At 39.5% G+C, this 63,182-nt stretch overlaps 10 protein-coding genes across 10 annotated transcripts; 9 read left to right on the top strand and 1 right to left on the bottom strand.

Moving 5' to 3' along the window:
• Positions 1 to 4,267: 4,267 nt before the first annotated feature.
• crygs3 (crystallin, gamma S3) lies at positions 4,268 to 5,858 on the bottom strand. The gene is given in 4 exon segments (XM_056755125.1): positions 4,268 to 4,558; positions 4,944 to 5,073; positions 5,075 to 5,160; positions 5,844 to 5,858. Coding segments are annotated over 4 exon segments (522 nt in total).
• A 3,843-nt stretch (positions 5,859 to 9,701) lies between these two features.
• Positions 9,702 to 12,345, top strand: LOC130427580 (beta/gamma crystallin domain-containing protein 1-like). The gene is given in 7 exon segments (XM_056755124.1): positions 9,702 to 9,710; positions 9,915 to 9,930; positions 9,933 to 10,153; positions 10,255 to 10,523; positions 11,285 to 11,384; positions 11,718 to 11,981; positions 12,070 to 12,345. Coding segments are annotated over 7 exon segments (1,155 nt in total).
• A 2,918-nt stretch (positions 12,346 to 15,263) lies between these two features.
• LOC130427859 (gamma-crystallin M2-like) lies at positions 15,264 to 17,383 on the top strand. Its single transcript, XM_056755576.1, has 3 exons — positions 15,264 to 15,278; positions 16,762 to 17,004; positions 17,111 to 17,383. The coding sequence occupies exons 1-3, from the start codon at positions 15,264 to 15,266 to the stop codon at positions 17,381 to 17,383; spliced, it is 531 nt and encodes a 176-aa protein (XP_056611554.1).
• Positions 17,384 to 21,942: 4,559 nt separating this feature from the next.
• On the top strand, positions 21,943 to 22,668 carry LOC130427862 (gamma-crystallin M2-like). The gene is made up of 3 exons (XM_056755580.1): positions 21,943 to 21,951; positions 22,047 to 22,289; positions 22,396 to 22,668. Exons 1-3 carry the CDS (start codon positions 21,943 to 21,945, stop codon positions 22,666 to 22,668), a joined length of 525 nt encoding a protein of 174 aa, XP_056611558.1.
• Positions 22,669 to 28,653: 5,985 nt separating this feature from the next.
• LOC130427863 (gamma-crystallin M2-like) lies at positions 28,654 to 29,379 on the top strand. The gene is made up of 3 exons (XM_056755581.1): positions 28,654 to 28,662; positions 28,758 to 29,000; positions 29,107 to 29,379. The coding sequence occupies exons 1-3, from the start codon at positions 28,654 to 28,656 to the stop codon at positions 29,377 to 29,379; spliced, it is 525 nt and encodes a 174-aa protein (XP_056611559.1).
• Positions 29,380 to 36,032: 6,653 nt separating this feature from the next.
• LOC130427868 (gamma-crystallin M2) lies at positions 36,033 to 36,649 on the top strand (the record flags this gene model as incomplete). Its single annotated transcript, XM_056755586.1, has 2 exons — positions 36,033 to 36,296; positions 36,377 to 36,649. Coding segments are annotated over 2 exons (537 nt in total), but the record flags the coding sequence as incomplete, so codon positions are not given.
• A 3,313-nt stretch (positions 36,650 to 39,962) lies between these two features.
• Positions 39,963 to 40,476, top strand: LOC130427866 (gamma-crystallin M2-like). Its single transcript, XM_056755583.1, has 2 exons — positions 39,963 to 40,157; positions 40,237 to 40,476. Exons 1-2 carry the CDS (start codon positions 39,963 to 39,965, stop codon positions 40,474 to 40,476), a joined length of 435 nt encoding a protein of 144 aa, XP_056611561.1.
• Positions 40,477 to 47,802: 7,326 nt separating this feature from the next.
• LOC130427860 (gamma-crystallin M2-like) lies at positions 47,803 to 50,792 on the top strand. The gene is made up of 3 exons (XM_056755577.1): positions 47,803 to 47,817; positions 50,199 to 50,441; positions 50,520 to 50,792. Exons 1-3 carry the CDS (start codon positions 47,803 to 47,805, stop codon positions 50,790 to 50,792), a joined length of 531 nt encoding a protein of 176 aa, XP_056611555.1.
• A 4,354-nt stretch (positions 50,793 to 55,146) lies between these two features.
• Positions 55,147 to 55,612, top strand: LOC130427867 (gamma-crystallin M2-like). The gene is made up of 2 exons (XM_056755584.1): positions 55,147 to 55,341; positions 55,421 to 55,612. The coding sequence occupies exons 1-2, from the start codon at positions 55,147 to 55,149 to the stop codon at positions 55,610 to 55,612; spliced, it is 387 nt and encodes a 128-aa protein (XP_056611562.1).
• A 4,520-nt stretch (positions 55,613 to 60,132) lies between these two features.
• On the top strand, positions 60,133 to 62,506 carry LOC130427856 (gamma-crystallin M2-like). Its single transcript, XM_056755572.1, has 3 exons — positions 60,133 to 61,798; positions 61,884 to 62,126; positions 62,234 to 62,506. Exons 1-3 carry the CDS (start codon positions 61,793 to 61,795, stop codon positions 62,504 to 62,506), a joined length of 522 nt encoding a protein of 173 aa, XP_056611550.1. The 5' UTR covers positions 60,133 to 61,792.
• The last annotated feature ends 676 nt before the right edge of the window (positions 62,507 to 63,182 follow it).

Here is a 63,182-nt window from a genome sequence, read left to right as displayed (position 1 = left end):
AATTATGGGTTTCAACTTTTGGTCATTATTAAATTGTATGAATTGAATGTGTACGTATCCACAAAGCCTGCAGAAGCGGAAAAATCTTTAGGAACAACTTTTCAGCATTTTTTCATCTTTTGAATGGCAACTAGCTACATTTTTTTGATTATATAATCAATATGACCTCTAAGGAGCCTATAATTTAAGATCGTATTTGAAAAAAATCGTCAGCCTTTTCTACGTCATAACATTCTCTGTGGAAATTTTTAATTGTCATTCAAGCAACACAACGAAAAGCCCATTCATTTTCAAGTGGATATGTGATCGTGTGCTTCTACGTAAGATCTCGTGACAAACATGTTGCTAGGGTGGAGAAAACTAGAATGTTGGTTACCATGGTAATATTTTCTCATCCCTACGTCATCACGCATGCACTCTAGCAAATCCTTCACTCCACGGTTATTGGTTGTAAAACTAACACTGGCCAAGTTTACAAATGTAAGTTTGCCTAAAATAGATCTGTAGTGACCTGTTTCATATCACACACACACTCCGTGCGCCTCCTTAGCGTTACAGGATACTGTCATGCAGGATACTCAAATACATTGTGTGTAGCTACTGTACATCTGAACACAATAAATATGAAAAGACTAGTCCTTAATAATAATAGTAATAATAATAATGAGGATAATACCAACGTGAAGAATAATCGTGCAACACAACGAAACACACTATTTACTCGCATACACTATTTAAATACAATGCTGCCCTCCTATGGAGAAAATACAATATAGGCTACAAAATAAACCACAACAACAAAAGCAGGTTATTTCAAGGTCTCAAGATAATACCGATTTCTCATCATTTATATTAACATGTTTCATGTCTTCAATAATCCTGTGTTTCTTAAGCCTAATGGTAAAGCAAGAGATCGTGATAAAAGGGTGTTGTTATTTAGGGAATTATAGGCTGGCTGTATTAATAACAGAATTATGAAAGCCCTGGGTCACCTGTCTCAGACCGAGACCCTTAATTAAGTTCCCAGCATGCCATTCTGTGCCAGGTTTAGCCTATCATCAGTCTGTTCTTCATCACCACCAGAAAGAAGTTATATAATTACTTTATTCCAAATCCTCATTCTCTCCTATATCATAATAAACTTGATTATGTATAGTACCATTCAATTCATATATACATTTTTATATATTTACACAACACAATCAATTGCCTTTAAGCAATTTAAAGGTTTTGTTTAATAATTAATCAACATTTCCTTCAAGAGAAGTTCAGAAAACAGCAGTTTGATGAAGCTGTTTATATTTTTGGAGCATTTATAAAGGGTTGAACAACATTATTCTTAAGGACTTTATAAAGCCCCTTTGCTTCATCTCATGTCTAATTCAAAACATGTTTGTGTATACAATGCATAAGATCTCTTAAGATTACGTATTCAAGTCTTTCCCATGGGGCACAAATGTGATTTGTAAATAGATGAATACTGAAGTGTGGTGGTTTTTACCCCTGCTCTCTCTATGCCATCTAACTCTGTTGCCATTGCCTTACAAGGCAATTGTTATGTCTGGAAAGTTTATTTTTACATTCTTTTCATAGGATTAAAGTAATTCCTTTCAGCTGTGGACCTGTATCAGTGACTCAGAGGTTTGAAATAGCGTTGTAGTGTGGGACGGAAGAAAGTAATTCTGAATGCCAAAGGCAAAAAGCTTTTTATAGCTAAAAAAGTAACTGCAAAGACAAATGCCAGGAGAATTAAACAGACAAAATAATCCATTATTTTAGGACAAAACCACAGCAAGGAATTATGTTTTACCAAACAAATTGGCAAGACAATATAAATAAATATAATTGAATAATTAAATTATAATTTAATAAATATAAGTAATAGTTTTAAACCATATTCCATTCCATTCCATTCCATTTTCTACCGCTTATCCGAACTACCTCGGGTCACGGGGAGCCTGTGCCTATCTCAGGAGTCATCGGGCATCAAGGCAGGATACACCCTGGATGGAGTGCCAACCCATCGCAGGGCACTCACACTCACTCATTCACTCACGCACTCACACCCTACGGACAATTTTTCCAGAGATGCCAATCAACCTAGCATGCATGTCTTTGGACCAGGGGAGGAAACCCCCGAGGCACGGGGAGAACATGCAAACTCCACACACACACACACAAGTCGGAAGCGGGAATCGAACCCCCAACCCTAGAGGTGTGAGGCGAACATGCTAACCACTAAGCCACCGTGCCCCTCCTTTAAACCATATTGATAATTGATATAAAAATATATATAGATTATTATCTAGAAGCCTGTTTTATTTATTTCCTGCCATATTAAACATCTTTTAAACATCTTTTAACAGTGTTTTAACATTTCAGCAGGTGTTCCACACAATGACCTTGCAGCTCCCAATCATTGCCAGGTAATTAACACCTGCACATATTTTTCTAACTTGTCAAATTAAAGCTGTGCCATGTGATTGCATAAATCTAAGAAATGAAATCATCATTGGAAATCTCATTTGAATTACTGTATAGTGTTTTTGTATTTATAGTGTTGGTTTAAATTATTAACGCACAGATTTACCCCTTCCAGGTTGTTCTAGATTAATTTCTTTAATAAGGTTTATGGCTTTCTATTCACATTGTTTATTAACAGTTCTTTTAGGCCAAAGCAATTATCTATCAATAAACATTTCCTCTGCATGGGTTACATTTCTATTCATGCAGATAGTGACACTTCCTTGAAATGCAAAGATGATTAGTGAACATTTTTCATTACAATATTTCTGAATTACTGCACATTTTTTACATCTGCAGAGGACATTCTTAATATCACTGCTGAAAAAAGATGCCTCTATAAAAACATTAGAGAATCTTAAATGTATTCAGTGGTTATAATGAGAATTTTATCAGTTTTAACAACAGTATCTATTATGGTCTCTGTGGGTTTCTACTGGTGATATGTTGGGTTCTATTGGTGGGCATTAGCTATCATGAATTTACAAAGAACAATACTTCCACAGTAATTATTAATCTAAGTTCATGTTCATTTGCGTGTTTTCTAATACTGTGCAATTTTCACATTAGTTTATGCACCATGAACTAACATGAACAGTTGTGTATAAACTAACATTAACAAAAATGTATAAATGCTCAAAAAGAATACGTTTCATATTAACAAACACAACCTTGATTTTATCAATGTTTTCTTCCCAGCAGGGGGGACAAAAGCGTACAGAATGAGAGCTAGACACACACGCACTGACACACGTTTGCCGGCAGATGGCGCGGTTGGGCTTACTGAAAAACCTGGCTCAACTACCTGTGAACTTTCTGACCTATCCTTCCATTCAGCAATGGATGCCTGTAGAGGAATCTGGATCATGAGAGACCCGCTCTGGGCCCACGGGTAAAAACTGCTTGCTTAGTGGCCTTTGTGTAGATGAAAAAACAATGTTGTTTCAGCATACGCTTGCCTCGCTCTGGCATACATCAGCAATGTGGGCATTCTGGACTCTTACTGGCAAAGCTCCTGACTCATCAACATGGATTTATCTAATGTATGGGGAGATTTACCAGTCTATTAACTAGAAACAGCCACTCAACTTGTACTCTACCTATACAAACACAAGCACTCATTCATCTTCATGTACACATTGTTGAACACATAAACGTGTGGTATTTCTGTTCAGGTGGATAGGATGTACACTGTTTAGACAAACAAAATTCCACAGCTCTATCCAATACTGAAGGCAGTTTATTTAAGATAATTATTTGTTTATTTAAGTTAGCAATTATACATTTGATATGTGACAATATACTTAAATTGAGTAAATTAATAATTAATGTGTTGTCAAATTTTTTGGTCAATTATAGAGGAATGAAACACAAATGATATATTTTACAAAATATTTATTTTATATATATATAACATATTATTTATTTATTAGTAACATGATAAACAAATAGAGGACTTAGTGATATGACTTCAGATGATAATGACTTCACTAAAAGGTGATACATAAACACATGATACACAAATGATATATATACTGTATGTGGTGTGATACATAAATATTTTGAAATGATCTTATCTTATCTGACCTGACCTTATCTATTCTTATCTTTTATTTTATGTTGTCATTGGGTAATTGTTTAGAGATAAACCATTATTGAACTACTAGTGAAACATAACAGAACAGGAGGGAGAAGTAGATGTGAGCTTAGTGTTACTTTTAATAAACAGTTAAGCATTAATGAACTACACATTGAAAAATACGAAAAACTCTTGAACAGGACGGATGGAGCCGACAACGGGATGCATGTCTTTCCAGTCAGTGTAGCAACGGTACTCGCCTCTCTCCAACAAATACTGTTGTCCCCTATAGTTAGGCTGCTCGAAGAAGACCCAGGCTCCATCCAGAACATTGCAGGAATGAATCTCACGGTGACGGAAGCGATCGTAGACTGAGGGCCAGTCCTCAGTGCACTCAGTAACCTGACCCTGAAATTCAGAACGCCTGTATAGACGAATACGGTGAATGCCAGTATTCTAGAAAGGAGAGATGTGATGAAATTCAACTAAATGTTCACGTTATGGGTAGTGACCATATAAAACATATTTATATTATGCAGGCTATACGAAAGTAAGATTCAGGCTGTGGGAAAATGAGATTGTCCAAGACATTACTTTTTTATATGCAGGATCTTTTTTTTTGTATGCTGTACTTGTGTTTAAAAAAACCACAAAACTTTTATTTTGTATGACTGAAGATCATTTGTCTTGTAATTTGTGCAAGTGAGGTTTCCTTTCAGTGAAATGTAGTCATTTGATTTTGCGTACTGTTTTCATGTCCTAAAAACATTAAACCTGGTCTGCAGTTTTCTGCAGGGAACCGGAGAGCTCACCTGCAGCACGAGTACGAGGAATTACTTACATTTCGGACCATTCGGCAAGACCTGATGGAGTCATTGTAGCACAGCCAGCACTGGTAATCAGGATGCTCTCCCCTGAAGTTCTGATGCTCAGACAAAACCCAGGACCCATTCTCAACTCTGATGGAGTTACGCGGCTAAGATGGACGACAGCTCCGGGCAGTCCATGCTGCACTAGAAGGAACTTCCCTGGAAATTTCTGTCCTCATAAAACACAATCTGCTAGAGAGAGGAGATATACTTTATCTTAAGCTGAGGAGAAGACTGGAATTTTTTTGAAAACAAAGTGATTCTTACTTTTCCCTGCCTGTCCATGTTAGGGGCTAAACTCATTCCTCTTGATGCATGCTGTGAAAACACATTGAGCAAGATTTATATGTTTCACATTGAATTGCTATGCCAGGCAAATCATTGTTATATGAACGGCCTCAGCATTTGCATCAGCAACATCTGATACAGCGATTGTTTCTAGAGATTTATGCCGTTGCCACTGAAAATGACCGTGACCTTTAGATCCTGCAATGGCTGATTCCAGAAAATATTTATTGGGCCAATAAAATGGTTTCCAGCTGCTGATACGAGCAAAGTCAGAGCAGAACTGGCTTCTAGCCACAAGCACATATCCAAAGAGGGTTAAATTTACATTTACATTTATGCATTTATCCAAAGCGACTTACATTACATTATTCTATACATTTATACTTATGTATGTGCAATCCCCTGGGATGGAACCAACAACCTTGCTCTTACCACTGAGCTAAAGGAAAGTTAGCACCTGCTTTAGAATAAACCGATGGGTTTGTGTTTGTGCACACCACCAAACAATACTACAACCTTACGAAGTGACAAAACGTGACAAGTGACCGCAGGACACAGACTGTAAGGGACAGAAAGGCACTTACACTCTCAGTTGCCATTGTTGAATGTGAAATGTTGGAAAGCGAACTGTGCTGTAGTCTCTTTATACACGTCCCGAATAAAAGCACATGTTGAAAAATGAATCAATTGTTTTAATCAGCAATTCAAATAAATTATCCTGGCTTAATATATTGTTATAAAGCACTGAATCATAGATTCTTTAAATAATCAAATTCCAGCCTCGGCCAATGAATGATACAGGCTTGTGTAGAACATTGACCAGCCAATACAGATCGCGTAAACACGCTTTTTATGTTTATACTACATGAATATGTGCATTTGTATGACATTAGGCTATTTTCTGCAGCATTTAGCACTTTCAAAACAAAAATAATTATTGTACTTTAAAAGAATTGTGTCCAGCATAAGAATTAGCAAATGACAATAGTCAAAAGGGCCATAGAACTGTTTGCTTTCCCACATTCTTCAGAAATGTCATCTTTTGAGTTCAACAGAACACAGAACTTGTAAGGCAGTTTGCCTGTCGAGCAGTTTTTCTCGACAGTGATGACTTTTGACTTGGAAACCAGGTGTCCTTGCACACTGAAATTTTGCACGGAATTGCGTTTCCTGATATTGTAAGCAGCCATTTTGCTTTGTAAGCAGTGTTTTGCCACTCAAGGGGGCCACTTCCGGCATGTTCATGTTGGAGAGGACGTCACGTGCATATCCTCTAGTGTCGGTTGCCAGCATTAAAGTGAATACTAAGCTGACTCTACACATCTTCATCTTTTGTCTCCTCATTTATTGTACTGCACAAGACCTTGATTATATGAATCAGGTGTGTTTGATTAGGGTTGGAGCTAAACTGTGTAGAGCTGAGGCACTACAGGAATTGAGTTTTACACTCCTGATCAATAGGGTAAATAATTCTTGACAGAATATCAATTTTTGGGTGAACTGTTCCTTCAAGGAATGATTTCAAAGGGATACTTACCCAAAAATAAAATTTCTGTCATCATTAATTCACATTCAGTTGTTTCAAACCTGTATACATTTAAAAAAAAATTAACAAAAAGAAAGATATTTGGAAGAATGTTAACAACTGACATTTCTGTGACATCATTGATACCATAATACGAAAAATAATTTGATCATTTTTGTTCTATTGAACACAAAATTAGATAATTTAATATTTCCTAATATGGTAGTCTGTGATGTCATAGAAATCTCAGTATCCCTTTAAGTGATCTTGACTGTGCTGTGATTTTGACTTTACAAAGGGGAACTATCAGCACAGCAGAGGTTCATTTAAAAGGATGATTCTTTGTTTTAAATTTACATGTTTATTTTTTATAGTGTACAGTACTTGTATGATGTCTAGCCTATATGTTTGTATTATTACTATACACTTTTCCCCACAAACTAGACAGTAATCAATCCTGATATTTTTTACAGCACATATGCAAACATATGCACAAAGGTTATGGACAGTACTAACCCTTTTTAGAGCACAGTGCATCAAAACGTAGAAATATCAAATTCTTCATAAAATATAAATTGAGCCCTTGAAGATGATTATTGTAAACTAAATAATTTGGGTTTTATCCCAAATTTTAAGTTCCTCCAGGAACAATGCACTATTTTAAAGGACTTAGTTAAAACCGTAAAAGTTGTCACGATCGCCAGTTGTTATTCATGTGTTTTCTATGGCAGTCATTAGGTGTACTAGGAACAATTAATTTTATGAAAGGTGATACTTGATCTGAAAAGTTTGAGAAACACTACACTAGAGGGCACTTTCCTGATCACCCGGACTGCATTCACACACTACTCCATTTCCCAAACCCTCTGCCCGGACTCATCAGCCATCATTGTATTCACCCAGACCTGGTTAACTGTGCCTGTTTATACCTGGTTCATTCTATCAGTTTATGTGCGAAGTGCCAATGGAGGGCACCAAGTCATTTTCTCCGTAGGAATTCACTATTACAAACTCAAAAGACCTATGTTTAATGACCTAAACAAAGACCAGGGAAGCCCAAATTTCTGATAACCCTTATTTGTAATAAACACTAGCTTCTGTTAAAATAACAACTTTTTATTAAATGGATGAAATGAAAAATCTTGTGTCAAGCGTTTCTTCCCCATAGAAGTCCATTAAAAGGAAACATCTTAACGTACTGAAACAACGATTACAGACTACCAAGTTAAATACATTTGTTCATCTCGGATATCAAACATAAACATGATAAGTGAAAAGTTTTATGTTCTCACTTTGTCGGTGCCTTGAGCCCAGGTAGACTCAAAATGTTCTTGGATGCCAAAGAAGAACCTTTGGGTTCCATAAAGAACCATTAACATCTGAAGAACTTTTATTTCACAAAAGGTTCTTTGGGGCGAAAGAAGGTACCTCCAATTCTAAAACGTAAGAGAGGGTTCTTTAAGGAAACTTTTACTGAATGGTTCTTTGTGGAACCAAAAATGGTTATTCTATTGCATCGCTGTGAAGAACCTTTTAAGCACCTTCATTTTTAATAGTGTATGTGGTTTCTTTATGAACTTCGATGAAGAACAATCTCAATGTGAGACTAATCATATCCCTGGAATAAGTGCTTGTTCTTTTAACAAGAGGTAGTTTATATTACAATTAAGATTTAATCAAAATTACGCTTTACGTGGTCCTTGTTTCGGTATGTGAAGCTGTTTCCTTATAATGGTTTTCTATGAGGAAGAAGCACTTAACGCAAGATTTATCACTTTATCCATTTAATAAGGACTCAGCAGCCAGTGTTTATGACAATGTTTGACCGAAATTTGAGCTCACCTTGTCTTGTTTATGTACGTTAAACCATGTTAAGCGTTATTAAAAAGTTACCCGACTCAACTCCTCCCGACCGCAGATTCAGAATTACTAGCCACTTTTATCTCCGTTTCTCTGTTAATACTCGCATGTTCCCCCTTCATGAACATCAACTTTTTCTACACAATAAAAACACCTTGTTGTTACATTTGATCAATTTTAACATCAACGCAAAATGCAGGCATTTTCTGTTTGTGATAGTGACTTTCTAAGGAGAAAAACACTTGCTGCCCTCCATCTCAACTTTGTGCAGTGCTGTGACATCATGTGCAAACACCATAATCCAAAATAAGATAACATATTTACGAAACACCCTCTGTAGAGCAGTTTGTCCGTTTAGGGCTAATGTAGAAACAAAATGGTGAATTCCATGCAAGGGGACCCGCGGTTTATGTAGATAGAAATAGCTCATTCTAAGGAATTTCTGTCAATAGATCCCCCCCCAAAATTCCAAATGTTTCAGAATAGTCAGAATACATGTCTACTTTTTAAAGGGTGAGAAACATACCATTTACCTGAAATTTGTATTGTTTACTGGCAGCAATCACCAGCAAGAGATTCATTACGATACAGTTGCTAAACCTTAGCTCTAAAGTAATAGAAATCTGTGCATAATTTCCACATGTATGTTCATTTTTAAATAATTATTTTGATTAACAATGTCATAAACAAATAACAAAGCTCAAAAATATATTTAAATTTGTCATTAGTTTTTTATTACTTCAAAAGGATTTGTTGTGAAACAATCACACTTGGTAACTTGTGTCCATCCAGATCTCCCTTGCCTCTCCCCCTCTCTCCCTCTCTCTCTCTCTCTCTCCCTCTCTCTTTCTGCCTCTCTCGCTCTCTCTCTTTCTCTCTCTGTGTTTCTCTCTCATTGTAGTCTGTGATTGCACAATTTAATATAACAGAAATCACAGACCTGCTTGTTCATCAGGTTCCAGCTATTTGAATGACAAAACCATTATCAGCCAATAAAGTATAAAAGCCGGCGGTCAGACGGATAGTAGCTGGACAGAATCCCACAAAGACTAGAAACATGGGCAAGGTATGTATCGGGTGGGCTTAATCCAACAGAGAGGAGCTGCCAGAAAATGCACATCTACATAAAATGCTATTCAATTATCAATAGTGTAATTCCTATACATTTAAACATGCTGTACATAGTTATATTTTCCGTTTGCGGCATGCAAACGTTTAAATAAACAAACCTAATGCTTTCACAATTTTTATTTTGTGTATCTTTTCGTAGATCATCTTCTACGAGGACAGAACTTTCAGGGTCGCTCTTATGAGTGCAACAGCGACTGCTCCGACATGTCTACCTACCTCAGCCGCTGCAACTCCTGCAAGGTGGAGAGCGGCTGCTTTGTGGTCTATGACCGTTCCAACTACATGGGGAACCAGTTCTTCATGAGGAGAGGCGAGTACGCTGATTATATGCGCATGGGAATTACTGACGGCATCAGGTCCTGCCGCATGGTTCCTCAGGTACACAAACTATTTTATTAGTTAAATAAAAAAAGAAGCTTTCAAACAGTCAAGATGTTGAGAGCAAAGTATTGAATGGTCGTTTGGGTTTGATCTTACAGTATAGAGGACCCTACAGAATGAAGATCTACGAGAGGGAGAACTTTGGAGGTCAGATGCACGAGCTCACTGATGACTGCGACTCCGTCACGGACCGCTACCGCATGTCCGACTGCCAATCCAGTCACGTGATGGAGGGTCACTGGCTCATGTATGAGCAGCCCCACTACAGAGGCAGAATGATTTACTTCCGGCCTGGAGAGTACAGGAGCTTTAGGGATATGGGATACAGCAACGTAAGATTCAGCTCTTTTAGAAGAATCATGGACTTGTGTTAAAGTCACAGTGTGTAAACATAATAATAAAAGCATTACAAATAAAACGATCACAAGAATTCATTTGGCTTCATTTCAAACACCATCATGATTTAGAACTGTCAAATATATAATATCAGTATTTTAAAGAGGTATATCATCAGTATCATACAGAGCCTGGATGTTTCCAAATGTAGTTTCAATTTATAATTATTTTTTATGAAATAATTGTTTATTTGTATTGCCTAAATGGAATATTAACAAATGCATTATCATTAACATACTTTAAAAAACTTTTTGGAGTCATACTGAGTTCTATTCATGCACAATAACTTACATTATGGTCATACAGTATTACAAGCAGTAACACAACAGAGAGGTCACAAACTTTCCTCAACAAAAACAATATATTACATATATGTATCACAATATTCTGTGACTCAACTGATCAACATTTCATAACCAGAACAGCATAAAACAAATAAAACGGATATATTACTATATAATAATATATTTTACAGATGCCAGTTATCTTACATATAGATTTATTTTATTTACAAAATAAATCGGATTGTTACAATATAATGTAACACAAATTTTGAAGACCATGTGGCATTCTCTCCATGACAGTTCTACGGTTACGTTTACTGTCTCAAAAGACCTGAAAGAGTTTGATCATGATAAACCCTCAACATAAACATAGAATCAGATTAATCCTTTGTTGACCATACTTGTTGTCCTGAAAATAAGCATGTCTCTATGTTTCACATTTATATAGTGATGAACAATTTACTCAAGATAGCGATGGAGATGTCCACATGATGACCTACAATCGAGAAAAGTCACATCTGGCAGAGATCCAGGTGCAAACCATTCTGGTAATCACCTGTGACCTGGTTCAGAAAAAACAGGATCGCTGAGTAAGAGCTTCAAACAATGGCCCATAGATTTTTTTAGGAATCAAGTGCAGTATAAAAGCAACACATGCTGATGTTGTATGCTTGTTAAACACTGGCACTATATAAATAAGCTAAATCATGGGAAAGGTAAGATATATCAACGGCATGCTCAAGAACATAGATGCTAGTCCTAAATGGATAAGTAAAAACACATTTTTATTTTGAACCGATTAACAGATGTTACTTAAACTAGATCTCAAAGCAAATATAAAAGATTGAAACATGTTCTATATTGCACACAACATTATATAATTTGCTGCTTTTCAGATAATATTCTATGAGGAAAGAAACTTCCAGGGTCGTAGCCATGAGATCACTGGTGACTGCCCTGAGGTGACCTCATATCTGAGCCACTGTTGCTCCTGTAGGGTGGAAAGCGGCTGTTTTATGGTTTATGAGCACTCAAACTTCATGGGTCAACAAATGCTGGTCAGAAGAGGACAGTATCCCGATAACAAGCAGATCATGAGTGCTGACATAAGTGACTGCATCAGTTCCTGCAAAATGATTACAATGGTAATTCCAGACGCTGACATTTTTCATTCTGTTGAAAATGATGGTGAAATAAGTAAAATGTTAATATGACTTTTAATTTGCCTTTCAGCATAAAGGAACATTCCGACTGAGAATATTTGAAAAGGAGAATTTTGTTGGACAGAAGTACGAGCTGATGGATGACTGTGAATCCATCCAGGAACGCTTCAGCATGTCCGGATGCCAGTCCTGCGATGTCACACACGGGCACTGGCTTATGTATGAACTGCCACATTTTGAAGGCAGAATGATATACCTCAGGCCAGGGGAGTACAATAGCTTTGGGGATATGGGTGTGGGGCCACTGGAAATTACTTCAATCAGACGCATTATGGAGTCCTGTTAAAAAAAAGACACTTCATTTGTTGAAAGAAATCATTAAATCTCTGCATGTGTGCATTTAGGTAACAATGGATGCTTTGAGATATGAAATATGCATAATATCAGTACGTTTGTCAGTATTCATTTACCTCTAGTCCATGATTCTGTTTTATTGGATAAAAAAATATGCAGCAGCAGGCTCCATTATTTTTATTTTGACTGTATCTGGTGTTGAAATTCAAATTAAAGTTTACGACTTTCCAGCCTCATACATTGCCTGAGAACTCTAAAATGTTTGTAAGAAAATAAATAGCAAATTTAGCAAAAGCAATTTAGTGTAAACAGTCCTTGAAATCTCTTATTCAAGAATTAACTGTTTATTTTTCTTTCTTTCACTTGTTTATCACAATTTTTTGTTATTTAATCTTTTTTAATTCATCATGTACTTTTACACAGTCTGTTATGCTTTCACACATTATTAAAAGGAAAACTTCTTGGATTCCATTCCAGGGAAATTGTTGTTATTTCTTGCTAGTGATTGCAAGCTGAACTACAGGCCATGGCTGATTCCTGGTCGTTTTATATTCTGTAATTCTTGACCAACTTTATGAGATAAGAAGCTTATTTGTAGTTGGCCTTTAAGCAAAGATGTCACTGTATGCAAGAATACACCACACAATGGCATATTCCTTTACTGTCTTTGTATAGCTTTAAAAACAGTCAATTTATGAGCTGCCGTTAAGATGAAATAGTTGTAGACATAATAATAGAAATAAGTTAGACTTTAAAGTGAGTATAAAATAAAGTATCAGTATATGGAGCAAAGTGACGAAGAGCTGATCAGAGCGAGTGAGAGTTGCAGTGGCATCCGCTCGGTCCTGAGGTGCGACTTACACAACTGAAATCATGGGCAAAGAAGGTGATGCAACCTATTCCTCATTCAAGAATGGTGTAATTAACTTGAGATTGACTATGTAGCTAACATGAACCTGGTAACCAATTGGCCTGCATTTAGAGGTTAAGCGGCTAATTTTTTTTCAATTAAAGAAAATCAGGTCACTTTCTATGAGGAGAGGAACTTCCAGGGTCACTCTTACGAAAGCATGAGTGACTGTGCTGACATATCCTCTTGCCTGAACCGCTGTCACTCCTGTAGAGTTGAGAGAGAGTGCTGGATGATGTACGGCCAATCTAACTATATGGGAAACCAGTATTTCACAGTCAGTACAACACCATAAATATGCGAATCACGGAAATTCATCACAAAGAACACGGCACAAGTGATGCTGGTGCTGTCTGACAATGCGTTTCGTTCTTGCCCAAAACGCAAAATATTCCATCCGTCTGACTTTCATCCTATAGAACTTGTAACGATGTGATAAAACTAATACACAAAACTTAACTGATAGCAGTGTGAGTAGTGCATACAAGTTTATTGTTGTGCTGCTTAAAGAATATGGTGATGGGGGAGAAATGCGGGGAGTTGTATTAATATATAGTCATATTTTTCATTTAAATAAAAAACAAAGAGAAACAAATTAAAATTAATTGAGCCTCCACACGTTCACATTTTGGTAAGACGACTCAGGAATGAATTAAGACAAATTTTATTGAGACATTGGAACAGAAATCCATAAAACACCTCATGCTCATGAATCTCATTCCCATTTCTCAGAAGCTCCTGTACTCTCCAGGCTTGAAGTACGACATTCTGCCTCTGTAGTGGGGCTGCTCATACATGAGCCACTGACCGTCCATCACATGACAGGACTGACAGTGAGACATGCGGTAGTGGTCCATGATGTTGTCATAGTCATCTATCAGATCATACATCTCTCCTCCAAAATTCTCCCTCTCATCCTCATTCTGCAGGATCCCCAGTGCTGTATTTAAAAGAAGTCAGTTACATTTAACAGGTCCTGATAACATACAAATGCATGAAGAAAACACACATTTTGAACTGACCATAGGGATCATACGACAAGATCTGAGGCAGTTGTTCACTCCAAACATAGACAAGTAGTCAGCATACTCGCCCCTTTTAAAGAAAGAGTATTACTACAGTCACAATCAGGTGGCATTTGTACCCATTCATCGCGCAGTCAAAGCTCCCAGTGTGGAGAGAGAGTGTGTAGCGGTCTCACGTCGTAAGAGGAAAAAATGCTTTCATTGCTTTTCTTAGTCCCCCAACTGTCAAAACAAAATCATCTCTGTGGAAAGCTACAATAGACATATGCCATCTTATGTTACATGACTTGTGTAGCCTATGCGAATTTTGGTTAACCACATGAGCATGGAGAATGAAAGTCTTTTTTTTCTGTTATATCATGTTGGCCTATCGAGGATCTCAGTAATTTAAAGAGGTTATCCCTTTAAATACCAGTTTGTTTACGTGGTTTTCCATGAAAAAAATGAATACATTTTCATATACTAGATGCGAATAAGATATTTTTTTATTTTTATTATTACATTCTTGGATATGTTGTCATAATTAACAACAACATGATTTTTGTAAGCAGTGTCAGATTTTCCAAAATAATCAGATCTCATAAAATTGTTATAATTTTTTTCGACTTTTACTAACTTTAATGATTTTACAAGTTTCTAAATAGATCACAACTAGCGGAATTCATTCATTTTGAGAGTTTTAACCTAGTTTGTTTACATAATGCAACATCTTTTATGCCTTTATGGTGATAATTATGCTGAGGGGCTTCTAAATGTCTACATCAAAATCAAGCTTTTATATCAACTACAAAAAGTACTTATTATTTACAGAGACACAGCAATCACACAATTTTCAGTACACACATACAAACCACACTTTTGACATCTATACTTACACATAAACACAGTTCCCCTTCAGTCAGTCTCTCGATGTTGTGTTGAGAGACATACTGGGGTTTGATCTTGAGAACCTATCACCTCCGAGATCAATTTAAAATGGCAATGGGCTTGGTGAATGGCACAAGCACGCCAGTCTCCGCCCTGTTCATACAATATATAAAAGGAAGTATAAAAGGAAGATGGCGGCGGTCATTCAATCGTCCGTTGTTCTTCGGAACCTGTGCGGCATATGTTGCTGCAATTATTTCTTTGAGAATCTTCGACTGCTTGAATCTTACGACGCAGAGCAGCGGACTTCTCCATTCGGATTGCAGATTCCCCTTCGGAGAGCGGACTTTCCCAGCCGACGGCGGACTTCCCCTGCGGAGAGCCGACTTCCCCTGGTCCTCTCGGCAGCGAGCTGCAGATATTTCTAAAAGAGCAACTTTTCCTCTCACAGTTTGCACTTTCTTCGGGCATATCTTACAGCTGTGTTCTTGGGCATGATAGACTCATCCTCGAGTCTGACGGGCACGACACCTGTACTGCACGTTGGGGTTCCAGCATGCAGGGGCACGGCTTGTCGGTCAGGTGTTGCGGTCACAGTCGGCTACGTTCTCCAGAATGTTGCCGCATCCCTGTCTGTTTCCTGAGCGCGACTGCTGCTGCTTCGGCGAGGTTGACCGCTTCAGCGAGCATCATTTGTGGCATATTCCTATCTGAATGGCACAGGGAGCTGTTAATTCCCTGGACGGTGCTGCAGCTAAGGGATATGTCGATCCCCCAGGTGGACTAGCAGCCGTGGTCGACCAAGTCTCCTTTCCAGGGCATGTAAGCTTTTTGACACTCGTGTCGTGGCAAGTGCCCTGGGTCGGACGATGTCAATGATAGTGGTCCAAGGAAACATCTGTGGCTCAATAATGCATGATGATGTCCATCTTCTAATCTTAATGCCTGACCAAAAAGATATTAATGCACCGTATGTATATAAGTGCTTAATGGCTGCCCCTGAGTCCTAGAAACTACTTCCATGAACTATATAAACTCAATTTCTAAATCCATAAAAAATCATACATATACATTTACATTTAGCTTTTATCTAAAGCGACTTACATTGCTTTATCCTATACATTTTACATAGGTATTTCATACAAATTTAAGATTATGTTATAGAATGAGAGTAATAAAATAAACATTACAAAGTCAATTTAATCATTTTCATTGAAAGCAAGCAAAATTGTCTTCATTTTTTCATTAAAAGAATGGGAAATACAAATCTGTAAAATATTCCAACAAAACAATGGTCAAAGGTTTTCTGAATCACAATTGACAGGAAAATTACAAAAGAATGTTAGTTCTATGATGGCCTCTATTCGAACATGCACTGTCAGGAACTGAATAACAATAGAGGCTGTGTAGTCTTTAGTCTTGGTCTAGTATAAAAGTACGAGTGACAGTTGGTAGCCAACAACCAGAATCAGCTTCAGCTTCTCCTTTGTGGAACTACGGAAGATCAACCAACACAAACATGAAGGTAAACGTGATTCCCAACAATTTTACACTTGGATTTGGCATATATCACTTTATTCACCAAGAACTTAACTATCAATTTTAGGTCACCTTCTATGAGGACAGGAACTTCCAGGGTCGCTCTTATGAGTGCATGGGTGACTGTTCTGACATGTCCTCCTATCTGAGCCGCTGTCACTCCTGTAGAGTTGAGAGGGGATGCTGGATGATGTACGATAATCCCAACTACATGGGAAACCAGTATTTCTTTAAGAGGGGCGAGTACGCTGACTACATGTCTATGTTTGGAATGAGCAACTGCATCAGATCTTGCCGTACGGTCCCCATGGTAAGTTCCATCCTTAAAAAAACACTTTGGAGAAATAGGAAAAAGTTTGGATAAACAATTTACCTGATATATTTTAAAAATTTAATGGAGTCCTCTTTTAATACAGCACAAGGGATCCTACAGAATGAAGATCTATGAGAGAGAGAACTTTGGCGGTCAGATGTACGAGCTGATGGATGACTGTGACTCCTGCATGGACCGCTACCGCATGTCTCACTGCCAGTCCTGTCATGTGATGGACGGTCACTGGCTCATGTATGAGCAGCCCCACTACAGAGGAAAAATGTCATACTTCAGGCCTGGAGAGTACAGGAACTTCAGTAATATGGGTGGCATTAGATTCATGAGCATGAGGCGTATCATGGATTCCTGGTATTAGTTTTTCAATAAAATAATTTCTCTACAAATAATCAATGTGTCCTGAAATTAATGTGTAATCCACAAAAATGACAAATCAATTTATATCTACTAATATTTATAACATCTGTTTAAATAAAAACGTATTGCATTTGATTCATAAGAATTCAATAAATTGCTACAGTTCAGCTTCATGTACAGTATATTAAGGACCTTCTACGCTGTCTATCCTTTAAGGCATTACGCAATACTGCATACTATGAGGAAATCCTATTTTACCCTGAGCTGACTCTCTAGAGTTTGGATTCTACAAATATCTTCATAAGGTGTTACCTGCTGAAGCAGTGTCCCACTTTTTATGTTATCTGAATTCCCTTGTGATTAGCACAGTTGAAGAATTTCAAAAGGTTAAAGTTTCTGAACATCAAAGAGATGCCAACATTTTACTTCTTTCAGACAAATTCAGTGCACTCGCTAGCAAAAAGGATCTTTTGAACGATTGGTCGATAAATAAATGGCCAACTTGTAATTATACAAGTTATAATTACACAAGAAATACACAAGAAAAAATTCCAATGATAAATAAAAGGAGAAAAAACTTTGGGAGAAACTCGTCTCAGTCGGTAGGGCCAGGTCCCCTTTGACATGTCACAGCTGCACTCAGTAACTTTGATTTAAAGTTACTGAGTAGATGGTTATGAAAAATAGGTAGAGGTTATTAGTTGTGATTAAGGAAATTTTATTTGATTTAACTATTTAAAACAAGGACACGGACTAACTGAACAAAGAAAACAAACACTTAATACAAACACTAAACTACACTTACTAGACACGGGGGTAACAGGAACTCGGAAGGCCCAGCAAGGTACAAACAGAAACGGCTTATTCAAGAACATCCAATAATATACAGAGACTTTCACAACATTCACAGGGACTAATCACAATGACACAGGACAATGAACATGAGGGGGTTTTAAAGGGAACAGACACAGGATAATTAATAGGGACCAGTTGACAAAGATCAAACACTAAGGGAAAGCTAACGAGACGAAAAGGGCGGGAAACACAGATGAGACACGTGAAAGCCCATGACAAGCCAATATAAGGAAAGCCATGTCTTTCTCACACAAAACCCAAAGGCTATGCCATGACTCCGCTGCAAGAACAAGAATAAACCTGACATGATAGCGGAATCATGACATAAACCTCCCCTTAAATGAACACCTCCAGGTGTTCATCAAGGGGTACACTAACAAGACATGACAGACTGGGTCACAGACAAGAACCAGACAGACAAAGTAAACAAACAAGGGGCATACAAGAAATAACAACAAACGGGTTCGGGTTGGACAGTAAAAAATAACAAACAATGGAGGGGGGGGTGGGGTCAAACAAGAGAACATGGGGAATCCACAAGGGGTGGGGCTGGGTGGTGAAGTCTTAGCCCGTGGGGGCGCGCAAGATCGTGGAGCCCCAGGGGGCTTGACTGGGGAACTCCTGGGGGGAACTGTCCTTGTCCCCGGTAAGACTGCTGGGCTAGATCCCGGCTGGAATGCCCGAACGGACCCCGGCTGGAATGCCGGAGCGGACCCCGGCTGGAACATGGCTGGAAGGCCGGCTGGATCGCCGGACTGAACATGGATTGGAAGGCCGGCTGGATCGCCGGACTGGACATGGATTGGAAGACCAGCTGGATCCCCGGACTGGACATGGATTGGAAGGCCAGCTGGATTGCCGGATGACACATTGATTGGAAGGCCGGCTGGATTGCAGGCTGACACATGGACTGGAAGGCCGGCTGGGCAGCGCTCTCTGGCGGCTGGGCTGCGCTCTCTGGCGGCTGGGCTCGGAACCACAGGAACTGCACTCCGTTGCCTCTTCTTCCTTAGCCGACCCACCCGTCTGGTGGTCGGCTGGAGGAATGAGGTGAAGGGCGCGTTTGGTTCTGGGTTGGAGGCCCCGGAAGAGGACCCCCAGGATTCCCGTCTTCCCTGCTTGCCAGTGAGACTGGGTGTTTGTGGTGAGGCTGCAGAGGCTGAGGGGAGGTGTGTGGCGGAGCCCACAACCCCTATCTGTAGAGGACCAATCTCAGGTATCGTGACCAGCGGAGACAAGTATCTTGAGTTTGATGAAGTCGTGGACTCCGATCTTGCCGCAGCGGTTAGCCACACGCTATCAAAGTCCAACGGCTCCATCGCCCTCATCTCCGCCCCAGAGAGTGGGTCTCTGAGACCAGTGTTAAACAGCACCGCCAGTTCCTCCTCCCCGAAGACGCCTTGCTCAGCAATGTCGAGGAACCTCTCCACATAATCATCCACAGTCTCACTCCCCTGGCCAGAACGGCTAGTGTCCCTGGCTGCTGCCTGCTGGGTTCGGTTTGGCGCGTTCATTCTGTCATGGTTTGTCTGGGAAGACATGGCAGGAGAACCCATCTGCAGGCAGACAAGTCGAGATGATGGTATGGGGTAAACAGATATTTATTATAAAAAAGACACTACAAAAAGGCAAAACAAAACCCAGAAGGGGGAAAACAAAACAGGATAAACTATTAACTAAAATGAAGACAGGGACTAACTAAACAAAGAAAACAAACACTTAATACAAACACCAAGCTACACTTACTAGACACGGGGGGTAACAGGAACTTGGAAGACACAGCAAGGTACAAACAGAAACAAAAACAGCTATACAAGAACATCAAATATTCAGGAACATACACAGGAACTTTCACAACATTCACTGGGACTTATCACAATGAACGCGCACACGACAATGAACATGAGAGTGTTTTAAAGGGGAGACAGACAAAGGTTATTTAACAAGGAACAGGTGCTGGGAATTAAACACTAATGGGAAGGTAACAAGGAAACGAGATAGCGGGAAACACTGATGAGACATGAGAAAGTGCATGACAGCCAATGTATAAGCAAAGCCATGTCTTTCTCACACAAAACCCTAAGGTTATGCCATGACTCCGCTTCGCGAATAAGAATAAACATAACATGATAGCGGAGTCATGAAAGGTGTCAAAGAGTTAACTTTATTTGTTCGAATGAAACAAAGTGAGATGTTCCCCAGAGCATCTGAAAACGCAGTGCCTTCCAGCCTCTGTTATAGCAAAACTAGATATTTCCTGTCCACCACAATTACCAAATGGTCATCATGACCTGCTTCCCTTTGCAAAACTCAATGTAGATTGTTGTCATAGTGATGAGGCGGAACATGCCCAAATTTGGTCCTCAGGTATGACTGGGGCAGGGATATGTCTTCTTAATACTGTTTAGGTATTTCTCGGGGACATTGTAACTGTGTGCTGAAGACCAGTGCCCAGTGCATGTAAAATATATCTAAATAGGTATTTCTTAGGTATATAATAACTGTGGTGAAGACCAATGTCCAGTGTATGTAAAATATATATAAATATGTCTTGTTTGGGCCCAATATCACTCAGATATTACACAATAGTTGTAGGGGAAGAAAAGAGCAGTTCAATTCAATATGTTCAATACACCATGACATTAACCATTGATTAAACGGAAATAAAAGCGGTTCCTGGTCGGGATCTCGAAGACTGGAGGCAGCAATGGGGGAGAGGTCATCGCTCCGGTCCTGGCTTGCGCCTTTCGCCGTGGGTATGCCGGTTCAGGAATGAAGTACTGTAGGCTTTTTTGATGATGATTTACAATTTACAAACAGTCACTTGGGTTACCCTGTTTGTTCTGTGGATGTTATTTTGATGACTTTGTTTGTTCCCTTGGATGTTTTGGATTACCGTTTTGTTCCTGATTCCACATTTTATTATTAAAGCTTTCACCTTTCCCAAGTTCCGTGTGACATCGTCCATTCATCAGTCTGACATTGTTACACATGTTTATTTTTTAAGCACCTTATATCTAAAGAATAACTAATTAGTATGTCTGCATTAATGTTTTAGTTTGGTTGCACCCAAGAAAATTGTGGTCTCCTAAGGTTAAAATCATTAATACATTTAGTTTTTTTTTAAGAAATGAAAATATTGAATCTGTTCTTAATGACAAATGCTAGTGATGTAATTCTCTTTCAATTTAGGCATACACGTTTTCCTAGACAGGGATCCCTGTTAATGTCTTTACTCTAAGGGGTTAGATGAAGCCAGGACTAGGCCTTAGTTAAATTAAGACATTTAACTAGTTTTTACAAATATCCCTTACAAAAAGCATTACTTGTGTGCATTTTGAGACAAAACAATGACACTGCTGGATGTGTCATTGCAAGGTGTTTTCAGTTTATACAGCTCTAAAAAATGTTTAGCCTAGGACTAGTCATAAACCCTGAACGGATTCCACCCCTTTCATTTTAAAATAGATAGAAACAGAAATTCTAGAGTCCTGACACATGTGAGGTCACATATCTACAAACTATGCTTTAGATACATTGCCTGTGTTTCAACCTGCATAGTCAGGAATTAACAAACAATAGATGCAGTGTACTGTTAAGCTATGGTCATGTATATAAGCACAGGTGACTGCGAGCCAACAATCAAAATCAGGTTCAGCTTCTCTTTTGTGGCACTACTGGAAACTGAATAGTTCAACCATAACCATGGGCAGGGTAAACCACAAAAAACACATTTCCAATACATTTCTTATACATTACTTTTATTTTCATACATTTTAGATTAAACAACAAACATTTTACATTTACAGGTCATCTTCTACGAGGACAGGAACTTCCAGGGTCGCTCATATGAGTGTATGGGTGACTTTTCTGACATGTCCTCCTATCTGAGCCGCTGTCACTCCTGTAGAGTTGAGAGTGGATGCTGGATGATGTACGATAATCCCAACTACATGGGAAACCAGTATTTCTTTAAGAGGGGCGAGTACGCTGACTACATGTCTATGTTTGGAATGAGCAACTGCATCAGATCTTGCCGTACGGTCCCCATGGTAAGTTCCATCCTTAAAAAAACACTTTGGAGAAATAGGAAAAAGTTTGGATAAACAATTTACCTGATATATTTTAAAAATTTAATGGAGTCCTCTTTTAATACAGCACAAGGGATCCTACAGAATGAAGATCTATGAGAGAGAGAACTTTGGCGGTCAGATGTACGAGCTGATGGATGACTGTGACTCCTGCATGGACCGCTACCGCATGTCTCACTGTCAGTCCTGTCATGTGATGGACGGTCACTGGCTCATGTATGAGCAGCCCCACTACAGAGGAAAAATGTCATACTTCAGGCCTGGAGAGTACAGGAACTTCAGTAATATGGGTGGCATGAGATTCATGAGCATGAGGCGTATCATGGATTCCTGGTATTAGTTTTTCAATAAAATAATTTCTCTACAAATAATCAATGTGTCCTGAAATTAATGTGTAATCCACAAAAATGACAAATCAATTTATATCTACTAATATTTATAACATCTGTTTAAATAAAAACGTATTGCATTTGATTCATAAGAATTCAATAAATTGCTACAGTTCAGCTTCATGTACAGTATATTAAGGACCTTCTACGCTGTCTATCCTTTAAGGCATTACGCAATACTGCATACTATGAGGAAATCCTATTTTACCCTGAGCTGACTCTCTAGAGTTTGGATTCTACAAATATCTTCATAAGGTGTTACCTGCTGAAGCAGTGTCCCACTTTTTATGTTATCTGAATTCCCTTGTGATTAGCACAGTTGAAGAATTTCAAAAGGTTAAAGTTTCTGAACATCAAAGAGATGCCAACATTTTACTTCTTTCAGACAAATTCAGTGCACTCGCTAGCAAAAAGGATCTTTTGAACGATTGGTCGATAAATAAATGGCCAACTTGTAATTATACAAGTTATAATTACACAAGAAATACACAAGAAAAAATTCCAATGATAAATAAAAGGAGAAAAAACTTTGGGAGAAACTCGTCTCAGTCGGTAGGGCCAGGTCCCCTTTGACATGTCACAGCTGCACTCAGTAACTTTGATTTAAAGTTACTGAGTAGATGGTTATGAAAAATAGGTAGAGGTTATTAGTTGTGATTAAGGAAATTTTATTTGATTTAACTATTTAAAACAAGGACACGGACTAACTGAACTAAGAAAACAAACACTTAATACAAACACTAAACTACACTTACTAGACACGGGGGTAACAGGAACTCGGAAGGCACAGCAAGGTACAAACAGAAACGGCTTATTCAAGAACATCCAATAATATACAGAGACTTTCACAACATTCACAGGGACTAATCACAATGACACAGGACAATGAACATGAGGGGGTTTTAAAGGGAACAGACACAGGATAATTAATAGGGACCAGTTGACAAAGATCAAACACTAAGGGAAAGCTAACGAGACGAAAAGGGCGGGAAACACAGATGAGACACGTGAAAGCCCATGACAAGCCAATATAAGGAAAGCCATGTCTTTCTCACACAAAACCCAAAGGCTATGCCATGACTCCGCTGCAAGAACAAGAATAAACCTGACATGATAGCGGAATCATGACATAAACCTCCCCTTAAATGAACACCTCCAGGTGTTCATCAAGGGGTACACTAACAAGACATGACAGACTGGGTCACAGACAAGAACCAGACAGACAAAGTAAACAAACAAGGGGCATACAAGAAATAACAACAAACGGGTTCGGGTTGGACAGTAAAAAATAACAAACAAAGGCCTGGAGAGTACAGGAACTTCAGTAATATGGGTGGCATGAGATTCATGAGCATGAGGCGTATCATGGATTCCTGGTATTAGTTTTTCAATAAAATAATTTCTCTACAAATAATCAATGTGTCCTGAAATTAATGTGTAATCCACAAAAATGACAAATCAATTTATATCTACTAATATTTATAACATCTGTTTAAATAAAAACGTATTGCATTTGATTCATAAGAATTCAATAAATTGCTACAGTTCAGCTTCATGTACAGTATATTAAGGACCTTCTACGCTGTATATCCTTTAAGGCATTACGCAATACTGCATACTATGAGGAAATCCTATTTTACCCTGAGCTGACTCTCTAGAGTTTGGATTCTACAAATATCTTCATAAGGTGTTACCTGCTGAAGCAGTGTCCCACTTTTTATGTTATCTGAATTCCCTTGTGATTAGCACAGTTGAAGAATTTCAAAAGGTTAAAGTTTCTGAACATCAAAGAGATGCCAACATTTTACTTCTTTCAGACAAATTCAGTGCACTCGCTAGCAAAAAGGATCTTTTGAACGATTGGTCGATAAATAAATGGCCAACTTGTAATTATACAAGTTATAATTACACAAGAAATACACAAGAAAAAATTCCAATGATAAATAAAAGGAGAAAAAACTTTGGGAGAAACTCGTCTCAGTCGGTAGGGCCAGGTCCCCTTTGACATGTCACAGCTGCACTCAGTAACTTTGATTTAAAGTTACTGAGTAGATGGTTATGAAAAATAGGTAGAGGTTATTAGTTGTGATTAAGGAAATTTTATTTGATTTAACTATTTAAAACAAGGACACGGACTAACTGAACTAAGAAAACAAACACTTAATACAAACACTAAACTACACTTACTAGACACGGGGGTAACAGGAACTCGGAAGGCACAGCAAGGTACAAACAGAAACGGCTTATTCAAGAACATCCAATAATATACAGAGACTTTCACAACATTCACAGGGACTAATCACAATGACACAGGACAATGAACATGAGGGGGTTTTAAAGGGAACAGACACAGGATAATTAATAGGGACCAGTTGACAAAGATCAAACACTAAGGGAAAGCTAACGAGACGAAAAGGGCGGGAAACACAGATGAGACACGTGAAAGCCCATGACAAGCCAATATAAGGAAAGCCATGTCTTTCTCACACAAAACCCAAAGGCTATGCCATGACTCCGCTGCAAGAACAAGAATAAACCTGACATGATAGCGGAATCATGACATAAACCTCCCCTTAAATGAACACCTCCAGGTGTTCATCAAGGGGTACACTAACAAGACATGACAGACTGGGTCACAGACAAGAACCAGACAGACAAAGTAAACAAACAAGGGGCATACAAGAAATAACAACAAACGGGTTCGGGTTGGACAGTAAAAAATAACAAACAATGGAGGGGGGTGGGGTCAAACAAGAGAACATGGGGATATCCACAAGGGGTGGGGCTGGGTGGTGAAGTCTTAGCCCGTGGGGGCGCGCAAGATCGTGGAGCCCCAGGGGGCTTGACTGGGGAACTCCTGGGGGGAACTGTCCTTGTCCCCGGTAAGACTGCTGGGCTAGATCCCGGCTGGAATGCCCGAACGGACCCCGGCTGGAATGCCGGAGCGGACCCCGGCTGGAACATGGCTGGAAGGCCGGCTGGATCGCCGGACTGAACATGGATTGGAAGGCCGGCTGGATCGCCGGACTGGACATGGATTGGAAGGCCGGCTGGATCCCCGGACTGGACATGGATTGGAAGGCCAGCTGGATTGCCGGATGACACATTGATTGGAAGGCCGGCTGGATTGCAGGCTGACACATGGACTGGAAGGCCGGCTGGGCAGCGCTCTCTGGCGGCTGGGCTGCGCTCTCTGGCGGCTGGGCTGCGCTCTCTGGCGGCTGGGCTCGGAACCACAGGAACTGCACTCCGTTGCCTCTTCTTCCTTAGCCGACCCACCCGTCTGGTGGTCGGCTGGAGGAATGAGGTGAAGGGCGCGTTTGGTTCTGGGTTGGAGGCCCCGGAAGAGGACCCCCAGGATTCCCGTCTTCCCTGCTTGCCAGTGAGACTGGGTGTTTGTGGTGAGGCTGCAGAGGCTGAGGGGAGGTGTGTGGCGGAGCCCACAACCCCTATCTGTAGAGGACCAATCTCAGGTATCGTGACCAGCGGAGACAAGTATCTTGAGTTTGATGAAGTCGTGGACTCCGATCTTGCCGCAGCGGTTAGCCACACGCTATCAAAGTCCAACGGCTCCATCGCCCTCATCTCCGCCCCAGAGAGTGGGTCTCTGAGACCAGTGTTAAACAGCACCGCCAGTTCCTCCTCCCCGAAGACGCCTTGCTCAGCAATGTCGAGGAACCTCTCCACATAATCATCCACAGTCTCACTCCCCTGGCCAGAACGGCTAGTGTCCCTGGCTGCTGCCTGCTGGGTTCGGTTTGGCGCGTTCATTCTGTCATGGTTTGTCTGGGAAGACATGGCAGGAGAACCCATCTGCAGGCAGACAAGTCGAGATGATGGTATGGGGTAAACAGATATTTATTATAAAAAAGACACTACAAAAAGACAAAACAGGATAAACTATTAACTAAAATGAAGACAGGGACTAACTAAACAAAGAAAACAAACACTTAATACAAACACCAAGCTACACTTACTAGACACGGGGGGTAACAGGAACTTGGAAGACACAGCAAGGTACAAACAGAAACAAAAACAGCTATACAAGAACATCAAATATTCAGGAACATACACAGGAACTTTCACAACATTCACTGGGACTTATCACAATGAACGCGCACACGACAATGAACATGAGAGTGTTTTAAAGGGGAGACAGACAAAGGTTATTTAACAAGGAACAGGTGCTGGGAATTAAACACTAATGGGAAGGTAACAAGGAAACGAGATAGCGGGAAACACTGATGAGACATGAGAAAGTGCATGACAGCCAATGTATAAGCAAAGCCATGTCTTTCTCACACAAAACCCTAAGGTTATGCCATGACTCCGCTTCGCGAATAAGAATAAACATAACATGATAGCGGAGTCATGAAAGGTGTCAAAGAGTTAACTTTATTTGTTCGAATGAAACAAAGTGAGATGTTCCCCAGAGCATCTGAAAACGCAGTGCCTTCCAGCCTCTGTTATAGCAAAACTAGATATTTCCTGTCCACCACAATTACCAAATGGTCATCATGACCTGCTTCCCTTTGCAAAACTCAATGTAGATTGTTGTCATAGTGATGAGGCGGAACATGCCCAAATTTGGTCCTCAGGTATGACTGGGGCAGGGATATGTCTTCTTAATACTGTTTAGGTATTTCTCGGGGACATTGTAACTGTGTGCTGAAGACCAGTGCCCAGTGCATGTAAAATATATCTAAATAGGTATTTCTTAGGTATATAATAACTGTGGTGAAGACCAATGTCCAGTGTATGTAAAATATATATAAATATGTCTTGTTTGGGCCCAATATCACTCAGATATTACACAATAGTTGTAGGGGAAGAAAAGAGCAGTTCAATTCAATATGTTCAATACACCATGACATTAACCATTGATTAAACGGAAATAAAAGCGGTTCCTGGTCGGGATCTCGAAGACTGGAGGCAGCAATGGGGGAGAGGTCATCGCTCCGGTCCTGGCTTGCGCCTTTCGCCGTGGGTATGCCGGTTCAGGAATGAAGTACTGTAGGCTTTTTTGATGATGATTTACAATTTACAAACAGTCACTTGGGTTACCCTGTTTGTTCTGTGGATGTTATTTTGATGACTTTGTTTGTTCCCTTGGATGTTTTGGATTACCGTTTTGTTCCTGATTCCACATTTTATTATTAAAGCTTTCACCTTTCCCAAGTTCCGTGTGACATCGTCCATTCATCAGTCTGACATTGTTACACATGTTTATTTTTTAAGCACCTTATATCTAAAGAATAACTAATTAGTATGTCTGCATTAATGTTTTAGTTTGGTTGCACCCAAGAAAATTGTGGTCTCCTAAGGTTAAAATCATTAATACATTTAGTTTTTTTTTAAGAAATGAAAATATTGAATCTGTTCTTAATGACAAATGCTAGTGATGTAATTCTCTTTCAATTTAGGCATACACGTTTTCCTAGACAGGGATCCCTGTTAATGTCTTTACTCTAAGGGGTTAGATGAAGCCAGGACTAGGCCTTAGTTAAATTAAGACATTTAACTAGTTTTTACAAATATCCCTTACAAAAAGCATTACTTGTGTGCATTTTGAGACAAAACAATGACACTGCTGGATGTGTCATTGCAAGGTGTTTTCAGTTTATACAGCTCTAAAAAATGTTTAGCCTAGGACTAGTCATAAACCCTGAACGGATTCCACCCCTTTCATTTTAAAATAGATAGAAACAGAAATTCTAGAGTCCTGACACATGTGAGGTCACATATCTACAAACTATGCTTTAGATACATTGCCTGTGTTTCAACCTGCATAGTCAGGAATTAACAAACAATAGATGCAGTGTACTGTTAAGCTATGGTCATGTATATAAGCACAGGTGACTGCGAGCCAACAATCAAAATCAGGTTCAGCTTCTCTTTTGTGGCACTACTGGAAACTGAATAGTTCAACCATAACCATGGGCAGGGTAAACCACAAAAAACACATTTCCAATACATTTCTTATACATTACTTTTATTTTCATACATTTTAGATTAAACAACAAACATTTTACATTTACAGGTCATCTTCTACGAGGACAGGAACTTCCAGGGTCGCTCATATGAGTGTATGGGTGACTTTTCTGACATGTCCTCCTATCTGAGCCGCTGTCACTCCTGTAGAGTTGAGAGTGGATGCTGGATGATGTACGATAATCCCAACTACATGGGAAACCAGTATTTCTTTAAGAGGGGCGAGTACGCTGACTACATGTCTATGTTTGGAATGAGCAACTGCATCCGATCCTGTCGTATGATCCCCATGGTGAGGTCAATTAGCATTTTTATATATTTATAACAAATCAATTCCTTCTGGAAATATTTTCAAGACATGTTAAAAAAACTGAGTTTCATGGATTTTTCCCATACAGCACAGGGGATCCTATAGAATGAAGATCTATGAGAGGGAGAACTTTGGAGGACAGATGCATGAGATGATGGATGACTGTGACTCCTGCATGGATCGCTACCGCATGTCTCACTGTCAGTCCTGTCATGTGATGGACGGTCACTGGCTCATGTATGAGCAGCCCCACTACAGAGGAAAAATGTCATACTTTAGGCCTGGAGAGTACAGGAGCTTCAGCAATATGGGTGGCATGAGATTCATGAGCATGAGGCGTATCATGGATTCCTGGTATTAGTGTTCTATAAAGTAAATGTCTCAATAAAATAATTTCCCACTAAACATTGTGTTATGATCATTTACGCCATTAAATTGTTATGCATTATTCACAGAAAAATAGAAACGTGAGGGGACACATGCCCTATCAGACTTTTGAACATCAAGTCAAGCTATAAAACGTAAAAATAAATAACATTTTCTACTTAAAATGTATTCATCTAATGGTGTTACATAATGCAAAGGTCTTTGCACAAACAGTCCGACATTTTTGTTTGCGTTTCTTCGTATTTGGCTCTCGAAAATATTGGAGGCAGTGTGTAAATGTGATGGTCGTATTTATTTTTTAACGTGTGGAGATTTCGGACGCGAATTTCCGACTCATTGTGCAATGGGCTTAATCCTAACCCTATAGTACATGTAGTTAAATTTTATTACTCATAACTTAAATGTATAATTGCACTGTAACACGGGCATTTTAAAATAAAGTGTTACCTTATTTTCTTATAAAAGCTTGTTGTTTCAAATGTTATCAAATAAAAACTTCTTCAGCTCTGAAGTATAGAGAAATTTCAGAGGGTTGAGAATGAAAGACTAGGGATTGGCAATATGGCCATAAAACTCCATCAAGGTATTTTCTGGTATTTGTCGCAATAATGATACAAATGATGATATTAATATAACACCTTTCACCACTGTTTTTGGCTACAAGTGATAATAGATGCATGTACTGTAGTCTATAGCCTCAGAAACACAAACAAAAAGGTAAAACATATCACCAATCAAACAGGCTTCATAAAATATGCCTACAGTATTTCTTTGTAAATATAAAATATAATAGTAACTTGTGACTCTCAAAGGTTGTATTAAAGAAAGAATAAAGTTGTACACATAATGTTATGCTTAAACTGTGATCACATCACCCTGTCAATAACTCTCTCCTGAATGGCGTGAACCTTCTCTTCTCAAAGAAACATATACTGTAAGCATAATTATATAACTCGCACTACAGAAAGATAAACTAAGTAATGTGGATAAACTAAATCAATTTATATAATCTACGCAGTCATATGTTCCTAATTGTATTTAAAATAATACGCAGTAATACACTGCTCGTCCAAAAATAGTCACACACTCTAATATTTCACAAGCTCCTGCAATGTCACAACATTTATTCATGTCCAGAGTTGAATACATTTTTCGGCAAGATCTTGTATTGAGGATGGAAGAGTTGGACCGCTGCACAAAGTCTTCTCCAGCACATCCCAAAGATTCTCAATGGGGCGGACTCTATGGTGGCCAATCTAAGATTTAAATTGATGTCTCGTGCTCCCTGAACCACTCTTTCACAGTTTGAGCTTGATGAATCCTGGCATTGTCACCTTGGAATATGCCTGTGCCCTAACCTGTTCATTTAGTATATTCAGGTGGTCAGCTGACCTCATTCTTTGGGCGCATAATGGTGAACATAGACCTGACCAAATGTAGCAACCACAGATCATAGCACTGCCCAGAAGGTGACTTTTATTGGAGGGGCAGTGAACTCAAATTTTGTACTGGATGTAAAGAGGCAGCAGTGCGGTGCGCAATGTGTCGCTGTGAAAGGATAGCACAATGTTGTATATATTGTGCTTTGTATAGCGTACGCACGGGACGCTCTTCTCACGGATCCAGTATGAAACATTAATAAGAAATCTGTAAAAACGTTCAATAAAAGAAAGGAAGGAGGCGTCAAACATTTAAACAGATTTTAATTAAATAAAAACAACGTAAATAAACAGCCAGCAGCCCCTCACAGACGACTTCCGGCAACATAAATATAAACTTAACATGTGTCCGGACCCAGTCCTCTCTCTTCGACGGTCCGGTCGCTCATTCTCTTATATGCTCCCAATCTCCTATGTGATTCAAGCCCGGTGTGCGCACAGCTGGCGCTCATTCACAATTACTCACCGGTCTCGAACCACGGTCTTGCCCCGCCTACTCCACTACAAATTTCAAATTAAACAATTTGTTCAATGCTCACGCACACATAACACCTTATGAATGTTTAAATAAAGAATTTTCACCTAACTAAATGTAGCAAATATTACTTTTAACAAATATTAGTACAATATTTATTTCTTTGAATTGTTATGCGTTACAATACTTTCTGAGTTACCTTTATCAAAATAACCAAAAAATGCTAAATGCTAAAATATATTTTTTGCTGCCCATTGCCAGTGGTGGGCGATGTATTAATGCATAATGATTGTGTTCATCAATTTTACTTTTCCTCGGCCATCCAATCACAGCGCAGGAGGGGCGGGACAAATACAGCTTCAACCAATCAGCAAATACCTGTAGGCTACAATGCCTAAAAACAGTGCAGGAATGAATACTTTAAGATTCGAGTGTCACTTTCTGTATCAGGTAATAGTCCCTGGACCACAATATTAATTTGGAATTAACTTAACAAACTATCTGAGAAACTAATACTACTTTTACAATACTCAGGCGGACATTCCAAATCATGGCAAACAATGTGCATCAATACGTTGTTGAGCGTTTCCAGACGCGTTTAAATACTTAATTGGAATACAGTATCTCACAGAAGTAAGTACAGCCTTCAGATTTTTTAAAATATTTTATTCTTAAGTTTTATCTTTTCACGTGACAACGCTGAAGAAATGAACTTTTATACATTGTTAAGTAGTGAGTGTACAGCTTGTAAATGTGCTGTCCCCTCAAAATAACTTAACACGCAGCCTTTAATGTCTAAACCGCTGGCAGCAAAAGTGAGTAAAGCCCTAAGTGAAAATGTCAAAATTCGACCCAATTAGCCATTTTCCCACCCCGGTGTCATGTGATTCGTTAGTGTTGCAAGGTCTCAGGTGTGAATGAGGAGCAGGTGTGTTAAAATTGGTGTTATCGCTCTCACTCTCTCATAATGGTCAATGGAAGTTCAACATGGCACCATATGTCAAAGAACTCTCTCAGGATCTGAAATTATTGCTTTACATAAAAATGGCCTAGCCCTAGGCCAACCTAAGAAAATTGCCAAGACCCTGAAACTGAGCTGCTGCGCGGTGGCCAAGACCATACCGCGGTTTATCAGGACAGGTTCCACTCAGAACAGACCTCGCCATTGTAGACCAAAGATGTTGAGTGCACATGTTCAGTATCATATCCACAGGTTATCTCCGGGAAAGACGAATGAGTGATGCCGGCATTGCTGCAGAGGTTGAAGGGGTGGGGGGGTCAGCTTGACCATTCGGCGCACACTGAATCAAATTGGTCTGCATGCATGTTGTCCCAGAAGTAAGACTCTTTGGTAACACTTTATAATAACTGCACGCTATGAATCATTAGTTAAGCATCAGTACATAGTTAATTAATCATTTATGAAGCATTGGCCCCACATTAATAGACATTAGTAAGCAGTTTATAAATACAGCTATAAATGCTTTGTTCTTGATTTATAAGCATGTATATAATATGCTTAATCATCAAATTTTCATACTTTATTAAGGATGAATTCATCATCTCTAAATTAAGGATTACATTACTTACAAACCAGTTAGTTAGGAGTTGTCAATGGTTCATGAGATCATTTAAAAAGTGTAAGTAAATGATTAATAAACTCTTTGAATGCACATTTATGCATCTTATTATTCTGACATATAGTAACAGTTACTTAATTTGATAATAAATGCTTTTTTAACACACGTTCCTGCTGTAATTTATGATTAATTAAGGTAGTTATAAAACATTTACTAGTTGTTAGATAACTATTTTTTGTGAGCTCATCTAAAGTGAGGACTATGTATGCCTTGTAAAGCATTTACAAATGAGAGTTGCATATCACTTCACAGTTATATTTTTTCTGGAGGTGAGCAGGAATTAATTTTTTTTCAGAAGTTTATTTTTCATTTTATATCAATTCATTTAATGTTAATTTACATGTTCGGATGTACAATTTTAATTTTGCAGAGGTTTGTTTTTTATTTTTTATTAAATCGTTTTATATTCATTAATATGTACAGTTGTTCAGTTTAATTTCTTTTGCATCTTGAAATAAATATTTATATGTTCTTTATCCCTCTGTGTTGTGTTTTTCCTATTTCTGTTTAGAAGATAACTGAGCCTTTAACTCTCATTTGTAAATGCTCTACAAGGCATACATAGTCCTCACTTTAGATGAGCTCACAAAAATAGTTAATGACAACTAGTAAATGTTTTATAACTACCTTAATTAATCATGAATTACAGCAGGAATGTGTGTTAAAAAAGCATTTATTAACAAATTAAGTAACTGTTACTATATGTCAGAATAATAAGATCCATAAATGTGCATTCAAAGAGTTTATTAATCATTTACTTACACTTTCTAATTGATCTCATGAACCACTGACAACTCCTAACTAACTGGTTTGTAAGTAATGTACTCCTTAATTTAGAAATGATGAATTTATCCTTAACAAAGTATGAAAATTTGATTATTAAGCATATCATATACATGCTTATAAATCAAGAACAAAGCATTTATAGCTGTATTTATAAACTGCTTACTAATGTCTATTAATGTGGGGCCAATGCTTCATAAATGATTAATTAACTATGTACTGATGCTTAACTAATGATTCATAGCGTGCAGTTATTATAAAGTGTTACCGACTCTTTTTAAGATGTTGCACAAGAAAGCCCGTAAACAGTTTGCTGAAGGCAAGAAGACTTAAGACATGGATTACTGGAAACATGTCCTGTGGTCTGATGAGACCTAGATAAACGGATGTGGTTCAGATGGTGTAAAACGTGTACAGCACAATAATTTGATAATATAAAGTGATTGTTTCATTACGTGTTCAGAGAGAGGTTGGTTCATGTCATTTTAAATTGTTTTTAATTTACTCACCTAATCTACAGCTTCTGTATTTGAAACTTTGAACGAAAATTAATCGCACACAAGTGCCCTACATACTAAGAAGGGCTCAACTCTTGAAGTGGGATTTCTGAAGGGAGATTAGTAATTGGTTCTCTCATCACATAGCCGTTCGGATCACACTTGAAAAACTGAGTAATAAAACAACACTATTTTCCCTTTATCCGAGGCGACACTTTGCATTGCGTCCCTTTCAGCAGTGCCCTTCAAGGGCGCAAAAAAGTTCTTCCTGACCCATCCACAGACTGATTAACTGACAATATGATTTTGCCATTTTAGAGCTGTTTTGAATTTTCAATATGGAGCCAAACCACCAAAGCCTTTGATTCAAAATGGCTGATTTATTCAAGGGCTGGGTCTCAGAAGGCTGGGTCGAGGCTGTCTCATTTCAGAAAAGCAAGCAGGACCCTCTGAATGACACCTTAAATGCAATCTTCTTTCTCAGAGGATGCATGAGGTGTATCCTTAGCAGCTAGAGATAACCAGGGCACAATTTTGTTGTTGGGAAAATAAATGTACATGTTATATGATTAAAGCTGACATTGACATACTTGATTAGAGCAAAATTACTTCATTTCGAGTCATTTTAATTGATTTAGCTAGTAAAACTAGCTCTGGTGGAGTTAAACACCTTTCAAATGCAAATTGACCACCAAAATATATCAGCTGGCTTATACCACAAAATTGTACTTACTCGTACATCCAAATGTACTCCGTGAAAGGTTGACCTTTCTTCTAGAGGCTGCATCCAGTGGAGGTCCATTTATCAACCCCATACGTTATCAAGGTCGTCGCATTTCAGTTAAAAAACATTCATAAAAGAGAAATTATTTTTATTCATTATAGTTTCATTCTTACATTGAAATGTAACGGTTGCCTTCCTGAAAAAACCCTGAAATAATAAGAATTGATGACAAATGCGGCAGACAAATGTGGCCTCCGGAGGACACAGCTTTTGAATTGAGACAAAGCTAATATCTTCTTCTGCTCGAGCTCAGCAGACTTTATGAGGACAAGGGACTTCACCGCTACTTTATCTAGTAAAGAAGCTGTCTTCACCTATTCTGTTGACATTCTGCCATTATAACCAACTGACTTTTCCGTTTATTTCACTTCTTCAGGAGTGTTAGTAGCATGCATTCCGATGACCAAAGACTGGGTGCAGGGAATGCTCATGGGAGATGTAGTTTCGTAGTGTTACATAGCCCATTGTTTATTTTGCATGACTTTCAAGAAAACTTTAATAGAAGACTGAAGAAGATTTGGATTAGAAGTGTTTTGCGATTTTAAATGCTTAAAAGAGTAAGGACAAAAAATAAATTGTTACATTTATTTCACATTTTTTCTGGAAAGACAACTTGCATTTGGCTTATTTATAACCTTTGTTACAGTGGGAAACAATTGGGTCATTTGAACTTGTTATGGTCACCAATATTAAATACTAACACTTACGAATACATAGTGTTACAAACCTTACGCATGTACAAACTAAGACCAGCAGTACATACCAAGCATAGCTACAATGGCCTCTATTCCAACATGCACTGTCAGGAACTGAATAACAATAGAGGCTGTGTAGTCTTTAGTCTTGGTCTAGTATAAAGGTACGAGTGACAGCAGTCAGCCAACAACCAGAATCAGCTTCAGCTTCTCCTTTGTGGAACTACTGAAGATCAACCAACACAAACATGAAGGTAAACTTAATTCCCCACGATTTCACACAAATTACTTTGATTAGGTATATTTCACTTTAAATCACTAACTCTGAGTTTCAGGTCACCTTCTATGAGGATAGGAACTTCCAGGGTCGCTCTTATGAGTGTATGGGCGACTGTTCTGACATGTCCTCCTATCTGAGCCGCTGTCACTCCTGTAGGGTGGAGAGCGGATGCTGGATGATGTACGATCATCCCAACTACATGGGAAACCAGTATTTCTTTAAGAGGGGCGAGTACGCTGACTACATGTCTATGTTTGGAATGAGCAACTGGACCAGATCGTGCCGCATGATCCCAATGGTGAGCACAGAGATCATTGTAATGTATGTTTTCCAGATTAATGTCAACATTTACTGAATGTTAACTTCTTTCCCATACAGCACAGGGGATCCTATAGAATGAAGATCTATGAGAGGGAGAACTTTGGAGGACAGATGCATGAGATGATGGATGACTGTGACTCCTGCATGGACCGCTACCGCATGTCACACTGTCAGTCCTGTCATGTGATGGACGGTCACTGGCTCATGTATGAGCAGCCCCACTACAGAGGCAGAATGTGGTGGTTCAGACCTGGAGAGTACAGGAACTTCAGCAATATGGGTGGCATGAGATTCATGAGCATGAGGCGTATCATGGATTCCTGGTATTAGTGTTGTAATGTTTCAATAAAATAATTTATCTTTAACAATAAACATTGTTTTGATCATTAATACCAAATGTGTATGCATAATCCAACACAGATGCAATAAAAAGGCCATCAAACATAAATCAGAGAGATTTGAAAATAATTCCAAAACAATAAAAAACAATCAGCATTTTACTATATTAAAAAATCCACAATTGCAGATTTAACTACTCACTAGGAAGTACTGTAGAACAGATGGGATTTTTTAACTGAGGGAGACCAAGCTGTCAGCAAATGATTTCAACACTGTTAGTTACTTTGCATATTTGGGCTAATGTTTTCAACTAAAAAGCCATTGGATTCTTATCTGAAATCATGAATAAACAACAATTATCAAAGGCCTACCTATCAACACTAGCAATGCATGATCAAACTGTTATTTGTCTAAAATGCCAAATTCCCACCAAAACTTCATGCCTTCTGCAACATATGTTTTATTGAATTCCGATTCTGGAATTACAGTCCGAAAGATGTATTCATATGTTCATGTTTTTTTAAACAAAGTGTGTTTTTTCCAAGTTTTGTAAAACACAAAGAGAAAGGAGAAACAAAAGAGATCCTAAACAGTACAGTAAACTGTACGATCAAAATTCCCAACCTACCCCACCACACCTTCATGCCATGGCCATCCTACAGGTCCACCAGGCCAAGGCGATAAGAGAGCTCCACGAGGGTAAGGCCGACCACTTGACGAGAAGTAAGGTCGAACACACATTACAGCCGCCACCACTCTCAAACCGACAGTGTGTGCACCTGTTCCGCCAGGCAGGACTCATCGGACAAGAGAGAGAGATATGTGTGCACTTATTTACTCGCACCGATCTGGAATTACAGTCTGAAAGATGAATTCATATGTTCATGTTTTTTTAAACAAAGTCTGTTTTTTCCAAGTTTTGTAAAGTTTTTTGTAAAGAGAAAGGAGAAACAAAAGAGATCCTAAACAGAACAGTAAACTGTACGATCAAAATTCCCAACCTACCCCACCCCATATCCATCAGACATAAAGTATCTATGGCATTGTTAAAAATTATAATTACATGAAAAAATAAGCATTAATAAAAATAGATAACAATGAAAAAAAGACATTTACATACATATAAAGTACATAGATATATATACATCAGTATTGGTGATGCGCAGATGGCCGTTAAATCCGCGTGCGCTGCGGATTTATTTTGTTTGTATTTAAAACATTTCCCGAAAAAATACATCAAAACGACTTTACGGACGATTTACACAAAAAAATTGTTCTGCCCAAGTTTCATGAATAAGGCCAAATGAAATGTGTGAAGTACTTTAGCCACTGGAGGGCAATTCAAAAATTAGGAAAGCAGAGATTGATTTAAAAACAGAAATTTCAAACCCCTGATCCTCACTGCCTGCGATATTAATCCTGTTCCATTGGGCTTTTCTATTTCTTGCCCTTTTTTATCTATTAGGGTGAGTAAAAGATTATCAACACATTTAAAGATTTCAATCCATTCATCGAAGTCATTTACTGTAGGCCTACGAATTTCCTGATTTTGCCAAGTGGATGGTGTCCTTTGGGCAACATCATGTTGACCCTGTGATGACATTTAAATCAACCAATCAGATTTTAGTTTAGTTTGCAGTTTATTTTAAATTTAATCCTACAACCAGGATTAGGTGCTTCTAGACCATTGTGTTTCAAATATCATTCCCCTCTGATTTTAGGGGTGGTTATGTGTGAGAATCTGGATTTCGTCCTGTCCTCTACAAATATTGCATCTGTGTTTAATACAAAGTTCATGTATCATATGTATTCATTCCTATTAATATTAGCTTCTATTCATATAAGATGTGCCTTTCATTCTTGTTGTTTAACCTCGTTGAAAGTTCTATCATGTCATGCTGTCTTATGTTGATATAAGTATCTGTTGTTCTCCATATCAAGGTTCCTAATGATGCCTATGGACGATTGTTCTGTTATTGTAATAATGAATATGTAATCATATCTGATTGTTCAGGAGGAAAGACTAAACAGAAAGTCTGGTGATTTTCCACTGTTTAGGTGGTTTTATATGACGCCTCCTAAGAGAAAATTATAAGTATTAGTCCTAAAACAATAAACATTGGACTCTGATTGAACAAGCACTTGTGTCTGTGTCAAACTTTGTCTCCTGGATCCAGAAACTCTGTGTGTTCCGTCGACTAGACTCTTCAACCGTAGAATATTGTTAGACAAGGGGACATAAGAAGTTTACATTCTTTCAGTTGGGGGCTCGTCTGAGGGGAGACTCTTCTCTCATTGAACGAAAGAGAACAAAATACCTCTGGCACACTGACGATCGGACACAGACCGATCTAAGGGTTTGTTTCTGTTTTTTTCATTAAAATGTTGTCCTTAGGTCAACAAAATTGGTTGGCCTGAGGACATCATCCACTTTGCAAAATCAGTTTGAGCGTTTAGGCCTAGGTTGTTACAGCAAACAGTCTATCTTACAATGGCAACATCATTCCATATGCTGGCACTAAAGAGATTAAGCTTGCATTAGTTAAGCTTATTCACTTTGTACTGATCTTCTGCTCTTAACATACACATTCTGAGTAGCTCTTTAAATTGCAAAAAAAGCATGTATACAAAACGCGGCCACTTATATCACTGAACATGTGTCGAACTGACCAGGTAATATCAGTTATCACAAGCTTGATGTTCTGCATGCCCAGCAGCACAACTGCATCCAGGTCTTGCTCTTCTGATGTTGTACATTTGAAACCAACAGGAATGTAATATCATTGAATAAATTGTTACATTTATTTAGTTTTTTTCTAGAAAGACCACTGTATTCGGCTTATGTTTAACCTTTGATAGAGTGGGAAAAGTTGGGTCATTTGAACTTGTTATGGTCACCAATGTTGAATATTATCACTTTAGAATACATAAACCTGTGAATTGTTACAAACCTTACACATGTACATACTAAGAACAGCAGTGCATACTAAGCTTTAGCTACAATGGCCTTTATTTTAACTTGCACAGTCAGGAACTGACTAATAAATAGAGGCTGTGTAGTCTTTAGTCTTAGTCTAGTATAAAGGTACGAGTGACAGCAGTCAGCCAACAACCAGAATCAGCTTCAGCTTCTCCTTTGTGGAAATACTGAAGATCAACCAACACAAACATGAAGGTAAACTAAATTCCAGACGATTTCACACAAATTACTTTGATTAGGTATATTTCACTTTAAATCACTAACTATGAATTCTAGGTTACCTTCTATGAGGACAGGAACTTCCAGGGTCGCTCTTATGAGTGTATGGGCGACTGTTCTGACATGTCCTCCTATCTGAGCCGCTGTCACTCGTGTAGGGTGGAGAGCGGATGCTGGATGATGTACGATAATCCCAACTACATGGGAAACCAGTATTTCTTTAAGAGGGGCGAGTACGCTGACTACATGTCTATGTTTGGAATGAGCAACTGGACCAGATCCTGCCGCATGATCCCAATGGTAAGCACAGAGATCATTGTAATGTATGTGTTCCAGATTAATGTCAACATTTATGAATGTTAACTTCTTTCTCATACAGCACAGGGGATCCTATAGAATGAAGATCTATGAGAGGGAGAACTTTGGAGGACAGATGCATGAGATGATGGATGACTGTGACTCCTGCATGGACCGCTACCGCATGTCTCACTGTCAGTCCTGTCATGTGATGGACGGTCACTGGCTCATGTATGAGCAGCCCCACTACAGAGGCAGAATGTCGTGTTCAGACCTGGAGAGTACAGGAACTTCAGCAATATGGGTGGCAATAGATTCATGAGCATGAGGCGTATCATGGATTCCTGGTATTAGTGTTGTAATGTTTCAATAAAATAATTTATCTTTAACAATAAACATTGTATTGATCATTAATACCAAATGTGAATGCATAATCCAACACAGATGCTATAAAAATGCCCTGAAACATAAATCTGAAAGATTTGAAAATGATTCCAAAACATTAAGAAACGATCATCATTTTATTACTGAAATATATGAAAAAATCCAAAATTGCAGATTTCACCGCTCACTATGGAAGTACTGTAGAACAGATGGGATTTTTTAACTGAGGGGTACCAAGCTGTCAGCAAGATGATTTCAACACAGTTAGTTACTTTGTGGAATTTGGGCTAATGGTTTTCACTAAAAAGCCATTGGATTCTTATCTGAAATTATGGATAAACAACAATGAACAGAGGGCTAACTATCAACACTAGCAATGCATGATCAAACTGTTATTTGTCTAGTATGCAATTCGCCCACCAAAACTTCATGCCTTTTGTGAAATATGTTTTATTTAAACATGTGTTATGCCAGGAACCTAATTTAGTCTTGCAATTGCAGATAAAACATTATTTCCTGACGATAAATTGTTCGATTTATCCAACCATTCTTTTTGTGTATATTCGCTGTTTGCCTTTGTCCTGTCACCTAATTGCATTTCATGGTCTCAACGTTTTGCTGTGTTTGCTAAGTGCAAATGACGAGCTTTACAAATAAATAAAAAAATGAATTTGCCACATCTCAAGAGGTATAGCATACTTACTTGCATTGTTTGGTTTAAAAAAAAAAAAAGTTGATTTTTTGTCTCTTCATTGTGATTTTGTGGCAGTTATGCAGTACATTTTTTCTCAGTCCAGAAAAATCACCAGCTCAGTCATAGATGATGACATTTGATCACTTTGGTTCCGCTCCTGCAGGCACAATTGGGGCAGCTAACAGCTCCTCATACTGTAGGACCCAGGGGCAAGGTCAGGAGTCGTAGCAGGCTAACAGCAGCCCACAGAGAGCACAGAGAGCGTAAACGTTGGTGGCCGACTTGATTCTGAAGCAGTGAAGGCAAAATAATTAAGGAGCGGCGGGCCTGTCAGCCCCTATTTAGGCTAATGTACACAGCGGACACCCTGATTTAATCTCAGTATTACAGATGTTTGTCGCCTTTCGTATGGACAGATTGGGGAAAGGATCGGGAGGGGATGAATCTGAGGGGATCATGTCCGCCCCATCCCTAGTGCCATCTGCGTGCCTGCTGTAGAAGTCTGTAGATAACTGATTTCCCAACATTTCTAACTATGTTTTACAGAATATTAGCATGTAGGTTCTGAATTTTAATCATATTACTTAAAGAGACAATGAATAAAGAAATATATAAAGATGTGCTTTATTTACAAACATCCGACTTATCGGACAAGAGAGAGAGATATGTGTGCACTTATTTACTCGCACCGATTCTGAAATTAAAGTCTGAAAGATGTATTTATATAATGTATGTTTTTTTAAACATGGTCTATTTATCTCTAGAGCCGATGGTAGAACCTTGGATTCAGGAGGAACAGTGTGGTTTTCGTCCCGGTCTTGGAACACTGGGTCAGCTCTATACCCTCTCCAGGGTGCTGGAGGGTCCATGGGAGTTTGCCCAACCAATCCACATTTGTTTTGTGGATTTGGAGAAGACATTCGACTGTGTCCCTCATGGCATCCTGTGGAGGGTGCTCTGGGAGTATGGGATTCGGGACCCTTTGCTAAGGGCTATCCTGTACGACCGGAGCAGGAGCTTGGTTTGCATTAGAATACAGAACATTTGAGTATATTACGCACCATTTACACATGGTAGTGAGCAGGTGTAAATTTCTCTTGTACCAACAAACATTTGGAAAATACAAACATATACATCAGCACGACTTTACGAACAATTCACACAAAAATTTGTTCTGCTCATTTTTCATGAATGAGGCCAAATGAAATGTGTGAAGTACTTTAGCCACTAGAGAGCAATTCGACATTGATTTTAAAACACAGAAATTTCTACCGCCTGATCCTCACTGTGTCATGAAACGGAAAGACAACCCAGGCACCGGCAACAAGGAGTTAACAAGAAAACTTTTATTAAGGGTAGACACAAAACCCACATTGAGGCAAAAACAGGTATTCTTAATAATAAAACAAAAGACGAATTTGGGTAAGTCCAAACAGAAACATAGTTGTAAAGAGGAGACACGAATGAGTGTAACAATGACGTTAACAAACATTGAACCGACACGGGACAGAGAGAACTGGGAAAAGATATAGGGGAACACTAACAAGGGATAATAATACTGGGCTAGGAACTGTCAGGGGTCAGGACTCAGACACTATTGGGCATAGGTTGGACAGGTGAGGGGGATGAACACTAATGGGAATTGACAGAGAACAAGGGGTGGTGCTAGAGGATGCAACACCGGAGAGAAAGCATGGCATTACAAAAATCAAAACAATGCCATGCCATTTTTCCACATATAACACATGGGTATGTCGTGATCCTGCCACAAGACCTGAATGGATCATGACACACTGCCTGCAATATTACATTTGTTCCATGTGGCATTTTTATTGCTTGCCCTTTTTTATCTTTGAGGTAAATTACAGATTATGAATACATTTCTAGATTTGAATCCATTCATCTAAGTCTAATCATTTACTGTAGGCCTACAGCTTTCCTGATTTTTCCAAGTGGCTGGTGTCCTTAGGGCAATATCATGATGACCCTGGGACAACATTTAAATCAGCCAATCAGATTATAGTTTAGTTTAACTCTTCTACCTTCATGCTGTGGCTCCCTGCAGTCTTAATACGGCCCTGTTTAATCCTGGTTTCGTTACACGATCCAGGATGCATGCACAATTCGTTCTGCGCATGTGATGAAACACTTTACGGCGAGGCGGCACAACTGGCGGCATATTCTTGTAGGCTATATTGTGTTATTATAACAGTTCATGGCAGGTGTATTTTGATGTTTTTAAACGTATCTTACGATAAGCATTACGATGTGTCGACTTGGTTGCCAATCCAAAAAAAGATATCTATCTGTACAATATAAATGAGGAAAATAACAATCAAGGTAAGCTAATTAACACAAACTATGAAACAGGAGGGTAGGAACGATGACGCGACTCGGGGAGAGTATGGAAGGCCACAAGGTCAAAAACATCTCTCCCCACATGAAACAAAGGATTCTGTATGATTCCACCTCTAAACCAAGAAATACCTGACAAGGAGAGGTGAAACCATGACAGAACCCCCGCCTTAAGGAGCAGCAACCTGATGCTCCTCAAAGGGACGAACAAGACAAGGCAGACTGGGACAAAGACAAGACTAAACAGAACATGGAAAACAAGATCAATGGCAGACAGGCAAGAATAAACAGGGGATTGGGGTTACTCAATAAAAATAACAAACAAGGGAGGGGGGTGGGGGCAAACAAGAAAAGTTCAAAGGGAGTGGAGCAAATGGGTTGACCACCTCAACCCGGGGTGGCGGTCGGGATCGGGATGGCTTCACACGAGCTCCGGGCAAAACCGTCCTTCTCCCCGGCTGGAATGCAGGGCTTGACGCCGGCTGCTGGGCCGGCTGGACAGGGCTTGATGCTGGCTACTGGGCCGGCTGGACAAGGCATTAACGCCGGCTGCTGGGCCGGCTGGACAGGGCTTAACGCCGGCTGCTGGACCGGGCTTGGTACTGGTTGCTGGACCGGGCTGGGTGCCGATTGCTGGACCGGGCTGGGTGCCGATTGCTGGACCGGGCTTGGTGCCGATTGCTGGACCGGGCTTGGTGCCGATTGCTGGACCGGGCTTGGTGCCGGTTGCTTTGGGGCTAAAGACCTCCGGACTTGGGACCTCCGGACTCGGGACCTCCGGACTCGGGACCTCCGGACTCGGGACCTCCGGACTCGGGACATTCGGACTCCTGTCTGCCCTCCGTTGCCTCTTCTTTTTCAGCCGAGCCACCCCTCTTGGGGTTGGCTGAAGGAAGGAGGTGAAGGGCAAAGCTGGTTTGGGGTTGGAGGCCTCCGAGAAAGACCCTGAAGAAGTTCTCCTCCCCCGCTTGCCACGGAGACCAGATGGTGGTGGTGAAGCTGCTGCGGATGAGGCGGAGGGAGCGGTGATGCCCATAACCCGACCTGCAGGGTACGACCCTCCGGGATAGCGACCAGCGGAGATGGAAAACAGGACTGTACTGGGACCCTGGACTCCGACCTGTTCGTGGCATACCGCCGCCGCACGACATCGAAGTCCAGCGGTCTCAGCATCCTCATCTCATCTGGCGACAGAGGATCCCTAAGGCCGCGGCTGAACAACACCGCCAACTCCTCCTCCCCAAAGACCACCTCCTCTGCGGCATCGAGGAACCTATCGACGTCGGTCCCCAGGTCGTCGTTACCTTTATGGATACCGCAGAGGTGGCGTGCCTGGCGGGACCGCAAGCAGTTCACCTTGGCTGCCTGCTGGGTTCGGTTTGGCTGGTTCATTCTGTCACGAGAGCACAGTAGAACCCAAGTGCAGGCGAGCACGAGACGAGATGGAAGGTAGGAGTAACAGGGATTTATTTATTAAACATAGAACAGGAACACCATAAAAAGGACAAAGCAAAACCCACAATGGGGAAAAACAAGACAGGATAAATAATAAACTTTAACAAGGGGAAACAGGAACTTGGCAGACAGCAAACAGCTACAAGGAAACATAAACAGCTTACAATGAACGAGGAACTTCATACAGGTACAAGGTAAGACGTACACGTGCATACAATGAACCAGCACAGGACAATGAACACGAGGATGTTTTAAAGGGAGAGAAACCAAGAGGGAACAGGTGCAAGGGATTAACAATCAAGGTAAGCTAATTAACACAAACTAGGAATCAGGAGGGTAGGAACGATGACGCGACACGGGGAGAGTATAGAAGGCCACAAGGTCAAAAACATCTCTCCCCACATGAAACAAAGGATTCTGTATGATTCCACCTCTAAACCAAGAAATACCTGACAAGGAGAGGTGAAACCATGACAACCGCATCCACCAGCACATCAACCAAATATTGCCTAACGGCAGCGTAAAGAGCGATCTTATCTTTTCTCTCGCTGCACTCCATTTTCTTTCGCTGTGAGTGAATGAAACTCTCGCTGTACAAAGGTGCTCAGGCGTGGAACAGATCGTGCAGTGTTCTAAATCGTCGCAAAACAGAATTATCATTTGCGCTGTCCTGGCGTCTGTCCTGGCGCCTGTCGTCGTTAAGCAGCCATCGTCCACGATAGCCGTTGAGTCGGGGGGGTAAGCAAAAGATAGATGCATTGTATGCACTGAAAATACCTTGCAATAACTCTGCTACTAGATTTAGTTATGCAGTGATCATCTGTCTCCATTTTCAAGAGCTTGTCTATTAGAGTTGAGCCGGATCCTCGGCTGAAACGAGTATCCGGTACGGATAAAGCACTTTTGCCGAGTACGAGTATTATACTGTAGCTTAGTCACAGCGCCCCTCCCCTACACATATACAGATGTATTGTGTTGCTGACTGTGTCTGCAGCTCTCTCTCTCCGTCTCTCCCTCAGTCACTCAGGTTCGCGGGTCTTTTCCGTTAACGTTGAGGGTTTCTTCAGCTTTAGGTTTGTTTTTTATTTCGGTTTGTAGTACTTACTTATTAACCAGTAGAGTTTGGTAAACGTGGGGTTTGTACAGACATGGTGCTTGGTAGAATGCGACTCGCGTTGCGTCTCTGGCTGTCTTTTTTAAACCGTCAGCTGGCTCTAACCAGTTTTTAATTAAAAGTTAAAAAAAGAAAGTTATGTTGAGATGAAAACTCTTGTTCATTACATTTTACTTCATAATTGCAACCGCATGTGTTGTATTCATTGTTGCAAAACTTATTCTGTATATAGTTTGTTTGTCATCGTGATCAAAACCATTGCTCTGAAGCTCAATGCTGATGCTGTCATGTAAATATTTTTCTAATCAGCATTAAATATAAATAACATACCGGTTAAAGCCCCGCCCATCTCAAGACAAACCGACCCAATTTCTGGGTTAAATCCCGCCCACTTCCTGGTTAGGCCCCGCCCAGTCCGAGTACAGATACGGATACAGATAATTCATATGGTTAACAGATACCGATACAGATACAGATACAGATACAGATACAGATACAGATAATGCTGTACTCGCTCATCCCTATTGTCTATATTGGGTGGTTGGTTCTTGTCACATGACCTATGGTTCGCTTGCGCCTTTCTGAAAAGTTGCATATGCGTGTCGCGACAGCGTAGCCCCCTATGTGAATCGATATGTGAATCGTTCCTAACAGGGCTGTGCAGTGCGACATATAACTTTATGTATTTACCAGTATACGTTAGCACGCATGCGATACAGTTTGACATGTGCATTAAACTGAGTTTGTTTGAAGTGCGATAGTCGTTGTGCTTGTTTCTGTGTAACGTTATAGTGCACCACTATTTTACTTAGTTTTTGTCTATTTTGCAAGTGAAACTTGTTGTCAGGCATCAATGAGTCCATAGTGATGGCCACTTTCGAAGGTCAGTTGTAGCCTATGGGACCATTTTGAAAACAGCCTTGGAAGTGTGTGATGGTTAATCATCAATGTTGAAACACATGCACTCCTACCACCTTCATTTATTGGATGGGCAAAGGTGTAGCCAAAACTTCTGCTGTTCTTAAAAACTCGAAATAATAAAGAAATAATAGTATGAAGAATGTGATGATGCTTTTTCCAAAGTTCGAACCTTCAATCAAAGCAAGCCAGTCGGGAATACTAACCACTCCCCCGCACACTCAATGAAGCTAACTCACGAACACAGCAATTGTCTAAGCCGTTGTATTACAAGTGTCTTAGAGCAACACGCGCAAATGACCACTAGGTGTAACCATGGGACAGTTGATGGAATGTTTCGAAGCCATGAAACAACACGGAACATTTGATTCAACTGTTTCAATAGCTCTGTCCCAATTCGGGGGCTGCAACCTTAAAAGGTCGAGGACTTAAAAACGATGATTTTTGTTGTGCAAAGCACACAGCCTCAATAGTCCAAGAACCGAACTGAAATGAGACGGTCCAGCCTTGCTGAGGGTTTCCTGATTGCGTAACCTGCTGCTCATGTTGCAGGTGACAGCAGCAGGACACAGCAGAGACGTTTCTGACTTTTTTATACAAATACGGAGCCAGAAAAATTATATTTTATTTTAGAGAATATGACATGTTTATGTACATTTAAACAGCCCAACAGTATATTAAATTAACCAACCATAGAAATTTAAAACACAACACGTTACAGGCGCGCAATGAATCTCGGGATCGTACTTGGACCACTGCTTTTTTCCATCTACACAACATCCTTGGGACCCATCATACGGCATGGCTTCCCGTATCATTGATATGCTGACGACACCCAGATCTACATCTTGTTTCACTCAGACGATACCACTGTAGCAGCTCGCATTACAGCCTGCCTCAAGGGCATCTCAGCTTGGATGAAAGCGCATCCAGCTGAACCCTCCCAAGACAGAACTACTCATATTTCAATCACACCCCATGGTGCCACACAATCTCACCATCCATCTTGGAAATACCACAATCACTCCTTCCAAAACAGCCACGAACCCCGGAGACAAATTTGATGAACAGCTGTCCTTCAATGATCACATTATTCATCATTAGAGAAGTTAGACCCTATCTCACTGAGCATGTTGCGCAGCTCCTTGTCCGGGCCCTGGTGATCTCAAGGTTGTACTAGTGCAATGCTCTCCTTGCTGGTCTTCCTGCAAAGACTGTCAAACAGCTCAAGCTGGTTCAGAACACAGCATCACGCCTCGTCTTCCAACGGCCCAAAAGGGCTCATGTGACACCCATTTTCATCTCCCTCCAGTGGCTACTGGTTGAAGCCCTTATCAGATACAAGTCACTAATGCTTGCCTACAGAACTATTACTAGATCTGCACCGGCTTACTTTCACACCCTCCTGCGCTCCTACACCCCATCAAGATCCCTGCGTTCAGGTTACCAGCGGCATCTTGTATTGCCTTCCTATAGGGCAGTAAATTGCTTTCCCTGCTCATTCTCCTTCACAACTCCTTCCTGGTGGAACATTCTTCCTAACTCGGTCCGGTCAACCACATCTCTCACAACATTAAATAAAATACTTAAAACCTATCTCTTCTGTGAATACTTAAAAAAAACACTAACCCTTTCTCTCAACAGGTAGTGGTCTAGCTTTTGTTGAAACCAGTAACTTAGTATTGCCTCGCTCTGCATATCGCTATGAGTCCATATAAATAGATGTGGACATGTGGACACCTAATCTTGTTATTTAATCATGCCATCTGGATCTGCGCTGTATGAGGACATGAACACATGAACTTCTTCTCCTTTCAAAACATTTTACTGAGTAATGCTAACACACACTAAATGATAAATATCTTCCGACGACCTGTCAAAATAAAAGTCTGGTTGACCTACAGTAGTTTCACTTCTTGCCAGGGATAAAAATGTATAAATAAGCCTTTTTCACGCTATAGGTTTTTAACTTCCGCATCGTTCGACGCAGGGTAAACGATGTTCCGGTTACAGCAGTATCCAAGTCTAAGGTTCTCAATTAAATGTCTTCGTATAAATGATGTAAACGATCTTAATACCTTATCACCGCCTTTTAATGTTCATATTGTTCATATTTTTGTGCTGTTTACAGGACAGCAACCTGAGACAGGTACTTTCTGATTTTAACAAATTTACTGAACTGCATATACTAAATCCAGTGATGATGTTCTCTGTCTCATTTTATTACTCATGTCTGTTTGTTTTGTTTCTGCATTATATTAATAAAATAAATGTTACAGTATTGGCAGCGTGTTGTGCTGGAAAGACATCACCTAATCCCTTCCATCAGACTGGCATCAAACTTTCTGTAAAATGTGTATTTTAAAGTTATATTGAAAATGGGTACATTTATCCTTACTTCAGCCTTGTACTTTTCAATGATCAGCTTGTACTTTTACTTCATTACAATACGTGACGTTCCCTCGTTCCTTCCTTTTAAAATATGCATTATAAAATGCGTTGTTTATTACAAAGTTGTCGTCTCTTTTTACGTGCATTGGATGATGTCGATATTAATCTATATCTATAAAATGCAAATATGTCATATTGTTTGCCAGCAATGATAAATGCCCGCACCCTTGTGGTTCTTGTCTGTGACCCAGTCTGTCTTGTCTTGTCATTCTAACCTTTGATGAACACCTGGAGGTGAACACCACTGTATTTGAATTATGTTTAACCTTTGTTACAGTGGGAAAAAGGTCATTTGAACTTGTTATGGTCACCAATGTTGAATATTTACACTTTAGAATACATAAACCTGTGAAGTGAATACATGATCCTTACACATGTACATACTAAGACCAGCAGTGCATACTAAGCTTTAGATACAATGGCCTTTATTTTAACTTGCACTGTCAGGAACTGACTAATAAATAGAGGCTGTGTAGTCTTTAGTCTTGGTCTAGTATAAAGGATACGAGTGACAGCAGTCAGCCAACAACCAGAATCAGCTTCAGCTTCTCCTTTGTGGAACAACTGAAGATCAACCGACACAAACATGAAGGTAAACATAATTCCCCACGATTTCACACAAATTACTTTGATTTGGTATATTTCACTTTAAATCACTAACTATGAATTTCAGGTCACCTTCTATGAGGACAGGAACTTCCAGGGTCGCTCTTATGAGTGTATGGGCGACTGTTCTGACATGTCCTCCTATCTGAGCCGCTGTCACTCCTGTAGGGTGGAGAGCGGATGCTGGATGATGTACGATCATCCCAACTACATGGGAAACCAGTATTTCTTTAAGAGGGGCGAGTACGCTGACTACATGTCTATGTTTGGAATGAGCAACTGGACCAGATCCTGCCGTATGATCCCCATGGTGAGCACAGAGATCATTGTAATGTATGTGTTCCAGATTAATGTCAACATTTACAAATGTTAACTTCTTTCCATACAGCACAGGGGATCCTATAGAATGAAGATCTATGAGAGGGAGAACTTTGGAGGACAGATGCATGAGATGATGGATGACTGTGACTCCTGCATGGACCGCTACCGCATGTCTCACTGTCAGTCCTGTCATGTGATGGACGGTCACTGGCTCATGTATGAGCAGCCCCACTACAGAGGCAGAATGTGGTGGTTCAGACCTGGAGAGTACAGGAATTTCAGCAATATGGGTGGCATGAGATTCATGAGCATGAGGCGTATCATGGATTCCTGGTATTAGTGTTGTAATGTTTCAATAAAATAATTTCTCTTTAACAATAAACATTGTATTGATCATTAACACCAAATGTGTATGCATAATCCAACACAGATGCTATTAAAAATGCCCTGAAACATAAATCTGAAAGATTTGAAAATGATTCCAAAACATTAAAAAACAATCATCATTCAATCATCATTCAACAATCATGCAGATCTCACTAGGAAGTACTGTAGAACAGAAGGGGCACCAAGCTGTCAGCAAATGATTTCAACAATGTTAGTTACTCTGCTGAATTTAGGCTAATGGTTTCAACTAAAAAGCCTTTGGATTCTTATTTGAAATCATGGATAAACAACAATGAACAGAGGGCTAACTATCAACAATAGCAATGCATGATCAAACTGTTATTTATCTAGTATGTCAATTACCCACCAAAACTTCATGCCTTCTGCAAAATATGTTTTATTTAAATATGTGTTATGCCAAGACCGCAATTTAGGCTTGCAATTACAGATAAAACATTATTTCCTGACGATAAATTGTTTGATTTATCCAACCATTCTTTTTGTGTATATTCGCTGTTTGCCTTTGTCCTCTTACCTAATTGCATGTCATGGTCTCAACGTTTTGCTGTGTTTGCTGAGTGCAAAAGACGAGCTTTACAAATAAATAAAAAAACTTATCTGCCACATCTGGGAAAAGTCAAAAGGCATAGCATACTTACTTACATTGTTTGTTTTTTGAAAAAACAAGGTGATCGTTTTTTGTCTCTTCATTGCCTTTATGTGGCAGTTATGCAGTAAATTTTTTCCTCAGTCCAGAAAATTCACCAGCTCAGTCATAGACGGTGGCATTTGATTACTATGGTTACAGCTACTGCAGGCACAATTGAGGGAGCTAACAGCTCCTCATACTGAAGGACCTCGGGGCCAGGGTGGTGTCAGGAGTCTTAGCAGGCCAGCAGCAGCCCACAGAGACTACAGAGAGCACAGAAAACTTAAACATCTGTGGCCGACTTCATTCTGAAGCAGTGACGGCAAAATAATTAAGGAGCGGCTAATTAGGCTAATGTACACAGCAGACACCCATATTTAATCTCAGCATTTCAGATGTTTGTCGCCTTTTGTATGGACGGATTGGGCAACGGATCGGGTCTATATGAATCTGAGGGGATCATTTCCGCCCCATCCCAAGTGCCATCTGCGTGGCTGCTGTAGAAGTCTGTAGATAACTGATTTCCCAACATTTTTAACTTTGTTTTTACAGAATATTAGCATGTAGGTGTTGAATTTCTTCAGGTGTTTTTTAGCAAACTCCATGCAAGATTTCATGTGTCTTGCACTGAGGAGAGGCTTCTGTCGGGCCACTCTGCCATAAATCCCCGACTGGTGGAGGGCTGCAGTGATGGTTGGCTATCTACTACTTTCTCCCATCTCCAAAATGCATCTCTGGAGCTCAGCCACAGAGATCTTTGGGTTCTTCTTTTCCTCTCTCACCAAGGCTCTTCTCCCCGATAGCTCAGTTTGGCCGGAAGGCCAGCTCTAGGAAGGGTTCTGGTCGTCCCAAACGTCTTCCATTTAAGGATTATGGAGGCCACTGTGCTCTTAGGAACCTTAAGTGCAGCAGAATTTTTTTTGTAATCTTGGCCGGATCTGTGCCTTGCCACATTTCTGTCTCTGAGCTCTTCAGGCAGTTCCTTTGACCTCATGATTCTCATTTGCTCTGACATGCTCTGTGAGCTGTAAGGTCTTATATAGACAGGTGTGTGACTTTCCTAATCAAGTCCAATCAGTATAATCAAACACAGCTGGACTCAAATGAAGGTGTAGAACCATCTCAAGGATGATCAGAAGAAATGGACAGCACCTGAGCTAAATAAATTAGCATCACAGCAAAGGGTCTGAATACTTAGGACCATGTGATATTTCAGTTTTCTTTTTTAATAAATCTGCTAAAATGTCAACAATTCTGTGTTTTTCTGTCAATATGGGGTGCTGTGTGTACATTAATGTGGAAAAAAATGAACTTAAATGATTTTATGGCCTTTAAGACAACATGGCAGTTTAGAATAATTTTCTTCTTAAGAATGTTTTGTGAATCCAGCCAAGGTCTTTCGGACAGTTCGTTCCAATGAACCGGTTCTAAAAGACCGGTTCACTGATTCTTTTATGCTCTGGAATATTAACTTCACTCGCCCCGGCGCAACAATCAGCACAAAATGTATAAATCATTAATCATAACTTCTGTCAATTCACGAATCAACATGACCTGACATTTTTCGGTTCACGTGAGCTTGTAGCATTAGGACAGCATTGGTTGTCCACACTGTTTGGTAGCCTCACGGTGAATCACGCATGCTCAGTCACTATCCAGCTCATGGGTTCTCAATCGAACATGTCCGAAGGAAACGGCTCTCTGTTCAGTGTTATGCTGAATCGAAAGGTGTTGCAACCGATTCTTGACTCGAGAACCGCTCTAGCAGTGGCACGAACGTAAACGGCGCTGCAGATCGGTGTACATACAGTGATAATGCAGTAATAAAGTCCTAAACATATTTCCAATGTGTTTTATAGTATCACACATCTGATGATTGTGGAAATATCGGACTAAAAGCTTTTTATTCGCTTTAGAAATTACATGCATGCGCAGTATCATGGGTTCTCAATCGAACTTGTCCGAAGGAAGCGGCTCTCGGTTCAGTGTAATGCTGTATTTGCAACCGGTTCTTGACTCGAGATCGAGAACCGATCTAGCAATGGCACAAATGTAAAGGGCGCTGCAGATCGGTGTAGATACAGTGATAAAGCAGTTATAAAGTCCTACGAATATTTCCAATGGGTTTTATAGTATCACGCCTCTGATGTTTGATAAAGTATCTGTCTGAAGGAAACTGCTCTTGGTTTAGTGTATACAGCTCAGTATCAGCTGCTTGTGCTCATTAGTCCCCATAGTTCAGAACTATGACTAACTGAATTATAAAATGGATTATTTCAGAGAGACTGTCAGACACGCCAGAAAATGAGTAATTCCAGTAATTTGTGATAAAGTGCTTAGTGGAGACGCAAACTGTTTAGGACAATTCAGTCCAATTTGGTGAACCGGATCGGCCTGTCCACTGAAAGGAACCGATTCAAAAGAACAATTCGTTCACGAACCGGCCATCACTACTCTGGACATGTCATGTAAACACAAAAGACGCTGGAAAAAAAGTACAGAAAAATCTATCGTTTTTCATTTCTAGTCTGATAACTGAGAGACTGACAAACAGTGTGTGCGTGCGTGCGTGCGTGCGTGTGCGCGCGTTAGAGTGGTGAGAGAACATTGTGCTTTTTATCTTTAAACCAAACTTTTAACGACTTCAGCCGGCAAAGGGTATCCTGTCTGACTAGCGCGCATCACAGAAACGTTACATATTATGTCCAAAGGCCTGATTCACATTTCTCGTCAAGCTGCATTGCTTTCCCCTTTTTTTCCAAAACGCCCGGAAAAAATGTTGTCCCTTGGTCTACAAAATTGGTTGCCCTGAGGACATCATCCACTTGGCAAAATCAGACATATCATATAGGCCTACGTGGTTTAAAGCAAACAGTATGTCTTACAATGGCGAAATCAATCCATATACTGGCACGAGAGAGATTTACCTGCCACTTCGTACTGATCTTCTGCTCTTTAGATACACATTCTGAGTAGCTCTTTAAATTGCAAAAAAGCATGTATGCAAAATGCTGTTACTTATATCACTGAACATGTCTTGAACTGACCAGGTAATATCAGTTATCACAAGCTTGATGTTCCGCATGACCAGCAGCAAAACTGCAACTAGGTCTTGTTCTGATGATGTGGTACATTTGAAACACACAGGAATGTAATATCATTGAATAAATTGTTAAATTCATTTTGTTTTTTCTGGAAAGACCACTGTATTTAACCTTTGTTACAGTGGGTCATTTGAACTTCTTATGGTCACGAATGTTGAATACTAACACTTTAGAATACATAAACCTATGAAGTGTTACAAACCTTATGCATGTACATACTAAGACCAGCAGTGCATACCAAGCTTTAGCTACAATGGCCTTTATTTGAACTTGCACTGTCAGGAACTGACAAACAATAGAGGCTGTGTAGTCTTTAGTCTTGGTCTAGTATAAAGGTACGAGTGACAGCAGTCAGCCAACTACCAGAATCAGCTTCAGCTTCTCCTTTGTGGAACTACTGAAGATCAACCAACACAAACATGAAGGTAAACATAATTCCCCACGATTTCACTCAAATTACTTTGATTTGGTATATTTCACTTTAAATCACTAACTCTGAGTTTCAGGTCACCTTCTATGAGGACAGGAACTTCCAGGGTCGCTCTTATGAGTGTATGGGCGACTGTTCTGACATGTCCTCCTATCTGAGCCGCTGTCACTCCTGTAGGGTGGAGAGCGGATGCTGGATGATGTACGATCATCCCAACTACATGGGAAACCAGTATTTCTTTAAGAGGGGCGAGTACGCTGACTACATGTCTATGTTTGGAATGAGCAACTGGACCAGATCCTGCCGCATGATCCCAATGGTGAGCACAGAGATCATTGTAATGTATGTGTTCCAGATTTATGTCAACATTCACAAATGTTAACTTCTTTCCCATACAGCACAGGGGATCCTATAGAATGAAGATCTATGAGAGGGAGAACTTTGGAGGACAGATGCATGAGATGATGGATGACTGTGACTCCTGCATGGACCGCTACCGCATGTCTCACTGTCAGTCCTGTCATGTGATGGACGGTCACTGGCTCATGTATGAGCAGCCCCACTACAGAGGCAAAATGTCGTACTTCTGACCTGGAGAGTACAGGAGCTTCAGCAATATGGGTGGCATGAGATTCATGAGCATGAGGCGTATCATGGATTCTTGGTATTAGTTTTGTAATGTTTCAATAAAATATTTTTTCCTTAACAATAAACATTGTTTTGATCATTAATACCAAATGTGTATGCATAATCCAACACAGATGCTATAAAAATGCCCTCAAACATACTCAATCAGAGAGATTTGAAAATGATTCCAAAACAATAAAAAACAATCATCGTTTTAATAATAATATATTAAAAACCAAAAACTCCACAAGAAAGTGACGGTTCAGACCTGGAGAGTACAGGAACTTCAGTGATATGGTTGGCATGAGGTTCATGAGCATAGGCGTATCATGGATTCCTGGTATTAGATTTTTAAAGTTTCAATAAAAGTTTAATAAAAGTTTCTTCAACATTAAGCATTGTGTTGTAAACATTTCATTTCAAGTAATCAATACATTTTAACAGTAAAATACTTGAATAGCCAATCACAAAGGCATAACAGTGTACTTCATATAATCAGTGCTTTGTATTCATAGATCATTAAAATAAACAATTCTAACAATTAAATGGTAGCAAAACCGCTGCCTTGTCTGTAAAGTGATGATTGTTTTGTGTCAAAAAAAACGTCAAGGTTTTTTGTAAAATCTGTTTCTAAAGTGTCACTTTTTTAATTAAATCACTTTTTAATTAAATCGTCCACATCTATGATGTGAGGCCTCTCAACATGCACAAAAAATATATACAAGCAGAGGAACTGCAAAAACTCAAGAGCAACACATCACAGCTATATAAGACTTTACGTGCCTCGGTTAGCATGAATAATATAACAGGGGTCATGGGATTCAATTTTAAACTTTAGTTTGTAACGTGTTATGTAGCAGTTTGAGCATAAACAATATCTGCACCGTCACATTCAAATTGAGAGCGAACAGCTTATAGGCATTAAAACAATTTTTTTCACAGGTAAGTAACAAAACAAACCCCAAAATTTACATGAACTCCGCCTCTGCCTCTGGAGTACTGAATAGTTATCATGACGAACATTTGACTGAGCTGTGCGCTTTCACTTTTTTCAGTCTCTGTTTAATGCAGGTAATAAAGATTCAGCTACACACATTCTAAGATAAGGTCACCAATATGCACCAATAACCCGTTCCATGACTTTAACACAGGCGGTGAAAGTTGTTCTGTGTAATACAATGATGTTGTGTGTTAAAGGTAAAACACTGCAAAGTGCATGGTTGTTGAAATGGTTCAGGTCTAATTTTGTGATCGATATCAGACAACAGAGGAATGTAATAAGCAGGGAAAATTGTAATGGCATAATGTAACTGAGTGCAGCTAAAACTTCAAACTGCTGTCATGTGAGAGTTTAGCATTAAATGCTGAATACTATTCTGACGACAGACGAATCCGACCATTTTGGAAGGAGGGAGTTCATAGAACAAGAGACTCAAACAGCCTGTTTTCACTAGAATGGATACAGTGGTGTAGAACACAGGTTATGAAATCTAAAGTGTTATTTCTTACTCAAAATAAGAACATCTATTGTTGAGCACTCAAGAACATAATCATGACTTCAAAAATAGGCAAGTAACGACCCGTTTAAAGTTTGTGTCAGTACAAATAGTCTGAAGAAGTACTGTATGGATTGTTTGGAAGGATTGCAAGGAGAAAGGTTCTTCCTCCAACAAAGAACACAGCAGCATGATTTTGGTTGTAAAAGTCTTTTGGACAGTCAAGACCAATGTGGAGATGTCTGACTTTAATGTACAGTGCCCCATCTGGTGAAAACCAAACACAAAATATCAGCAAAAACAGCTCATACCAACAGTCAAGCACAGTGGTGAAGTGCTGATAATTTTGGCTTGTTTTGCAGCAAAATGACATAGGCCTTGACCTGGGAACTTGCAGTTATTGAGTCAACCATGAACTCTGTATATTAAAAGATTTAGAGTCAAATGTTGGCCCATTTGTTCAAGAGCGAAAGTTTATATAAAATTGGGTAACGCAACAGTCTAATGATCCAAAGCACACCGGCAAATCTACAGAATAGCTGAAATTGAAAAGAAGGTGTTGCAAAGAACCAGTCCAAGACCATTTAAAGGTACCATTTCCTGTGATGCCAATTTTCAAACTTTAGTTAGTGTGTAATGTTGCTGTTAGAACAAAAATACTATCTGCAAAATGATAAAGCTCAAAGTTCAATGGCATGCGAAATTATGGGCTAGATTTTCTAACAGCTTGCGGCAGCGCAAACGCCTCTTTTGGCGTGAAAACAACTAGCGTCTTTATTTACTAAAAACACGCAAAGAAAATTAGCGCTGAAAAAGCATGACGACACATGTTTTTGTGACTGACCTTATTGCGTATGCATTTGTAGGCGTTTCCTCTTCATACGCAAACTTTATGGGAGGAGAGTATTTAAATGAATCACACAAGGCGATTTCAAAATGTAGGAATTTATTTGACATGTCGGATTTCCCAAATGTGCTTGGAGCGATTCACAGTATGATGGAACACATGTTCAGTTGATCCCCCCCATCTAAAACGGAGCATGTGTTCCGCAACATGAAGCACACACACACCATCAACGTCCAGGTAGTGTGAGACTCCCAAACTTAACTGTTGTGGCTAAATACCCAGGGTCCATTCACGACGCATTCATTTTTCAGAATTGCACACTTTCCAAGAAAATGTGAAATGGACTGGCTTTTACGTATGGCCAACTTGTTTTTGCCATTCCATTTTTACATCACACTACGCGTTATTAAAAAGTGAAAGTTTGATTAATGATTATTATTCTGTCCCATTACTTTCGGTCCCTTAACAAGTGGGAGGCACATATGCAAACCGTTGTAGTTCCTACACCATTCACCTGATTTGGATGTAAATACCCTCAAATTAAAGCTGACAGTCTGCAGTTAAAGCACATGTTGTTCGTTAGATTTGAAATCCATTGTGGTGGTGTGTAGAGCCAAAAATGTTAGAATTGTGTCGATGCCCCAATATTTATGGACCTGACTGTATATCTCCACATTGTATGCTTGTCCCCATGTTATTCGGCCTCACCTGTAACCTCAAAAGCATATGTGTTTACTTGTATTCTTCCTATATTTACATTCTTGTACAAACTTCAGGTCAATGTACTTATAAACCTTATTTAATCCTTATAATAAATGTTTCGCTCTTCATTCCTTAAAAGATGGTGTATAGCACAGTAATGCATTTTATACCATACTCATCTTATCTTATTCTAAGAGTAATACAGCCCCAAAGTCTAGGTGACCATAAATGCAAATGATCTAATGAGTAGGACAAAGAAAAATTTATTTTGCGCCCAAAATCATCACATCGCATTAGATCCCCACCTTGAAGGGGCGTGAAGCCCCCAGGCTTAAAAGATCTGTGAACGGTGCAAACTCTGCTCTTTCGTGTTTGTGCGTTCCCGTTCGACCACCTCCTGAGACCTGTCTCTCTCTCTTCGGAGATAGCTTCTTCCGACAGTTTTACTTCGGCTAAGTTCGTTCTACTTTCGTCAGCCAATCCGGATCTGAGAAAGGATCCGATGGATCGAAACCATCAGGACTCTGAAATCCCCTTTTCCACAGGCACAAGAATTTGTCCAAGCACACTCAGGAAACCAATGCAAGTATAGAAACTATATTCTAAACAGCTGCGTTTAAGCCGTAACCCCTTTTTAAACAAGGAGATTGTCCTCGATGGTTTATTCAGATGTGAATAGCTGTTTGTAATACTGCCACTTTCTTTGTTATTCTCTTATCTTTCTTTACTACTTTTACGTTTCATGGTTTGTTTGTCTTAGCGTTGTTATGTGCTAGTTAGTTGGTGTTTTTCCCCTTTTAGTATAGTCAATAAACCCACATTTGTTATCTACGATCGAATTGTTGCTGTGATTCTTTATCAGATATTAACATCAATTTAACTGCTTGACTTTGTTATAATTTCGGGAGCGGTACTGTACTGCAGTAAGAGTGTTATGTTTCCAAGGCCAGGAAAGTAATATTTCTTAGATTTGATATACGATCTGCTGATCACTTTGTGGACGAGTGAATTTAGTTTGTCGCTATTATTAGGTCTCCTGAATCCGATAAAGTGTATAAAATAGGGATGGTTAATCACCAATAATTAAACGTATTTTACTGTGATCAAACTCAATATAATAGTTCCCCGAAATACACCACAAAAGCTTTCATTAAGCCTTTGGGGGATGTATAAATCTCAATTTCAAAGAATGTACCAATAATATTTTTTTAAGAGGCTTGTGGTCCAGGGTCACATTTAGTCATGGACTAGTCTTAATCCCTGTCTGGGAAATCGCCTCAATATCATGTTCTAACAATCATTTGATTATTATTTTATATTTTAACACGGCACTAAAGCATCTTTGTATGTTTGATTGCAAAACATATAAACTACTGAGGTGTATGGACTGATGGTCCTTATAGTGGACATATAGTGGAGCAATCAATAAACAAAAATGCCGTTAAAGATAGCTAAATATTGTGAGACCCCTGGTTGTGGAAGAATACAGTCGCTGCAAAACTGTCTTTCGGATTCCGATATTAGGAATGTGGGGTTAAAGTTGATTTTAAAGACGTTCCAGCTCATTTGGGAAAAAACATGGAGCGTTTTTAAGAGATCGCTTTATGTGCCCTGAGCACTATTCAGACCTCTAGTCATTTGTATTAATTGCATGGAGGCTGCTTTGAAGTGTTTTGGTATTATTTTCGATGCTGGTTGATATCCATAAGCTACCGGAGTCTCCCGTTTGTTTATTTATCATTGAAACGTTTGTAACATTTGAGACCCTCGATCACGGTGATCTTTTGTAAAAAAGTAAAATCATCTCGTGCGATTGCGTCCCATGAAATATGATGTGGGGAGGTCATTTATAATCACAGGAGGTCTCCAGATAATACTGATGCCATGCGTAAGCTGTGAATGATGCTTATGTGTGACCTAACGCTACGTCTCGAACCAAAATTCACAGACGCCACCAACTACGCAAACTGCTATCGAATAAAAACGATGGGTGTTTACTTTCAAGTGTCTTCAATGTGGCACGTCCATTGAAACGGAGCGTTCACAGAGCTGGCCTAAAACCAGCGTAGAAAATAGCCTATTACTTATTGATTTTGATGTTTTTTGATGTAAAAACCATGTGAATGTCATAAGTAGACCGCATATAACAGTATGAAACAATAAACAATGGCAGTCCATGAGAACTTTAATACTTGACAAACTGTATGATAGATTCCTTAAACCTACCCCTATTCCTAAAGGAGAAACATGCAGCAATTTCTAATTTTCACTTAAAAATGTATTATTGATCTATTATCTGTTTACCTCATGGGTAAAATGTGAGTTTTTTAATGTCAAAGGTCCATGTGTTTTTTTTTTCTCCAGTGAACTACTGGAAACCAAGAACGAGGAGAAAAAACAGCCACTCTTTAGAATGTTAGCATCAACTTGTCTGCAAGATATGCTAAGATAAGACTGTTGTTCAGGTCTTATTTACCGAAAAATATTTGTTATATACCTAATATTACAAAAACTGGAAACTAATGGAATTTAAGAACTAGATTGTCCTTAATAGTGTGAAGACAAAAGAGAAAATGTATTTAATCACATGAGTTATGAGTTAATTAAAGAATGCCTACTGTACATAGTCTGATATACACTTTAGATTTAAATTCCAAATCCTCACTCAAGATTCACTCAACTGAGACAGATGTCTACTTTCAAGTCAGAATAGGTGACCACTATTATCTATGTTTTAACTCAATCCTCAGTGTTGTGTAGCAATACTTTGAGAGGGAAATCACAAAGCACCGAATGTAAACATTATTCCAAAACACTCAGCCTTCAAAAAATCTAAAACAAGTAATAAGAATAGACACTCTGTTTTGTTCGGTATCTGGTTTGTTAGCATGTAGTTATGATAATAAGATCTATGCAACAAGCTTTAGTTAGTATGTGCTGTATTTCAAAATGCACTGTCAGGAATTTACTAACAATAGAGGCTGTGTAGTCTTTTGTCTCGGTCTAGTATAAAGGTACGAGTGACAGCAGTCAGCCAACAAGCAGATTCAGCTTCAGCTTCTCCTTTGTGAAAATACTAAAGATCAACCAACACAAACATGAAGGTAAACTAGATTCACCACAAATTCATATATATGACTTTGATTAGGTATATTTTACTTTAATATAGAGGTTAACTCTGAATTTCAGGTCACTTTCTATGAGGACAGAAACTTCCAGGGTCGCTCTTATGACTGTATGGGCGACTGTTCTGACATGTCCTCCTATCTGAGCCGCTGTCACTCCTGTAGAGTTGAGAGTGGATGCTGGATGATGTACGATAATCCCAACTACATGGGAAACCAGTATTTCTTTAAGAGGGGCGAGTACTCTGACTACATGTCTATGTTTGGAATGGGCAGCAGTATCAGATCCTGCCGTACGATCCCCATGGTGAGCACAGAGAACATTTTAATGCATCTAAGCTGATTCCTTTGTGAAAATGTACTGTTACTTCTTTATTTTAGCCTTAAATACAATGAATCCTTCTATCAATACAGCACAGGGGATCCTACAAAATGAGGGTCTACGAGAGGGAGAACTTTGGAGGTCAGATGTATGATATGATGGACGACTGTGACAGCATCATGGACCGCTACCGCATGTCTCACTGTCAATCCTGTCATGTGATGGACGGTCACTGGCTCATGTATGAGCAGCCCCACTACAGAGGAAAAATGTGGTGGTTCAAACCTGGAGAGTACAGGAACTTCAGTAATATGGGTGGAAATAGATTCATGAGCATGAGGCGTATCATGGATTCCTGGTACTAATGCTCCAGTTTTTCAATAAAATATTTTCTCAAGAAAGTAAACATTGTGTTATAAAAATAATTTTGTATTATGATATTTACTCAAAGTATTCCCCCCACACAAATTCATTCCAAGGTTAAAAAAGACACCAGCCAGTGGCAGTAGTCTGTATCTCTGAAACACTGATATGACAGATGATGTCAGCAGTAGGCAGCTACATTAAAATAGCGAATTCAAAAAAGCAGGTGTTTCTCTGCAGCTAGACATAACTACAGATGTCAGAGGTTTTACTAGATTGCTTGCTTATTTTTGCCACGAGTCAGCTTAATTAAACAACTTTATCAATTGGTGTGGAACTGGCTGGAAGAAATCAGCTTGTTCAATCTGACTGGAAAAAACTCCAGCTAGTTCAGAATGCAGCACCATACCTCCACTTTCAACAGCCAATAAGCTTTCATGTGACACCCCTTTTCATCTCTCTCCACCGGCATACTGTGAATACTTCATTGACAAATGAAAAAAAAACTCTCTCTCAACGGGTAGTGTTCTGCCTTTTGTTGAAGCTAGTAACTTGGTATTAGCACCTAGTGTATTATTGCTCCTGTATGACATATCGCTTTATTGCTCCCTGAACTCTCTGTAAGTCACTTTGGATAAAAGCATCTGATAAATGACTAAATGTTAATGTAGGTTATAA

Source organism: Triplophysa dalaica, chromosome 8 (genome assembly GCF_015846415.1).
Source record: "Triplophysa dalaica isolate WHDGS20190420 chromosome 8, ASM1584641v1, whole genome shotgun sequence".
Lineage (NCBI taxonomy): Eukaryota > Metazoa > Chordata > Actinopteri > Cypriniformes > Nemacheilidae > Triplophysa > Triplophysa dalaica.
The sequence above is the reverse complement of the archived record's forward strand: the minus strand, read 5'-3'. Positions and strand labels throughout refer to the sequence as shown.

Coding starts and splice junctions, on each gene's coding strand:
- LOC130427867 (XM_056755584.1), top strand. CDS start 55,147: ATGGGCGACTGTTCTGACATGTCCTCCTATCTGAGCCGCTGTCACTCC. Junction 55,342..55,420: donor CCTGCCGCATGATCCCAATG/GTGAGCACAGAG, acceptor TTTCCCATACAG/CACAGGGGATCCTATAGAAT.
- LOC130427859 (XM_056755576.1), top strand. Junction 17,005..17,110: donor CTTGCCGTACGGTCCCCATG/GTAAGTTCCATC, acceptor CTTTTAATACAG/CACAAGGGATCCTACAGAAT.
- LOC130427856 (XM_056755572.1), top strand. Junction 62,127..62,233: donor CCTGCCGTACGATCCCCATG/GTGAGCACAGAG, acceptor CTATCAATACAG/CACAGGGGATCCTACAAAAT.
- LOC130427860 (XM_056755577.1), top strand. Junction 50,442..50,519: donor CCTGCCGTATGATCCCCATG/GTGAGCACAGAG, acceptor CTTTCCATACAG/CACAGGGGATCCTATAGAAT.
- LOC130427862 (XM_056755580.1), top strand. Junction 22,290..22,395: donor CTTGCCGTACGGTCCCCATG/GTAAGTTCCATC, acceptor CTTTTAATACAG/CACAAGGGATCCTACAGAAT.
- LOC130427863 (XM_056755581.1), top strand. Junction 29,001..29,106: donor CCTGTCGTATGATCCCCATG/GTGAGGTCAATT, acceptor TTTCCCATACAG/CACAGGGGATCCTATAGAAT.
- LOC130427866 (XM_056755583.1), top strand. CDS start 39,963: ATGGGCGACTGTTCTGACATGTCCTCCTATCTGAGCCGCTGTCACTCG. Junction 40,158..40,236: donor CCTGCCGCATGATCCCAATG/GTAAGCACAGAG, acceptor TTTCTCATACAG/CACAGGGGATCCTATAGAAT.